Here is a 72,089-nt window from a genome sequence, read left to right on the forward strand (position 1 = left end):
CACCCAAAGAAATCTATGTACACCTATGTTCATAGTAACACAGTTTTTAATAGCCCAAAGTTGTAAGCAACTTAGTTGTCCGATGACAGATAAGTGGCTAAGAATGTTATGGTATATATGCACAAGGGAACACTACTCAACTATTAGAAATGAAATCATCCCCTTGGCCTTATCTTGGATGAAGCTTGAAGAGATGAATGTTAAGACATGCCAAACTAATGTCAATAAAAGCTAAAAAGAGTAGGGTGAATACCAGATGATCTCACTCATAGAGAAAACTTAAGAAACAAGGGCAGAAAGGGAGAATGCAAATTAAAGCTTGGACTGAATTTGATGTATTGCAGCAAAACAAAGAACTCTGGGGAAAGATGATGAAGTCCGGGGTCATAATGACAGAAAAGGACCTAAATTGGGGTCAGAGTGATTTTCAGACACCTATCATGGGGAGATGAGAAATTGTACCATTTATCAACAGTTGTAAAGTAAACCATTAAAAACCCCTCCAATAAAATGGTAAAAGAAATAATCCAGTCAACAAATGCTGAGATTTCCTACTTGAGGAGAGGGAGATAGCAAAAGACTTTCATGCCTGAGGCTCTGAGGTCCCGAGTTCAGTCTCCAGTACCACCATAAGCCAGAGCAGAGCAGTGTTCTGGGGGAAAAACATCATACAAGGTTGTGGGAAGTTTTTCTAGCACTAGAATCTTCCTTTTATTCTCATATAGGAATGTACAAAACACTTATTGAGCTATTCAAATGTTGTAGGAATATAGCCAATTTTACAGCACTCACAAGGTCCTGTTATTTCTGATTCTGTTTTGGTTGCAATGTCAGTTTGAAATCATACACACCAAAAGCAGTTCAAGAATTTTAAGTTTGCCAACATTAAAGCTTTTCTCCAATACATGACATCTGAATAAGTTCTCATCTTACTATTTTGCCTCAGTCTTTTACTCCTTTTTTCCTTAAAATTTCTGTGGAAAATCATAATTTTCTTTAAGTAATTTTAATGTTAGATGTATTCATTATAATTATTTGTTCTCATTTATCTTAACAATATAACAGAAAGTTTATATAACTATTATTTAATTCTAATATAATAAAAATGTTATTTATTATTTACTATTTGTATCTGTTAGAATCAATACCATAGAGACTGCCTTCAGAGTACATGTGTGGATATACATCTTGGATGATACAGGTTTGGGTGGAATTATATGACTCATCTAACAATTAATTTTTAAAAAATTTTTTTTAATTTAAGAAAGGATTAATTAACAAAACCATAGGGGAGGAGGGGTACAACTCCACACAATTCCCACCACCCAATCTCCATATCCCACCCCCTCCCCTGATAGCTTTCCCATTCTCTATCCCTCTGGGAGCATGGACCGAGGGTCATTGAGGGTTGCAGAAGGTAGAAGGTCTGGCTTCTGTAATTGCTTCCCCGCTGAACATGGACGTTGACTGGTCGGTCCATACTCCCAGTCTGCCTCTCTCTTTCCCTTTAGTAGGGTGTGTCTCTGGGGAAGCTGAGCTCCAGGACACATTGGTGGAGTCTTCAATCCAGGGAAGCCTGGCTAGCATCCTGATGGCATCTGGAACCTGGTGATTGAAAAGAGAGTTAACATACAAAGCCAAACAAATTGTTGAGCAATCATGGACACAAAGCTTGGAATACAATTAATTTTTTAGTGGAAATTATGGCTATTGCTTTTGGAACAGGACACTGTTCAGTGCAAGGTTCTCTGAAACTCTATCCTTTTGTCTTAGCACAAATAATATCTGAAATAAAAGATTCTCTTAATTTAGACCCAGAATAATGAGATAAGAAGCAGAGTTTCCAGAAAATGCAAAATAATGAAACATGGTGGAAAAAATGGTCCATTAAAATTTGGAGATTGTCACCATAGCATAACCTATGGCATCCCAATTAATGCAACAAGAACAATTCTAGCATATAGTTTTGGGTCTAGAAATTAAGCTCTGGCACACATATAGGTAATTACACATAATTTCTTTCTGTGTCTGTTATAATCAGAACTATCAATAAAAATGAATGGAAAAAACACTTTGGGTTTATATCATGAGTTTACAAATTGTAACACTTAAGGTAACTCCTGAGTTCATATAAGTACTGTGCACTAACTGACTGAACCACTTGAGCATTCCTATATTCAATCTATCATTGCGTCCTCACAAAACAGCAAGCACTGCAGGTGATTTGGGAAGGTTAATAAATCTTGGCAGAGTTTTGTAGCACCTTAAATTTTAATTACATTTCAATTACTTAATGAAACTTTACAGGGCAGGTCTGAGATTACGTCTAACTTTACATCTCCAGATCAGAAGAGAGGCACCAAGATACTTAAGTGATAACTGAGAAATGTTTACTGAGGATAGCTTACCAGTTTTTTCAAAAGAGAGCACTATTAAAAATATTTCTTAATTCATTTGTTTATTAAGTCAAAAGTAAACTGTATTTACTGATTTTGGAATTTCAATTTTAGAAGTTTTACTTCATTTTATAAGATTTTATTTGCAAGATAAATAGGACGACCAATTTTATTTTTATTTGACTTTCACACATAAAACTGGAATAAAAGGGCCAAGTGGTGGTGTACTTGGTAAAGTACACACATTACAATGTGTAAGGAACTGGGTTTAAGCCCCCAGTCCTCACCCATGTGAGGGAAATTTCACAAGTGGTGAGATAGGGCTGCAGCTGTCTCTCTTTTTCTTCTTCCCTCTTTATATTTTACCCTTCTCTCTCTGAGGGTCATCCTGGGCTCTCCACCTTCCTGGCCACTGGTGGCAGAGACTGGGGAAGCCCCTGGGGGTCCTGGAATACCCTGGTGATGAGGAAGAGTGTGCAGAGAGGAATAAATCACAATTTCCTCTTCCGGGAGAAGCTTCAGAAAGATGACTCATTTATTGGGGGATACAAGAAGTAGATATACCCAAGGGTTAGAAAAAGGTTGAGGTAATCATTAATCCATACACAGTACAGAGTTAAATCTTGAGCCATCAAATATTTGATCACAACTAGAAAATTACCATGTAAGGTCTGGTCATGGGCTCATAATAGATAGGTAGCCTTTTTTCTCTAAGGGTGAATTATGAGCATCTCAGGGCAGTGGGGAAGGGGACAGTTGGGCAAATATTTGTGGTGGGTTTCAGTTGGCCATACATAGTAATTCATGGCCTTTATTCAAAGGGAATGAGGAAACATATACAGGAAGATTCCCAGTCTGGAAAAGCCCATCCATCATAAGGTCACGAGGTCAGGTGGGGCCCTGCCTACTGCCTCTCCTGAGAAAGAAAGGGCTAGGGGTCAACCCTTTCAGACTCATGGAAATAATGGCCTGGACTTCCCAGACAGTGGGCCCTTTCCCACATCTCTCAGTTTCTCTGTCTAAATAAATAAATAAATAAATAAATATGAATAAAATTTGTTCTGTGTGTTTGAGTTAGGTGCCTCATAAAGTAGAATTTCCAGAAACAGGGAATTTCTTATGCTGTCATCTAAGTATGATTTTTCTGTAAATAAAATTTTGATGTTAATAAATATCATTACACGCACACATGTTTAAAAGTATAAAAAACCTCAAAGTAATAAAGACAGTTTAGATCATTAGTTTACAAGTAATTGTATATATACTCACATACTTCCCCATATATGCACATTCTATATTTTTCATCTCAGTGACTGAAGATTTGTTAAACCTGACCATAGTTTTGCTTGTTTTTTTTTTTGTCCAAAAATACTTGTGGCAACTGTCTTGTAGCATTTTGTCCTTTACTGGAAAAGAAATGATGACTATTTCTTGATTTCAAGAAAATGTCACCATTAAAGAAACATTTTAGATTAGCTCCTTGACAAATCTCTCAAACTGTACTGCATAATCCAATTCTTCTAGAGAAGGCAAGGATTAAAGAAAGTAATTTCGTAGTGATGTTCCCAATGTATGTTTTTGGTCTTCAGTTAGTTGTAATCCTGCTGGTGAGAGTCATAGAATCATTTCCCACTCCTGTGCCCTGCCTAGGTAATGGCTCAGAGGGCTTGCTTGTTGGAATAAGAGGACATAGAATTCCCATGTGGGTGTTCAGAAATTTCCTTTTGGTGTGATGGTATAGATAGCACATTTCAGCCTTGGCATTCTGTTTCTACTCTATTTCTACTCCTCATTACACACACACAATAAAAAATTTTTAAAAATCCAACCTTCATTGCTGCAAAGAAAAGGCAAATATACCTAATGATCTCACTCAGAGGTAGGATTTAAGGAACAAGGACAGAAAAGAAAAATCCAGAATGAAACTTGGACCAGGTTTGGTATATTGCACCAAAACAAAGGACTCTGTGGAAGGCGGGAAAGCTAGCTGAGGGTGGTCTTTAGAGTACTTGATGGTGGAAATGGACCTAAATTGGGGGTGAGAGTGTTTTGCAGATACCTATAATGATAATATGAGAAATTATACCCATGTGTCAATAACTGAACTGTATATAATCCAGTACCTCCCAATAAAGAGGGAAAAGTTGTGTGCAAAACACTCTCACCCTTAACATATGTCCTTTTCCATCATCATGCACCAAGACCCCAAAAGCCAGTCCCTAAGCCCCTCTTAATTCCTCCTTCTCCAGAGTCCTTTTGAATAAGGAGGTTAAGGGCTTATATGGTTCTCCCATGGTTACAGTCTCATCACACTTAAACTCAATAAAGAATTGGAAATAAAAGCATGATTTTTAGGAGTTTTAAGATTTCATTCAGGAGAAGTGAGAGCACTCATAACAGAGTAAAAGAGAGAATTAGAGAGAATTATATGTTTCAGCTCTTAGGCAGGCAGAGTACAAGGGCATGCTTACAAGGGCAACTCATTTTTAGAAACTTCTAAACCCAGTCTTCAATTCACTTCCTTTCAATGCCATACCTACACCTGTTACAACTTCCCAGTATTTCTCCCTTAACTTTCTGATAAGGGAAACAAGGCCTGATATCTTCAGATATTCCCTTTTTTACTGAGGTAGCAAACAAAAGTTTCCAGTCATAAAGTTCCCAGGTCCTAGTGGAACTGTGCTCAGATTCATCTGGAATCTTCCCCTAACATTTTATTTTGGTTCCATACACCAAACCCAGTCCAACTTATGTGTTTTCCCTTTCTGTCCTTGTTTATTAAGATGCCCCTATAAGTGGTACTATCCAGTATTTATGTTTCTCATTTTGCCTTATCTCACTTCACTTCAAGGTCTACCCAAGATGAGGCAAAAATGACTTCATCATTTTTAACAGCTGAGTAGCATTTCATTGTGGGTATACACTACAACTTTCTTAGCCACTCCTATTGTTGGGCATCTGGGTTGCTTCCAAGTTTGGACCATAGCAAGTTGTGTTAGTAGGAACATATGTGTACATAGATCACTTCAGATATTTTTTGTTGGTATTCTTCATGTTGGTTTGGCCCCCTTCCCCCTACCTCTGAGAGAAATGGTTTGGTCCTTGCTAGTTTTGCCCCCGTTTTCTCCCCACCCTGTATGCTAAGGACATGCAGAGTCCCAGCAGTGGCAGAGAAAGAACATGGGGAAGCACATGGTGTGGTGATTTGCCCATTGGTGAATAAAGATATACAGCTTCCCAGCCCAGCCGTGTGTCCTCGAGTCTCTGTTCACCACCATGAAGCTAGCCCAGCCTGCTGGAGCCCCCTGAAACATTAACGACAATTTTTTTTCTTTGGATATATTCCCAAGAGAGAAGTTTCTGGGACATCAGACCATTTCCAGCATTCTGAGAAGTCTCCAGGAAAACAGATTTTATGACCTCCTGCAAAGAAATGACCCAATAAATTGGAACATTTGGAAAAGGCTAGACTTGAGCTTCTTAGTTAAGTGAACACATACATATCTATCCATCAATCACTGTATACACTCCAGTATTCTCACATATATTAGTTGTTTCATTTTCTGCAAAGGGAGTATGGGAAAATAATGGAGATGATTTTATTCATAAAGACATTCTGTGACTACATTTTCCAATCAGTGATTTCCATGACATCTTTTAAATTGCTTCAGGTTCTCCCATTTATTTTGAGTTGTAAGATGTTTACTGATTAATACTGCTCATAATTTGTTGTAAGTGTCCTAAAGCTAAAAGAACACTCTAGAGTACCTCAAACATTGGTTTAGTAATGTGGGGATAAATCAGCATAGTGCTCTAACCTTTAGTATTTTCATGTGTAAAATGGGACTGTCAAAGCTGTTGAACCAATGCCACACAATAATTGAACAAATTAACTTTGTTTATTGTTGAGGCATAAAATGTATACATATGGCTTTCTGCCAGACTGATGAAACAGAGTTCCAAAGCTAAGCTAGAGCAAGTGAAGACAAAATGATTCATCAAGTTAAGATTTTATAATTTTCTGGCCCAGAATGTGGCTCAGTGGATAGTGTTGTACTGTCAAGCATGAAGTCCCTGGCATCCCTTGTGCCAGAGCGATGCACTCCTGCTCTCTCTCCTTTTTCTTTTCTTTTAAAGACTACTTCTTTACTTTTTTTTTTTTTTTTACTTTATTTTAGGGAGGCTTAATGGTTTGTAGTGCAGTTATTGACACACGGGTACAATTTCTCATAGCCCTGTGATAGGTGTCTGCAGAACACTCTCACCCCAACTTACGTTCTTTTTCACCATCATGCACCTGGTTATAATTTTAAAATGCGCAAAGAAGGCTAAATTGGACTTTGTATGCTAATCATTTCATTCAGAAATTTGGGACTCGAATACTAATTGTAGACTACTTAGCAATTTAGAAAATACAAAATATACATACTAATACATACTAAATATACATACTAAATACAAAATATACATACAAAATATACATACTAATACATATTAATTCTTATTAAAAATATGATGTGGGCAGGCAAATTTGTAGCCACAGCTGCTGTGCCTAATTGAGCTGTATTTACATTTCAAAAACCAACACGTGAGGCCACATTCAAATCATTCTGCTAGAGGCTACTGCAGGGAATATAAACTTTGGTAGATAACTGACAATAAAAATGTTTCTAGCATTTTATCCACAGGGAAGATTTCAGTTTACAGCTAATTAAGTATTACTTAAAATCCTATTTGAATTGGTTGCATAATCATTCTCAATTAAAACAAACTTTTGCTCTATGAACGTTCCTTGAAATAAAGTTGAATATTTGAGTTTGGGAAGAATCTCAGTATATAAATATCTCATCAAAATTCAAAAAGGTCTTAAAAATTAGGCTTACAGAGGTGCTGTCAGTTACAAATAAATTTAGTCTGCAGTATGTATGTACATGTGTGTATATATATGTATACATATACATGCATATGCACAAACATATAGTATGTACACCATGAAAAGTGATGTGATCCATGTGAGTGTAGGATGTTAATTCAAATGTAAGTTGTGCACATGACTGGTGTCCTTTTCCTTCAACACAGACATGTCTAACGAACCACTAGGCAGTATGCCCAAGTCATTTTTCGCTAATGACTTCGAAGGTGGCTATAATAGAAAATCTTCAAGGAATAATACTAGCTAACACTGGATCTATCTGTATCATGTGCCAGCTCTTTTCTAAGCATATTTTGGGTATTTTTGCAGTTCACAAGAGCTCTGTGAGGTGAATGGCATCACACATCTGTATTACACACACACAGAAAACTGAATTTCAGAAAAGCAATTGTGAAGTCACTCACACAACTGACTTCAGGAAGTCTTACCATTCACGTTTTTAACTATCAGAAGATTCCCCAGCATGGAAGGAAGATCTAATAAAAGGCAAAGGCACAGTCAAACAAGAATGATTTTCAAGGCCCTTTTCCTCCCAAAATAAAGTCTCCAAGTAGCAATACTCTTAAGTTATAACCCAGAGATAAGTATAGCATCTGCGACATTCTTCTAGCAGCCCTCTCTCATGGATTCTGAGTTTACATAGCATAATACAGGGACAGGATGAGTAGAACTCATAATACCTGTGTTCTCCCCAACTTTGTACTTAGACACACGAAGAGACAGGAAAATAGTGACACTGACATACATTTTCCAGTGAAGACTAAGAATGTCTGACACTGAGCTAGGGAGATAGCAAAATACTTATGTAAAAGACTTAACATGCTGAAGGTTCATCACTGTAAGCCAGAGCTAAACAATGCTCTGGTTGCTTACTCTCAATCTCTCTCTGTTCCCTTCTTTCTATTTCTCTCTTTCTTTACCTCTGTCTCTCTCATTAAAATACATAAATAAATAACATGTTTAAAACCAAAATTAAAAAATGTGAGACAAAATCAATGCCAGGAGAAAGTCGCTTCCCTGTCAAGAAGAGAAATACTAGGATTTGGGCACTGGAAAAAATGGGAAATAGGAAGTATAATAAAGACAAAGGGAGTTATAGAAAATGCTCTTAAGGTATATGAAGAACTCTAGACTTACAGCAGGACAGATAGCTACAATGAAGGAAACCCAACAGCAAAATTTTACTACCCATCTCATGAACACACATTTCACACTCTCTTCCTATTGAGTGTCCATTTACTGGGACTGTTTGGATGGATTATTTTTGACAATTTCATGTGTGTTTAATTGCTTGTTAATGATAAAGGAAAGTACAATATCTATCCATCCTTGAGAGACACAACTGTGCACTACCATCAACAGCAGCTGATGCTGGATACCAGTGTGATGGAAGGGCAACATAAATCCATTGCTGGGTGTCCTTGACCAATTAGTAATATTGATTTTTTTTCGGATTCTCTGTTCCTTATTACTAAAAGTTGCTATGTACTGCAGATGAAATATCTATTGTATGAAATTTATAGTTCAAGTCAGTCCAGGCTGCCTCCCACTATGGTTTAAGAAACATTCTTAATTCTCCATATACCTTAGTTCTTATTTCTCCCTACATCTGACTGAAATGTCTCCTCCCTGCATATTTCTCAATGACCTAATAGCTTCTGCTGTTCTGGGCAGAATTTGATCTTGTCCTTCCAATGCATTTTTATGCTTCGCGGTATTTACCTCCAAGCAACGTGTTCAATACATAATGGCCCTTTCCAAAGTTGATAGGAAATGTGTTGTCTAGTTTATTTATTTTTATTCTATATCAAGTAACTTTCTAATTTAGGGAGATATGTAAAATCCCAGTCTCAAGTTTTACAAAGTTGCATATAAGAGAGATAAATTGATTTATCTGACATTGTAGGGACCTCATATTCCTCAGTGTTAAAGGGATTACAAAGTAAGTTTCTTTCCTTTTTTTAAAATTATCTTTATTTATTTATTGGATAGAGACAACCAGAAAATTGAGATGGAAGGGAGATGTAGAAGGGGAGAGAAAGAGACAACTTCATCACTTTTAAAGCTTTTCCCCTGTAGGTAGGGACCATGGACTCGAACCTGGGTCCTTGAACACTGTAATATGTGTGCTCAGTCAGGTGTGCCACCGCTCAGCTCCCACAGTAAGTTTCTTTCTTGCATTTGTACATTTCTGTAGTCTTTTCCCTCCATCATCTCCTTCCACCTACATCCCATTAAAAATATAATGAAATAATGTCTACTTAGACTTAGATATCCTCCTCACCTACTTCTCATTACATTTTCCTTACTCACTCCAAAGCTAACCTTATCAAAGTAAGGTCTATGAAAGCTGAATAAGGGCAAGATAATGGCATACTTTTTTTTTTATTATTTTATTTATTTATTTATTATTTATTTTTTTTTAAAATTTTTTATTTAAGAAAGGATTAGTGAACAAAAGCATAAGGTAGGAGGGGTACAACTCCACACAATTCCCAACACCCAATCCCCATAACCCACCCCCTCCCATGGTAGCTTTCCCATTTCAGGTATATATTTTGCAGTAGTTTATGGATACGTGTGCACATAAGCTCTCTCTCATAGAAACTGGTGTATATCTAGGTTATGGGACTTTGTTAGAAAGTGAACTACCTGAGATGAAATTAGAGTGTACTATTAAAGGAAAGGTCTCACCCGAGTAATGAAGCTGAAGGGTTGTCATTCCACACGTGAAGTCTCTGGATACAGCCTGAGGTGAAGCATGTTGAGGTAGCAATCGTTGCTTTGGTTAGGTTGTGATCAGCAGATGCAAAGTTATTTGGTTTGGATTGGGAGATGCAAAAAAAATCATTGGGAGATGATTAGGGAAAGTGGGCCCTATCCAAGGGTTCCAGGACTGGGGGAAGTAGGGGCTCTATAGTGAAGATGTGAGGTTCCTGCTGTCTTAGGGTTCAAAAAGACAATCAATAGTTAATATTATCATCACATTATTTGTTAATTGGGTTAACTTTGAAAAGTCCCTTTGTTATGGTTTGCTGGACAGTACCCAGTATCTTGTATATAGCTGTGCTATTGGAAGCTTCTAATCTACTTGGTCTAGGCTTTTGAGAGTCCACATATCAAATACATAGCCTATATATTAAAAAGATTCAGTTTGTCTTTTGAGAAACTTTGAGACATACAATTGATTTCCCCCTCTCATATTAATTAGCTACTGATTTATATGTCTACATTTTGCTAGGAGTGTACATAAACACCATTCCCACCACCAAAGGACTTTGACCCATGCCTCCCGCCCACTCCCACCCCCCAATGACCCAGGAAGCTACATGTCTACCCCTCACCACTGGGTTTTTACTTTGGTGCCCTACTTACAATTTGATCAGGTCCTGCTTTTAGTTTCCCTTTCAGATCTTCTTAGTCAGCTTCTGTTGATGAGTGGGATCATCCCATACTCATCTTTATCTTTCTGACTTAGTTCACTTAACATAATTCCTTCTAGCTCTGTCCAAGATGGGTCAGAGAAGGTGGGTTCATTGTTCTTGATAGCTGCATAGTATTCCATTGTGTATATATATCACAGCTTTCTCAGCCACTCATCTGTTGTTGGGCACCTGGGTTGCTTCCAGGTTTTAGCTATTATGAATTGTGCTGCTATGAACATAGGAGTACACACCTCTTTTTGGTTGGGTGTTATGGAGTCCTTGGGGTATAACCCCAGGAGAGGAATTATTGGGTCATATGGAAGGTCCATGTCTAGCCTTCTCAGAGTTTTCCAGACTGCTCTCCACAGAGGCTGTACCAATTTACATTCCCACCAGCAATGTAAAAGGGTTCCTCTGTCCCCACAACCTCTCCAGCATTTGTTGCTGCTCTCCTTTTTGATGTATGCCATTCTTACAGGAGTGAGGTGGTATCTTAGTGTTGTCTTATTTTGCATTTCTCTGACGATCAGTGACCTAGAGCAGTTTTTCATATGTTTGTTAGCCTTTTGGATCTCCTCTGTGGTGAATGTTTTGTTCATATCCTCTGCTCATTTTTGGATGGGGTCATTTGCTTTTTTGCGGCTAAGTTTGCTGAGCTCTTTATATATTTTGGTGATTAGTTTCTTGTCTGATGTATGGCATGTGAAGATCTTCTCCCATTCTGTGAGGGGTCTCTCTGTTTGTTTAATGGTTTCTTTGGATGTGCAGAAGCTTTTCAATTTGATGTAGTCCCATTGGTTTGTTTCTGCTTTGGTCTTCCTTGCAATTGGGTTTGATTCATCAAAGATGTCCTTGAGGTGTATGTGGGAAAGTGTTTTACCAATGTTTTCCTCTAAGTATTTGATTGTTTCTGGTCTGACATCTAGGTCTTTGATCCATTTAGAGTTGATTTTTGTTTCTGGTGAGATAAAGTGGTTCAATTTCATTCTTCTGCATGTTTCAACCCAGTTTTCCCAGCACCATTTATTGAAGAGAGCCTCCTTTTTCCATTTAATCCTTTGGGCCCCCTTATCAAAGATTAGATGCCCATAGGTGTTGGGATTTACTTCTGGGCTTTCAATTCTGTTCCACTGGTCTGTATGCCTATTTTTGTTCCAGTACCATGCTGTTTTGATGATGATGGCTTTATAATATAGTTTAAGGTCTGGGAGTGTGATGCCTCCATTTCTGTTTCTTTTCCTTAAGATGGTTTTGGCAATTCTAGGTGTTTTCAGGTTCCAGATAAATGATTGTAGTGTTTGTTCTATTCTCTTAAAGAAGCCTGGTGGTACTTTGATGGGTATTGCATTAAATTTGTATATGGCTCTGGGTAGAATATTCATTTTGATGATATTTATTCTTCCAATCCATGAGCATGGGATATCTTTCCATTTCTTGGTATCAGTTTCTATCTCCTTGAGTAGCGACTCATAGTTTTCAGTATACAAGTCTTTCACTTCTTTGGTCAACTTTATTCCTAGGTATTTGATTGATTTTGCTGAAACAGTAAATGGGAGTGATTTCTGGATGTCTTCTTCTTCAGATTTAGTGTTTGCATAAAGAAATGCCACTGATTTTTGTACATTGATTTTGTAGCCTGATACCTTGCTATATTGCCTAACAACTTCCAGTAATTTTCTACTGGATTCTTTAGGTCTTTCTATGTATACTATCATATCATCTGCAAATAGTGAGAGCTTGACTTCTTCCCTTCCAATCTGTATCCCTTTGATTTCTTTCTCTTGCCTGATTGCTATGGCAAGAACTTCCAATACTATGTTGAAGAGTAACGGTGACAGTGGACAGCCCTGTCTAGTCCCCGATCTGAGGGGGAATGCTTTCAGCTTCTGTCCATTGAGTATGATGTTGGCTGTAGGTTTGCTATATATAGACTCCACTATCTTGAAGAATTTCCCATCTATTCCCATTTTTTGTAGAGTTTTGAGCATGAATGTGTGTTGGATTTTGTCAAAGGCTTTCTCTGCATCTATTGAGATAATCATGTGGTTTTTGGCTTTGCTTTTATTGATGTGATGAATGACATTGATTGATTTATGGATGTTGAACCAGCCTTGCATTCCTGGGATGAATCCTACTTGGTCATGATGAACAATCTTTTTGATGTGTTGCTGTATCCGGTTGGCCAAGATCTTGTTTAATATTTTGGTATCTATGTTCATCAGCGATATTGGTCTGTAGTTTTCCTTTTTTGTTCTGTCCCTATCAGCTTTTGGTATCAGGGTGATGTTGGCTTCATAAAAGGTGGAAGGGAGTATTCCTGTTTCTTCAATCTTATGGAATAGCTTAAGAATGGGTATTAACTGTTTCCTGAATGTTTTGTAGAATTCGTTTGTGAAGCCATCTGGTCCAGGACTTTTGTTGTTGGGGAGATTCTTAATAACGGTTTCAATTTCTTTGTCTGTGATTGGTGCATTTAGATTTTGTAGTTCGTCTTGGTTCAGTTTTGGAAGTGCATAGGTTTCTAGGAATTGTTCCATTTCTTCCAGATTCTCTAGCTTGGTGGCATATAGTTCTTTATAGAAGTTTCGCAGAATTCTCTGGATTTCTGTGGTGTCAGTTGTGATATCTCCTGCATCGTTTACAATTCTATTAATTTGAGTCTTCGCTCTTTTTTGTTTGGTGAGTCTGGCTAGGGGTTTGTCAATTTTGTAATCTTTCAAAGAACCAACATTTGGCTTCATTGATCTTTTGTATGGTTCTTTTATTTTCGATGTTGTTTATTTCTGCTCTAACTTTAGTGATTTCTGTCCTTCTGGTTGCTTTAGGGTTCCTTTGTTACTCTTCCTCTAAGTCCTTGAGGTGTGTAGTAAGGTCATTCATTTGGGCTTCTTCTTGGTGTTTAATATGTGATTGTATGGCTATAAGTTTCCCTCTCAGTACTGCTTTCGTTGTGTCCCAAATATTTTGATAGGTTGTGTCTTCATTTTCATTAGTTTCCAGGAACATTTGAATTCCTGTTTGAGTGAGTCTCTGACCCAGTGGTTCTTAAGGAGCATGTTGTTTAGTTTCCAAATTCTATGTCTTTTAATAATTTTCCGTTTGTTGTTAAAAGTTAGTTTTACTCCACTGTGGTCTGAGAAGATACTTGGGATGATTTCAATGCTCTTGAATTTATTGATGCTGTCTTTGTGGCCTAACATGTGGTCTATCCTTGAGTATGTGTTGTGTGGATTTGAAAAGAAGGTGTATTCCAGTTTTTTGGGGTGGAGGAGTCTGAAAATATCCAAGAGGTCTAGTCTGTCAATCTCTTCATTCAATTCTCTTGTATCTTTATTGGTTCTCTGCTTTGTTCATCTGTCTAAGTGTGAGAGTGGGGTATTGAATTCTCCCACTATTATTGTATTACTATTGATGTATTTTTGAAATTCTTTCAATAGGTGTTTAATGTATTTAGATGGTCCCTCATTGGGTGCATAGATGTTAATAATTGTTAAGTCTTCTTGGCTGATTGTTCCTCTAATCATTATGTAATGTCCTTGCCTATCATTTATTGCTTTATTTAATTTAAAATCTATCGTGTCTGAGATGAGAATGGCTGTTCCTGCCCTTTTTTGTGGACCGTTAGCCTGTATGATAGTTTTCCATCCTTTCACTTTAAGTCTGTGTTTATCTTGTTGTGACAGATGGGATTCTTGCAAGCAGCATTTGGTTGGGTTATGTTTTCTGATCCATCCCCCCACCCTGTGCCTTTTGATGGGTGAGTTTAAGCCATTGACATTTATTGATATTATGGATTTAATGTATTGTAGTGCCATTGTTCTAAAAAACAATTTGTTTACTCTGATATATTACAGGTATTATAGTGATGTTCTTGTTTATAAGAGGTCTTTTAGTACCTCTTTCAGGGCCGGCTTGGTGATAGTTGCCTCCTTTAACTGTTGTTTGTCTAAGAAGGTTTTGATCCCTCCATCTAGCTTAAATGAAAGTCTAGCAGGATATATTATCCTTGGTTGAAACCCTTTTTCATTCAGGGCTCGATAGATATCTTGCCACTCCCTTCTGGCTTTTAGAGTTTGAGTTGAGAAATCTGCAGAAAGTCTTATGGGTTTTCCCCTGTTTGTGACTTTTTGTTTCTCTCTTGCAGCCTTTAGGATCCTTTCTTTATCCTTACTTCTTCTCATTGTGACTATGATGTTTCTTGGTGTCTTCAGGTCTGGGTTGATTCTGTTTGGTACTCTCTGGGCCTCTTGAACCTTCATATCCTTTCTGTTATTCAGGTCTGGGAAATTTTCTTGTATTATTTCCTCTAGAATGTTTGCTTCCCCTTCCTCTCTTTCTTCCTCTGGCAGGCCAATTATACGAATGTTACTTCTTTTGAGATCATCCCATATGTCTCTGTTGTTGTTTTCAGTGTCTCTCAATCTCTTTTTAAGCTCTTTTACCTCTTTCTTAGTTTTCTCTAACTCATCCTCTGTCTGACTAATTCTGTTTTCTGCTTCTGTTAGTCTGCTTTCCCTTGCCTCAGCTTCTTTCTTCATTACAGCTATTTCAGTTTTCAGTTCTCTAATTGTCTCAAGATAATCAGTATTTTCCTTGGGGGTCTCAACTGTTGTTTCCCTAATACTGCCATTCCTTTTCTCCAATGTTGTTTTCATTTCTGTGATTAATAAGTTTATTATTGCTTGCATGCTTTTCTTATCTATGGTTACTTCTGACTGATTTGTGGTTTCTTCTGGGCTCTTGTCTTCATTCATTGGGGTAGCAGTTTTATTTGTTTTTAATCTACCCATTTTTTTTTATTTATGTGTTTCTCTCTCTTTTTTTTTTAATGCTCTGTTGTTCCTCAATTGTTGTGTTTTGAGCACAAGTAACACTGTACTAAATACCTTTATGAAAATTGCACTCACCAACCTCGGAATTACAGTAGCAACTGAAGTAAGTATTGAAGGAGTTTAATCGTTACCAGTTAGCCAAAAAATTTCTCCAATCCGTGAAAAAATAGTAACCAAATCCCACTGAAGAAAGAGAAAAGAAAGAGAGGATAGCAAGAATAGACAGTAATGCAAATCTACTATCCAGTGTATATTCTAGGGGTAACAAGAGTGTAAAGGGAACTAGAGCAGAGATACACCCATAGAGAGTCCACTCTGGGTCAGATTTCTTCCCCAAAGTAATTCACAAATTCAGAAAGGCAAAGAAGAAAGAAGTGTATGACAAGATTAAAAAAATAAATAAATAAAAAAGAGATAGAGAGAGATAAGAGAGAGAAAAGGGAGAAGATAAGAAGAAGGGTTGTAATTAAAGAGCAGTGCGAGGAACTTCCCCAATGTGTATCAGTGAGTTTAAAAAAAAAAAAAAAAACCCTGTTTGATGGTATGGGGTATACTGCTAGTAGCTGGTCTCAGGCACTTCTTATGGGGGGGGGGGGGCGGCGGGAAGGATGTATGCTTGAAAATTAAAAGGAAGAAAAAAGAATTTTTTTCCCCTATTCTAATTCTTAACCCAAATTAAGTTATAGACACCACCTTGGTGTCACCGCTATGGCCCCTTATTGGCTGGCCTGCTAAAGGCAGAAAATCCTATTGTTTACAGGAGATGTGTCCGGAGCTCAAAGGCTAGCCGCTTCTCAGTCCGCCATCTTCCGGGAAACCCCCCCCTCCAGACTTTTTTAAAGGATTTCTCAAAAATGAAAACTAGCTCCAAATCCTTTGATCCAATGAGAGCTATACTCAAGAAGTCTTTGGATCTGCTCTCAGGGCCGCGGTGGACCCTGCAGACTCCCAAGAGAAAGCCCCCGAGCTAAAGTGCTCTCTCCGGGTCCTCTGCCCGCCACGCTCTGCAACCGGGGCCGCCTTCCTGGGCGGGCGGAAGACAATGCCCGGCGCACTCGCCTTGCCCGGCGCCCTGGGAATTCTGGAACCCCGCTAGTCCGTGTCACCTTTACTCTAATTCTTAACCCAAATTAAATTGTACTCACTTTTTGGTGTCACCCCTTATTAACTGGCCTGCTAAAGGCAGAAAATCCTACCGTTGCCGAAGATGCGATCAGAGCGCTCGCTGTTAGCGACTTCTCAGTCCGCCATCTTCCTCTCCCTCCGATAATGGCATATTTTAAGGCATACTATAGTCACTATCATGGCACCCCAGCAGCTGAGGCCCTATTCAGAGAGTCCTGAGATTCCCAAACAGGCAAGATGGGCCTAGACCTCAAATAAATCCCTCTCTCCATTGTCATCTCCATTGGGAAAAACACAATAAACCCCTCTGTGGGCCCCCATAGGATCTTGTTCTCAACATAGATCAACAATGGTAAAGAATGCTCCATCTTCTGATGGGAGGCTGGACAACATACTCTATGTTCCACCTGAGGAAGATGGGTCCTGAAATCAAGGCAGCTTGTAAAGTTCCTACTCATGAGACAGACTGTGAGGTTGGATCTATAGGGATTCAGAGGTCACATAGGCTCCTAAGCTGAATATGAGCCCCAGATCACATCAAATCAATGGGGTTTACAGTCAACAATATTTATACACCTTTCCCATATTTGGGAGCTACTCTCTTCCCTGACCCAGATTTCTGGTACTTTTTCCAGCCATGACATCATCTTCCAAGACAATAACTTGAATCCACCTGCATATCAGATGTCAGGCTCATAAAAAAAAAAAAAGAAAGAAAGAAAGAAAAAAACGAGAAAAAGCTAGCATAGCTAGTGCACACACATTACTGTGCATCAAAGCCTGGGTTCCAACATGCATATCAGATGTCAGGCTCAGGAAAAAAAAAACTATAGCCATGAGCCCTTTGTAATATAACTAAAATAGGCCTACTAACTATCTACAAAATGGATAACCCCAATCTTCATCTGTAATATTTTAGCCTTTAGGTTCATGATTAGTCAACAATTTGTTTCACTTTGTATGTTAACTCTTCTTTCAGCCACCAGGTTCCAGATGCTACCATGATGCCAACCAGTTTCCCTGGGCAGACAACCTCACCAATGTGTCCCGGAGCCTCACTTTCCCAGAACCCTGCCCCACTAGGGAAAGAGAGAGGCAGGCTGGGAGTATGGATCTACCTGTCAACACCTATGTTCCGCAGGGGAGCTATTACAGAAGCCAGACCTCCCACCTTCTGCACCCCATAATGTCCATTGATCCATACTCCCAGAGGGATAAAGAATAGGAAAGCTATCAGGGAAGGGGATGGGATACAGAGTTCTGGTGGTGGGAACCGTGTGTTGTGTCCCTCTTATCCTATGGTTTTTGTTAGTGCTTCCTTTTTATAAATAAAAATTTATAAAAATCTGTTTAATTATTAGTTCTTTGTTTGGCACTATCTAACTCTCTTGTCTTTTCCAACATAGGTAGTGCCCATGTTGTATATACTTCTGACATGAAAAATCCACAGGCAAAAGAATGAATGAGAGAAAAACCAATGAGGCTAGTGTTCCCTCACTTCTGCTTTCCATTATCCTGAGTGGAAACTGATTGTAGCCAACCTGCTCTCACCTTTTGATATTGTCAGCAGCACCTTGGTAGACTCTAACCAATTGGCTTGTGCTGTGCCCAGCTTGATGAAAAAAGCCAAAAGGCAGGCCACTGAGGCAAAAAGTTGTTCAGGCCAGGTAGGAATCTACCTGAAATCTCTTTGATCTCCTGCTCTAGATACATTTGAGCTGTGACACTGGCGACTGAAACACGAATTTTTCTATAACACTGCCAAAGCATTTGCTGTGTATGTCTAGTAGCTAACTTCTCAAATATGTATTTCCACCCACAGAAATACACAGTGGTAGAACAGACGGTGTGTAGCATCAGTACATCATATAGAAAGTTTTTCTACCGGAACTCTCACCTTCTGCACCCCAGAAGTAAATTCCTTTTTTTTTTTTTCTTTTTCCAGAGCACTACTCAGCTCTGGATTATGGTGGTGCAGGGGATTGAACCTGGGACTTTGAAGCCTCAGGCATGAGATTCTCTTTACATAACCATTATGCTATATACCCCCACCCCATTCTTCCCCAGGTAAATTAAACATTTATTGAATACAGAACATGTTAGGAATAGAAAGGGGTAGGAAAAAATAACAGGACTGAAAATTGAAAACTGCTCAGATATTAGTCCTAGAAAAGGTATAGAAAGGGTAGAGAAAGACTTACATGATGCTGTCTGGGCCAAAGAGAGACCCCCAGAAAAATTTTGATCAGTATTTCCAGTGGGAGAGAAATGACAGGGAGAAGCTGACCAGAGGGCTCTGAATTCCAACTCCATAAGGATCCAGAGAGAGAAGAAGAAAAAGAGACAGACGTTTTGATGCAGGAATAGGTTTATATGTGGAAAGGGAGAGAAGATGGGACTGTAAAAAGTGGGCAAATATATACAAGTATGACAGTCATAGAAATAATAGTTAAACCATATCTTCAACCTTAGGAGAACTGCTGTAGCTTACAATGGAGGGATTGGGGAATTCAGAACTGGTGGTGGGAATAATGTGAAATTGTGTCCATATGATCTTGTAATTTTGTAAATCAGTATCAAATCACTAATAAAAATCATTTTAAAAAAAGCGTCTTTTCTGTGTCAAGTTTGTTTGCAAATGTGAGGTCATTAGGTATCACATATTCTTAATGTACTGAACACTAAAGTACATATTAGTAAAAGTCTACAGTGTTTTTCAAGTTGTCTTATGTCAAATTATGCATAAAGTGACCCAGGAGGTATCACAGTAGTAGAGCTCTGGATTTACAGGGATTGAGTCCTGAGTTTAACCCCTTGTCTCATACATGCTAGCATGATATTCTAGTTTTTTCCCCCTCTATCTAATAAAAATAAACCTTTAAAATGATGCATCAAATGTATCTAGAGGTGAATGTGAGTATAGTAGAGGGGAAAGACAATTATAAAATATTCTCCCTGAGTGATAGGATGGAGATAAGAGGACTCTGTACCCCAGCTCCCTCAGCACCCAGAAAGAAAGAAGGAAAAGGAGAGGGACATATGGAGGTAGCTATGATGCTATGAGTGGCTTAGAGGGACATATGGGGATAGTTGTGATGTCATGAGTGGCTTAGAGGGAAAGAGAGGATTGAATCAGAAAAAGAAGGGGCAAGTATATATAAATATGGACAGATAGTTGTAGAGAAGATGGTTGACCCATGTCACAATCTTAGGGGAACTGTGGTGGATTGCAGTGGGGAGAGTGAAGATTCAGAACTCTGGTGGTGGGAATGGTGTGGATTCAAACCCGTCAACATGTAAATCTATAATATAAAAATATTTTAAATAATCTTCTCCCTGTAACCACACTCTCAGTGTGACTTTGTAGTTTTTCCTGTGATGATGCCTACTTTTTTCCCATCTTTTGAGTCTCAGGAGGGCCATGAATATTTGTAAAATATGCTGTAGCTGAGATTAGACAGGAGCTACGCATAGACTTTTGGGGATGTTGCCACTGTGAGAAGTCCAGGCTAGCCTGCAAGAGAATGAAAAACCATATGAGAACAAGCATGTCCCAACTGTCAGCCAATCAGCATCCCAACCGTTTATCAGCTCATTAGGACAAATAAATGAATCTCAAAAGAAATCAGGAAATCAGAAGAACTGTTCTTCTAAACCAAGCCCAGATTGCTGATCCACTGAATTGTGAGCTAAATCAATGATTGTAGTTTTTAACCTCTGCATTTGGGGATAATATGTCACACTGAAAAATTTCACTAAGACAGTGAATAAGAAGGATAAAGCAAGAACCTAAGAAGTAAACCATTTTAAGTTGGGAAGTAATGACGAAGATGTTTGATACTTTAGACACCTGAAAATTCACTGCTATGTTTTTGCCCACCTGTGCTTTTCCACATTCTCAAATATCTTGAGCAGCCATTATGTAAAACCAGCAGTCTTATGAAGAAGATGTTTTCAGAACAACCAATTGAAATTGTAAAGGTAATAGCATGCATGTTTTTGGCTAAATCATACTATGGAATGGTTAGAAACAACAGTTAAAACAAGTGAAAAATCACATTAGAAATTTCTGGAGATGTCCTTGCAAGTTAGTTTCAAAGACTCTTGGCATAGAAAGTGATAGGAAAGAAAATGCTGATTTGAGGGTGAATACTAGATAATCTCACTCTTAAGGTAGAACTTGAGAAACAAGGACAGGAAGGGAAACATGCAGTAAAGCTTAGACTGGGTTTGGTGTATAGCATCAAAGTGAAGGACTCTAGGGAAGTGGCGGGGGGGAACCTATGGGTGAGAGTGGGGTACAGGAGGAGCTTTGGGGTTCTTGTGCATGATGGTGGAAAAAGATCTAAGTTGGAGGGAAGAATCTTTTGTAGAAGTCCACCACTGGGAAGAGAGAAATTGTACCCATATATCAACTACTATACCGTAATCCATTAGCCTCCAGAGAAAAAGAAGAGAGGTTAAGGAGGAAAGAAAGAAAAAAAGAGAGAGAAAAAGGAAGGTAATGTTGATGGAACTACAGAGCTTGTTTAAACGGTTTTAGATTCCCAAAGCAATAACACTGTATGTAAGACACTCTTCAAATGATCTATTTTGTTTGTCCCTAAAGATATATGTAAACAATAGGCTGGAAAACCAATTTAACTTAGTTGTTTATATTACATTTGAATGAGCACATCAATGTAATGAGCTGACTTATTATTCTCTTTGTTCCTTCTGCTTGTGAAAACAAACACAGTTTATGAAGTGTTTGTCTATGTTCAATAAGGAGGTCACAATGATAAAGTTTTTTTTATTTTTATATTTATTTTATTTATTCCCTTTTGTTGCCCTTGTTGTTTTATTGTTGTAGTTATTATTGTTGTTGTCGTTGTTGGATAGGACAGAGAGAAATGGAGAGAGGAGGGGAAGACAGAGAGGAGGAGAGAAAGATAGACACCTGCAGACCTGCTTCACCGCCTGTGAAGCAACTCCCCTGTAGGTGGGGAGCTGGGGTTCGAACCGGGATCCTTATGCCGGTCCTTGTGCTTTGCACCATCTGCGCTTAACCCGCTGCGCTACAGCCCGACTCCCAATGATAAAGTTTGTAAAGAAAAAAAAGCACACTGAAAAATTCACCCTGTAGACAAACTGATACATAATTGAAATATAATACATAATGGACTGGAAGAATTGTTAACATAATATAGCAGTGACAGCTTAAACTGGGCAATAGGAGCTACCTGTCCCGGGGACAAGCAAAAAGGGATGCATTATTTGTATAGAATTGAAAAATAATTGCAAATCCCATAAAATTCGGTCTTCTTTTTGTTATCACTACATGCGCCAGCAATTTTAGATAATTTTGGTGATAATATTTATATGTTTCTGGCAAGAATGAACCATTTTCCCTGCATGCCTTCCAGCTTACTCCTGCTGTGACACATCATTGGTACATGGGTAAATGCTCTTTGGCCAGAAGACTGTGCTACTCTGACTGCTATACTCATTTCACCACTATGTTTCTTCATGAGACAAATAGCGAAGGAGGGAAGATTATTGCAAATACATTGTTTATAATAAGATTAAGGGATAGCACAATACCACAAAATAATAATGATTCTATAAATCCTGAAAAACTAGCTTTCACAAGCAGATATCTTAGTGGGTCTAAATTTTACAAACAGTCTGACATTGAGAGAGAAAGGAATTTCTGAGCGCAGTGTCATCCTCCTTCAATTCAATCCTATTTTTCTGGTAAATAGACTCAATGTCAAAGCATCTTTATGGATGATTCAAAAAGATAACATTTGTTTTTCATGATGGAAATTACATATGTGTATTTTAGATATAAATATATGTTGTGTACATGTATATTACACAATCATTTAAAAATTACACATGTAAAATAGACCATGTTTCACATATATTCCAAAAATAAAATGTAAGACATCATATAGAAACTTTCATTCTAAAAGATATACATTACTGTCAAGTGTTCTGAGAGGATTCCTGAGCATTGACCATACTTGAAAAACACAAGCAGTCCTAATAAATATGTAAAACTGAAATCATAGATGATGTTATTTTTATCAAAATGGCATGAGGTTAGAAATCCATGAAGATGAGGAACATTTCAAACATGGAGACTAAACACCACACTCCTAAAGGATACTCAAATCAATGAAGAAATAAAAGAAACAACAAACAAAGTAAACCAAGTTGAAATAGAGACCAAAAATAGATAAATCTTTCACTAGACTCACAAAGCAGAAAAAGAAAGTAATGAGAAAAGAATCAGAACTGGAAAAAGGTGCCATTACAATTGATATTAAACACACACACAAAGTTCATAAAAGAATACTATGACAATCTGTGTACAAACTGGAGATTTAGAAGAAATGGATAAATTATTAGAATCATTCAACCTTCCAAGATTAAGTCAGAAGGAAGTATATAACCTGAACAGATTAATCATAGTGCAGCAATTGAACCAGTTATCAAAGGTCTTCTAAGGCAAAAGTCCAGGTCCATGTCAACTCCCATATCTAGAGGGGAAGCAATTACAGAGGCCACATCTCCCAAAATAGATTTGGTACAAACTCCGTAAAATATTTGGTACAAACTCCCAGAGGGATAAAGAATAGGAAAGCTTCCAATAGAAGAAATAGGATAAGAAACTCTAGTCATGGGAATTGTGTGGAATTGTACCCCTCTTATCCTATGGTCTTGTCAATCACTATTAAATCAATAAAAGAAAGAAAGTCCAGGTCCAGATGGCTTCACTAATTGAATACTACTAAACTTTCAAAGAAGAACTAAAATAATCCCCTCATTAAATTTTATCAAAGTTGAATGGGGAGGTTGTTCTTTACACATTTTAGAATAATAGTACTCTGCTTCCTAAAGCGGGGAAAAACAGTACAAAAAACTAAAAATACAGACCAATATTCCTGATGAACATTAATATAAAAATTCTCACCAAAATATTGGCAAGTAGAATGTAACAATACATTAAAAGAATAAGCCACACAAGACCAAGTAGGGAGGCAGGAGGATTTCAATATACAAAAATCAGACAATGAAATACAGGGTATCAAAAAAAAAGGAGGATTAAAAAAATCACATGATTTTATTGATAGATGATCAAAAGCGTTTGATATGATTCAATACCAATTTATGACTAAAAAAAAAAGCCTTAGCAATTTGGAACTAGATCATAAGCACTCCAAATAATAAAGGCATGAAGAACAGGCCTTTTCCTAAGATCTGGAATAACATAAGCGTATCCACAGTCATCACTTCTGTTCAGTATAGTGCTGGAAGTCATAGCTAGAGTCATCATAGGAGCAAAAAAAAAAAAAAAAAAAAAAAGGAATCAAAATTGGAACAGAAGTAAGATAATATACACACAAACTCTAAAGATTGTACCAAAAAACTACTAAAAACTATCAGTGAGTCAGAGGGATGCATTGGATCGACCTTCTCGTGGTGCATCCCGTGAGTACCCATTCATTGGGGAAACTGACAATCCTTCCTAGCCTACTGAATCCACATGGATCCCAGTCACTTTCAAAGCCAGCAACAAGCAGACATCAGGCTCAACCTGACGCTGTTGACTGGCTACGGACAAAGGGCAAACACTAGAAGAAGAAGTGAGTCAGAGGGGGGTCAGGCAGTTGTGCACTCAATTAAATGCACATATTACTATGTGCAAGGACCTAGGTTTGAGCTCTTGGCTTCCCACCAGCAGAGAGAATAATTCATTAGCAGTGAAGCAGGTCTGCATCTCTCTCTCTCCCCCTATTTATCTATCTATCTCCCCTACCCTCTAAAATTTCTCTCTGTCCTATAAAATAGAAACATCAAAAACAAACAAAAAATGAGTCTGAGGAAAAGTAAATGAAGGAAGTAACTCCAATTATAATTGAACCAAAAAAATTGATAAAATTCCTTGGAGTCAATCTGTTAAAGAAGGTAAAGATATTTACAGTGAAAATGTTAAAATATTGTTGAAGGAATAAAAGAGGAATAAAAATCAAGGATATTCCTTATTTATGGGTTGAAAGAATAAACATTGCTGAAAAGGCCAATTTACATAGTATAATTTAAAATTTTGGTTATATTGCTATTAAAATTCCAATGGCGACTTTATTGGGGAGTAGTCCACCTGGAATGGAATTAGAGAATATTATGAAAGGAAAGGTCTCACCCGAGTGATGAAGCTGAAGGGTTGTCATTCCACACCTGAAGTCTCTGGTCACAGTCTGAAGTGAAGCATGCTGGGGTGGCAATCCGTGGATGCAATATTATTTGATTTGAATTGAGAGCAGCATGCAGGGAAGTGAGCCCCACCCTAAGGTTCCAGGACTGGAGGAAATATAGGCTCTATAGTGGAAATGTGAGGTTCCTGTCGTCTTAGACAATGGATAGTTATTGTTATCATCACATTATTTGGTGATTGGGCTAACTTTGAAAAGTCCCTTTGTTAGGGTTTGCTGTATAATACCCAGCATCTTGTATATAGTTGTGCTACTGGTTGCTTCTGTTCTCGCTGGTCTAGGCTTTTGAGAGAATCCACATATCAAAGACTCAGCCTATGTATTAAAAAGACTCAGTCTGTGTTTTAAGAAGTTCTAGACATATGATCAATTTTTCCCCTCTCATATTAATTAAATAGTGGTTTATATGTTTACACTTTAATAGGAATGTATATAAACACCATTCCCACCACCAAAAGACTGTGTCCCATCCCCACCCACCCCTGCCTCGTACCCCCACCCCCATCATGCCAGAAAGCCCAATAGCCACCCTCCCCTTCACCACAGGGTTTTTTCATTGGTGCCCTGCTCTCAATTTAGTCAGATCCTGCTTTTAGTTTCCCTTTCTGTTCTTCTTTCTCAACTTCTGTTGATGAGTGGGGACATCCCATACTCATCTTTATCTTTCTGACTTAGCTCACTTAACATAATTCCTTCTAGCTCTGTCCAAGATGGGTCAGATAAGGTGGGCTCATTGTTCTTAATAGCTGCATAGTATTCCGTTGTGTATATATACCACAGCTTTCTCAGCCACTCATTTGCTGTTGGGCACTTGGGTTGCTTCCAGGTTTTAGCTATTATGAATTGTGCTGCTATGAACATAGATGTACACATATCTTTTTGGTTGGGTGTTATGGAATCCTTGAGGTATATCCCCAGGAGAGGAATTACTAGGTCATATGGAAGGTCTATTTCTAGTCCCCAAACCTAGATATAGTCCAGGTCCCCTGAGATAGAGCATAGGTTCACACATGTCCATAAACTAGGGGAAAAGTATATACCTGAAAGCAAAAGTTCACAAGAGCATGCAGGGAATACCCCCCAACATCTCATCTGCACTATTCCAGTCTTTAGGTCCATGATTGTTCTACAATTTGTTTGGCTTTGTATGTTAACTCTCTTTTCAGCCACCAGGTTCTGGATGCCAGCAAGATGCTGACCAGACTTCCCTGGACAGACAACCCCATCAGAGCTCCCATTCCCCAGAGCCCCACCCTACTAGGGAAAGAGAGAGGCAGACTGGGAGTATGGATCAACCAGTCAACACCCATGTTCAGCGGGGAAGCAAGTACAGAAGCCACACCTTCCACACTCTGCAACCCACAAGGACCCTGGATCCATAATCCCAGAGAGATAGAGAATGGGATGGCTATTAGGGGAGGGGAGATATGGAGATCAGGTTATGGGAATTGTGCGGAACTGTACCCCTCTTATTCTATGGTTTTGTTAATGTCTCCTTTCTTAAATAAAATAATAATAATAATAATAATAATAATAATTCCAATGGCATTCTTCAAAGAAACTAAACAAACAATAATATAGTACTTACAAATATCTGGGACAAAAGAAAACCATAAATTGTCAAACTTGGTCTGAGAAAAAGGAAAATAAATGGGGAAATCATACTTCTTGACATTAAACTATACTATAAAGCAATAGTAGTTAAACAGTGTGGTAATGGTACATAAATAGGCAATCAGGCCAATGGAATAGAAAGCCAAGAAATAAACCCTCACATATAGGGCCATCTATTATGACAAAGAATGCAAACCTTTTTTTGGGGAAAAGAAAGCCTCTTTAACAGTTGGTATTTGGAAAAATCTTAAAATGGATCAAAGACTTGAATATCAGATCTGCAACTATAAAAATGCATAAAACAGGTGGTATACTCCAAGAACTAAGCATCAAAGATATATTTGTAGATATAGCTTCACTGACCAGAGAAATGAAAGCAAAAGTAAGTAAACAATTTTATTTTAAAATCAATTAAAAGGTTTCTCAGCACCAAAAGAAACTACCACAAAAATTAAAAAGGCAACCTAGCAAATGGGAGAAGACATTTGCACATTACACATCTGACAAGATACTGACATCTGAACAATATATATTTTTTAAATTATACAACTCAACAATAAAGAAATATACTCCAATAACAAACCATGAGCAAATAGTTCTCCAAAGAAGACAGATAGCCCACAGATTTGTGGAAATTGTTCAACATTACTTATTGTGAAATGCAAATTAGAATCACAATGCAGAGAATAGATTATATCAAAAAGATTGAAAAAGGTAAGTGCTAGCAAGGTTGGAGAGAAAAGGAACTCTGGTACTTGTGTAGAGCCTACGGAAAATGACTTGGAGATGCCTTCACAAATAAAATGGCAGTAAAAATCTTGCAATACAACTCCCAGGCATACATGGAGCAAAAGTACTGTTTTTCTTTTTTTTCTGTTTAGGTCAGCTAGAGTGTATTCTTTACTCTGAAATCAAATACGATTAGGAGTGTAGAACATAACTGTGTGTATGTTGAAAGTAACTGCTATTCAAGCACATTCATAAAATTTATTATTATGAGGAGGAGGTAAGATGGCGGCGGCCTGAGAAATCCTGACAGCGAGTGCTCTGATAGCATCGTCGACAACGGTAGGATTTTCTGCCTTTAGCAGGCCAGTCAATAAGGGGGGGGCACCAAAGAAGTGATTACAGTTTAATTTGGGTTAACAATTAGAGCAAAGGTGACACGGACTAGCGGGGCTCCAGAATTCCCAGGCGGCGCCAGGCAAGGCAAGTGCGCCGGGCATTGTCCCCCGCCCGCCCGGGAAGGCGGCTCCTCCGCCGGTTGCAGAGCCCGGCGGGCAGAGGACCCGGAGAGAGCACTTTAGCTCGGGGGCTGCCTCTTGGGAGTCGCGAGGGTCCACCGCGACCCTGAGGGTGGATCCAAAGACTTCTTGAGTATAGCTCTCATTGGATCAAAGGACTTGGAGCTAGTTTTCATTTTTGAGAAATCCTTTAAAAAAGTCTGGAGGGCGGGGTTTCCCGGAAGATGGCGCCCGGAGAAGCGGCCAGCCTTTGAGCTCCGGACACATCTCCTGTAAACAATAGGATTTTCTGCCTTTAGCAGGCCAGCCAATAAGGGGCCATAACGGTCATACCAAGGATGTGTCTATAACTTAATTTGGGTTAAGAATTAGAGTAGGGGGAAAAAATTCTTTTTTCTTCCTTTTAATTTTCAAGCATACATCCTTCCCGCCCCCCCCCCCCCCCCCCATAAGCAGTGCCTGGGACCAGCTACTAGCAGGATACCCCATACCACCTAACAGGGTTTTTTTTTTTCTTTTTTTTTTTTTTTTTAATTCACTGATACACATTTGGGAAGTTCCTCGCACTGCTCTTTAATTACAACTCTTCTTCTTATCTTCTCCCTTTTCTCTCTCTTATCTCTCTCTATCTCTCTATTTTTTTTTTTTTAATCTTGTCATACACTTCTTTCTTCTTTGCCTTTCTGAATTTGTGAATTACTTTGGGGAAGAAATCTGACCCAGAGTGGACTCTCTACGTGTGTATCTCTGCTCTAGTTCCCTTTACACTCTTGTTACCCTTAGAATATACACTGGATAGTAGATTTGCATAACTGTCTATTCTTGCTATCCTCTCTTCCTTTTCTCTTTCTTCACTGGGATTTGGTTACTATTTTTTCACGGACTGGAGAAATTGTTTGGCTAACTGGTAACGATTAAACGCCTTCAATACTTACTTCAGTTGCTACTGTTATTCCGGAGGTTGGTGAGTGCAATTGTCATAAAGGTATTTAGTACAGCGTTACTTGTGCTCAAAACACAACAACTGAGGAACAACAGAGCATTAAAAAAAAAAAGAGAGAGAAACACATAAATTAAAAAAAAATGGGTAGATTAAAAACAAATAAAACTGCTACCCCAATGAATGAAGACAAGAGCCCAGAAGAAACCACAAATCAGTCAGAAGTAACCATAGATAAGAAAAGTATGCAAGCAATAATAAACTTATTAATCACAGAAATGAAAACAACATTGGAGGAAAGAAATGGCAGTATTAGGGAAACAACAGTTGAGACCCCCAAGGAAAATACTGATTATCTTGAGACAATTAGAGAACTGAAAGCTGAAATAGCTGTAATGAAGAAAGAAGCTGAGGCAAGGGAAAGCAGACTAACAGAAGCAGAAAACAGAATTAGTCAGACAGAGGATGAGTTAGAGAAAACTAAGAAAGAGGTGAAAGAGCTTAAAAAGAGATTGAGAGACACTGAAAACAACAACAGAGACATATGGGATGATCTCAAAAGAAGTAACATTCGTATAATTGGCCTGCCAGAGGAAGAAAGAGAGGAAGGGGAAGCAAACATCCTAGAGGAAATAATACAAGAAAATTTCCCAGACCTGAATAACAGAAAGGATATCAAGGTGCAAGAGGCCCAGAGAGTACCAAACAGAACCAACCCAGACCTGAAAACACCAAGACACATCATAGTCACAATGAGAAGAAGTAAGGATAATGAAAGGATCCTAAAGGCTGCAAGAGAGAAACAAAAAGTCACATACAGGGGAAAACCCATAAGACTTTCTGCAGATTTTTCAACTCAAACTCTAAAAGCCAGAAGGGAGTGGCAAGATATCTATCGAGCCCTGAATGAAAAAGGGTTTCAACCAAGGATTATGTATCCTGCTAGACTTTCATTCAAGCTAGATGGAGGGATCAAAACCTTCTTAGACAAACAACAGTTAAAGGAGGCAACTATCACCAAGCCGGCCCTGAAAGAGGTACTAAAAGACCTCTTATAAACAAGAACATCACTATAATACTTGTAATATATCAGAGTAAACAAATTGTTTTTTAGAACAATGGCACTACAATACATTAAATCCATAATATCAATAAATGTCAATGGCTTAAACTCACCCATCAAAAGGCACAGGGTGGGGGGATGGATCAGAAAACATAACCCAACCATATGCTGCTTGCAAGAATCCCATCTGTCACAACAAGATAAACACAGACTTAAAGTGAAAGGATGGAAAACTATCATACAGGCTAACGGTCCACAAAAAAGGGCAGGAACAGCCATTCTCATCTCAGACACGATAGATTTTAAATTGAATAAAGTAATAAAAGATAGGCAAGGACATTACATAATGATTAGAGGATCAATCAGCCAAGAAGACTTAACAATTATTAACATCTATGCACCCAACGAGGGACCATCTAAATACATTAAACACCTATTGAAAGAATTTCAAAAATACATCAATAGTAATACAATAATAGTGGGAGACTTCAATACCCCACTCTCACACTTAGACAGATCAACAAAGCAGAGAACCAATAAGGATACAAGAGAATTGAATGAAGAGATTGACAGACTAGACCTCTTGGACATTTTCAGACTCCTCCACCCCAAAAAACTGGAATACACCTTCTTTTCAAATCCACACAACACATACTCAAGGATAGACCACATGTTAGGCCACAAAGACAGCATCAATAAATTCAAGAGCATTGAAATCATCCCAAGTATCTTCTCAGACCACAGTGGAGTAAAACTAACTTTTAACAACAAAGGGGAAAATTATTAAAAGACATAGAATTTGGAAACTAAACAACATGCTCCTTAAGAACCACTGGGTCAGACACTCACTCAAACAGGAAATTCAAATGTTCCTGGAAACTAATGAAAATGAAGACACAACCTATCAAAATATTTGGGACACAGCTAAAGCAGTACTGAGAGGGAAACTTATAGCTATACAATCACATATTAAACACCAAGAAGAAGCCCAAATGAACGAACTTACTACACACCTCAAGGACTTAGAGGAAGAGGAACAAAGGAACCCTAAGGCAACCAGAAGGACAGAAATCACTAAAGTTAGAGCAGAAATAAACAACATCGAAAATAAAAGAACCATACAAAAGATCAATGAAGCCAAATGTTGGTTCTTTGAAAGATTACACAAAATTGACAAACCCCTAGCCAGACTCACCAAACAAAAAAGAGAGAAGACTCAAATTAATAGAATTGTAAACGATACAGGAGATATCACAACTGACACCACAGAAATCCAGAGAATTCTGCGAAACTTCTATAAAGATCTATACGCCACCAAGCTAGAGAATCTGGAAGAAATGGAACAATTCCTAGAAACCTATGCACTTCCAAAACTGAACCAAGAAGAACTACAAAATCTAAATGCACCAATCACAGACAAAGAAATTGAAACCGTTATTAAGAATCTCCCCAACAACAAAAGTCCTGGACCAGATGGCTTCACAAACGAATTCTACAAAACTTTCAGGAAACAGTTAATACCCATACTTCTTAAGCTATTCCATAAGATTGAAGAAACAGGAATACTCCCTTCCACCTTTTATGAAGCCAACATCACCCTGATACCAAAAGCTGATAGGGACAGAACAAAAAAGGAAAACTACAGAACAATATCTCTGATGAACATAGATGCCAAAATATTAAACAAGATCTTGGCCAACCGGATACAGCAACACATCAAAAAGATTGTTCATCATGACCAAGTGGGATTCATCCCAGGAATGCAAGGCTGGTTCAACATCCGTAAATCAATCAATGTCATTCATCACATCAATAAAAGCAAAGCCAAAAACCACATGATTATCTCAATAGATGCAGAGAAAGCCTTTGACAAAATCCAACACCCATTCATGCTCAAAACTCTACAAAAAATGGGAATAGATGGGAAATTCCTCAAGATAGTGGAGTCTATATATAGCAAACCTACAGCCAATATCATACTCAATGGAGAGAAGCTGAAAGCATTCCCCCTCAGATCAGGGACTAGACAGGGCTGCCCACTGTCACCGTTACTCTTCAACATAGTATTGGAAGTTCTCGCCATAGCAATCAGGCAAGAGAAAGAAATCAAAGGGATACAGATTGTAAGGGAAGAAGTCAAGCTCTCACTATTTGCAGATGATATGATAGTATACACAGAAAGACCTAAAGAATCCAGTAGAAAATTACTGGAAGTTGTTAAGCAATATAGCAAGGTATCAGGCTACAAAATCAATGTACAAAAATCAGTGGCATTTCTTTATGCAAACTCTAAATCTGAAGAAGAAGACATCCAGAAATCACTCCCATTTACTGTTTCAGCAAAATCAATCAAATACCTAGGAATAAAGTTGACCAAAGAAGTGAAAGACTTGTATGCTGAAAACTATGAGTCGCTACTCAAGGAGATAGAAACTGATACCAAGAAATGGAAAGATATCCCATGCTCATGGATTGGAAGAATAAATATCATCAAAATGAACATTCTCCCCAGAGCCATATACAAATTTAATGCAATACCCATCAAAGTTCCACCAAGCTTCTTTAAGAGAATAGAACAAACACTACAATCATTTATCTGGAACCTGAAAACACCTAGAATTGCCAAAACCATCCTAAGGAAAAGAAACAGAAATGGAGGCATCACACTCCCAGACCTTAAACTATATTATAAAGCCATCATCATCAAAACAGCATGGTACTGGAACAAAAATAGGCACACAGACCAGTGGAACAGAATTGAAAGCCCAGAAGTAAATCCCAACACCTATGGGCATCTAATCTTTGATAAGGGGGCCCAAAGGATTAAATGGAAGAAGGAGGCTCTCTTCAATAAATGGTGCTGGGAAAACTGGGTTGAAACATGCAGAAGAATGAAATTGAACCACTTTATCTCACCAGAAACAAAAATCAACTCCAAATGGATCAAAGACCTAGATGTCAGACCAGAAACAATCAAATACTTAGAGGAAAACATTGGTAAAACACTTTCCCATCTACACCTCAAGGATATCTTTGATGAATCAAACCCAATTGCAAGGAAGACCAAAGCAGAAACAAACCAATGGGACTACATCAAATTGAAAAGCTTCTGCACATCCAAAGAAACTATTAAACAAACAGAGAGACCCCTCACAGAATGGGAGAAGATCTTCACATGCCAGACATCAGACAAGAAACTAATCACCAAAATATATAAAGAGCTCAGCAAATTCAGCCGCAAAAAAGCAAATGACCCCATCCAAAAATGGGCAGAGGAAATGAACAAAACATTCACCACAGAGGAGATCCAAAAGGCTAACAAACATATGAAAAACTGCTCTAGGTCACTGATTGTCAGAGAAATGCAAATTAAGACAACACTAAGATACCACCTCACTCCTGTAAGAATGGCATACATCAAAAAGGACAGCAGCAACAAATGCTGGAGAGGATGTGGGGACAGAGGAACTCTTTTACATTGCTGGTGGGAATGTAAATTGGTACAGCCTCTGTGGAGAGCAGTCTGGAAAACTCTCAGAAGGCTAGACATGGACCTTCCATATGACCCAATAATTCCTCTCCTGGGGTTATACCCCAAGGACTCCATAACACCCAACCAAAAAGAGGTGTGTACTCCTATGTTCATAGCAGCACAATTCATAATAGCTAAAACCTGGAAGCAACCCAGGTGCCCAACAACAGATGAATGGCTGAGAAAGCTGTGGTATATATACACAATGGAATACTATGCAGCTATCAAGAACAATGAACTCACCTTCTCTGACCCAGCTTGGACAGAGCTAGAAGGAATTATGTTAAGTGGACTAAGTCAGAAAGATAAAGATGAGTATGGGATGATCCCACTCATCAACAGAAGCTGACTTAGAAGATCTGAAAGGGAAACTAAAAGCAGGACCTGATCAAATTGTAAGTAGGGCACCAAAGTAAAAACCCAGTGGTGAGGGGTAGACATGTAGCTTCCTGGGCCAGTGGGGGGTGGGAATGGGTGGGAGGGATGGGTCACGGTCCTTTGGTGATGGGAATGGTGTTTATGTACACTCCTAGCAAAATGTAGACATATAAATCAGTAGTTAATTAATATGAGAGGGGGAAATCAATTGTATGTCTCAAAGGTTCTCAAAAGACAAACTGAATCTTTTTAATAGATAGGCTACGTGTTTGATATGCGGACTCTCTCAAAAGCCTAGACCAAGTAGATCAGAAGCTTCCAATAGCACAGCTATATACAAGATACTGGGTACTGTACAGCAAACCATAACAAAGGGACTTTTCAAAGTTAACCCAATTAACAAATAATGTGATGATAATATTAACTATTGATTGTCTTTTTGAACCCTAAGACAGCAGGAACCTCACATCTTCACTATAGAGCCCCTACTTCCCCCAGTCCTGGCACCCTTGGATAGGGCTCACTTTCCCGTATGCTTCTCCCAATCCATACCAAATAATATTGCATCCGCCGATCACAACCTAACCAAAGCAACGTTTGCCATCTCAACATGCTTCACCTCAGTGTGTATCCAGAGACTTCACATGTGGAATGACAACCCTTCAGCTTCATTACTCGGGTGAGACCTTTCCTTTTATAGTACACTCTAATTTCATCTCAGGTAGTTCACTTTCTAACAAAGTCCCATAACCTAGACATACACCAGTTTCTGTGAGAGAGAGCGTATGTGCACACGTATCCATAAACTACTGCAAAATATATACCTGAAAGCAGGATTACACTAGAGTTTGCAGTGAGTATCTCCCTAACACTTCCTCTCCACTATTCCAATCTTGGGATCCATGATTGCTCAACAAATTGTTTGGCTTTGTATGTTAACTCTCTTTTCAATCACCAGGTTCCAGATGCCACCAGGATGCTGGCTAGGCTTCCCTGGATTGAAGACCCCACCAATGTGTCCTGGAGCTCAGCTTCCCCAGAGACACACCTTACTAGGGAAAGAGAGAGGCAGACTGGGAGTATGGACCGACCAGTCAATGCCCATGTTCAGCGGGGAAGCAATTACAGAAGCCAGACCCTCTACCTTCTGCAACCCTCAACGACCCTGGGTCCATGCTCCCAGAGGGCTAGAGAATGGGAAGGCTATCATGGGAGAGGGTGGGTTATGGGGATTGGGTGGTGGGAATTGTGTGGAGTTGTACCCCTCCTACCTTATGCTTTTGTTCACTAATCCTTTCTTAAATTAAAAATTTAAATAAAAAAAAAATTTAAAAAAAATTATTATTATTATTATTATTATTATTATTATTATTATTCTCCTCCCAGGGTTATTGCTGAGGCTTGCTAGGTGCCTGCACCATGAATATACCGCTCCTGGAGATAATTTTTCCCCTTTTGTTGCCCTTGCTGTCTAATGGTGTTGTAGTTACTATTATTATTGTCATCGTCATTGTTGTATAGGACAGAGAGAAATTGAGAGGAGGGGAAGACAGAGAGGGGGAGAGAAAGACACCTACAGACCTGCTTCACCACCTGCGAAGCAACTCCCCTGCAAGTGGGGAGCTGGGGGCTCAAACTAGAATCCTTATGCTGGTCCCTGCACTTTGCTCCACTTGCGCTTAACCCGCTGCAACACAACCGGGCCCCCCATTCATAAAATTCTAATATGCAGTAACTATTCAGCATAACATCTGGAAGTCGGACCTCAAATAACCTTTGTCAAATGCAGCTTACCATCAAGGTAAATGTTAAAAGCTGTGAGAATAAGGATGACAGTCCAATCCCACATGCTAAAATATATTAGCTAAAAAAATTTTTTTAATGTTTGTGTTTTCTGAATTTATTTTTCATTCATGTCTAAAAACCGGCTGCATTTAGGTTATTTGCCCAAAGCAAATTAGAAGAGAATGTGGTTGTTAAAGAAGAGCAGGCTAACAGCAAGATGTGTTATCTAACTTCCTGACAGTGAAGAATGAGTCAGGAAATTAAGAGAAAATATGAGAACAAAGAAAACTGAGGAGTCTGGCTCATTAGTATAGGTCAAGGGAAGCTATGTTTCACAATAGTCTCAAGGACATCTACAGCTGATACAGAATAAATGCTGATGTTCACATAATGGTAACTCTAACTCAAGAGGGAATATTTTAAATTATGTTGCCCTTTTTGTTGTAAAGAACAAGGAAGCCTGAAGTCCAGCACCTGTAAGTTTATATTCACAAGAAAGCAGATTCTTGTCCCTTCCCAATTTCAGGTAAAGGGTCCCATAAAGGAATTGTTACCTTTGTGAGGGAGTCTCACTTCTCTCACTTGTGATTTTCTGTGTCCCATAACACACAAAACATGTTAGAGATGTCAAAGAGTCTCAGTAGGTCATTTTGGTTTTACATTTTTGTCTGTTACCTTGCCTTTTGTCTTTTGGGGCTGTAACATAGTGGAACATAAGAAACAGAAGAAAGAAGCAATGTAGATAATTTTAACAATTCCATTTGGCTCTGTGGCCAATTTGTGTTGCCTGGTTGGTACTTGCACAAGGACAGACATAACATGAAGACTGTGTTTCTCTGGAGAGGGTGAGGGAAGAGGCTGAGGAGAGGGAAAGAAAGTGTTTTGACTTTTTATGTGATTAAAATGTTTGGTCTTGAGTTCAGCATTTTGATAATTAAAAAAACTGTCAAAATGGCTTAATATTTCTCCTTCAAGAAAAAGAAGATGTTTCACTCCAACCTCTTCTCCTAGTGGCAAAATTTAAATCACAGATCCTGTGGAAGGCAGTGGAATTCACCAATTCTGAAAACAATAGGAGTGAATTTATAGAGCTCTCAGGAAAGCTAAGAAAGAATATGAATTATATGCCACAAAAGAAGTTAATATATACTTAAAATAAATTGCTTTACAATATTTTAATTCAGCCCCATGATAACCTAAAGCAAAAAAAAAAAGAGAGAGAGAGAGATAAATACATATTAAGAGCTAAGCCTGAGGGAGTCGGGTGGTAGTGCAGTGGGTTAAGCGCATGTGGCACGAGGACTGCTTGTAAGGAACCCGTTTCGAACCCCCACACACACCTGCAGAGGAGTCGCTTCACAGATGGTGAAGCAGGTCTGTATGTGTCTATCTTTCTTTCCCCCTCCTTGTCTTCCCCTCCAATCTCTATTTCTCTCTGTCCTAACAACAACAACAATAAATACAACAACTATAAAAACAAGGGCAACAAAAAGGAAATAAACAAATATTTAAAAAAATATTTGAAAAAAAAGAAGCTAAGCATGGAGCTGTTGAAAACTCATATAAACCATAAAGAAATAGAATAAGGGGAAAAGAAAAGGAATTACAAAATTGTCATGAGTTTGGTATTGGGGAGAAAGCATAATGCAAAAGACTTTCATGCCTGAGGATCCAAAGTCCCAGGTTCAATCCCTAGCACCATCTTAAACCAAAACTGAGCTACCACTCTGATCTTTCTCTATATACATTTCTCCCTCTCATTAAAATAAAATAAAATGATGAATGAAATAGTGGGGGTTGTATTGTTAAATGGGAATCTGGGGAATGTTATGCATGTAAAAAAAAAAGAAGTAGAAAAAAAATAAATAAAATAAAATAAAATTAAATTAAAATAATTTTTAAAACGGTCAATGTGCTGACTAAATAGCTCACATGTATCATGTGCTGATTTGCCATCTGTGTGGCCCAGGTTCAAGGCCAGTCCCCACAGCACTGAAGAAGCTTCTCTTTCAAGATCTTTCTTTTATACACACTCTCTATCCATTTAAAAAGGACCCAGGACACAATGAAGAAGTAAAATACTCTGGTCTTAAAAACAAAATAGCCAGAATTGGTACATGTTCAGCAGTAGTGCACCAGATAACGTACCTGAGTACATAGAGATCCAAAGTTCAGTCCTCACACCACCATATTCAGAGTTGTGTAGTGTTCTGATCTCTCTCTCTCTCTCTCTAAGGAAAATAAAGACATTTTCACAAAACAATAAATAAAAAATTCACAATAAGGTTATAATCAAATTACTTTAGATATAGATGAAATATTTATATCAGATAACAAAGTGCAGTTGAATTGATTAAAAACAATACCAAAACTTCCATGGCCCACCTTTGTACTCCCTATCAGAGACTCAAACATTAAAGATATAATAGGCTAAAAACAAAGGGAAAAAAAAGACATTCCATGGAACAGGGCCAAAATAAAGTAGGAACAGTTCTATTTAAGCAGGCAAAATAGATTGAAACAAAGAACAAAGGGAGAAAATCATGACCTCTAAATAATGATAAAAGTATCAGATTAACAAAGTGATATAGTACACACACACACACACACACACACACACACACACACACGTTCCACGTAATAGAGCTTCACCTAAATATACAAAGTCATCATTCAGGAGGTCCAAGCCACAGAGATAATTCTGGTGGCGACAAAACAAAACAAAAACAAACAAACCCCACAAGATCCTGTATAGCCAAATCAGTGTTCAAAGATCTTAAAGCTGAAGACATCATATTTCCTATTTTCAAATTATACAAAAAGTTATACTAACAAAAAATGATATAAGTATGTAAGAGACACATAAATCACAGGAATAAACTCATAAATATATGACCGATTGATTTATTACAAAGAAATACAACATATACAACAGAGAAAAAGTAGTCTCTTCAATAATGTTTGGTGGTTAGTTGGATAATGGCATATAAAAGAATCAGCCTCGACTACTAACACCATACAAAAATATTAGTTAAAATGGATTTATTATGATTGTTAAGACCTGAATCAATAAAACACTCTGGAAAAAATAGTCATTAACATTTTTGACATGGGTATTATCAATGATTTTTTAAAATTATTATCAGAGCACTGATCAGCTTTGACTTATGGTGGTGCAGGAAATTGAACCTCCGACTTCAGAACCTCAGGCATGAGAATATCTTTGTATAACCATTATGCTACCTATCCTCACCTTTAAAAATGACTTTTTAACTTAGCATCAGAAACAAAGACAATGAAAGTGTATGAAAGCAAATTGGTCTTCATCAAACTAAAACACATCTTCATAGCCAAAGAAATCAACAACGTAACAATTCAGTTTATAAAATGGGAGAAAATATTTGTGAATCATTTATCAGGTAAGAGTTTAATATTCAAAATACTTAAGGAATTCAGGATCAAAAATATAAATAACTTCATAAAAATGGTCAGAGGGCAAGATGGTGATGTGGAGAGAACACCTAGTATGAACTCAAAAAAGAAGTAGCTTTCAACCTGGAATTCTCTCGAGAGGGTAGGATATCTGGGCCTTCAGTAGAAAGGTTGAATAATGGGAGCTAAGGGTGACACCAAAAAATTCTTATAACCTTCTCTTGGGCTGGCAAACAGAGGCTAAAAGGACAAAGAAAGGAAAATCTTTGGCTTGACAATTTATGAACTCAACCTTCCACCCCACCCCAGAACCAGCCCCCAATGGCTGGCCAGCTGCTCCTAACAGACTTACTGTGAAGAAATTTTCTTTACCAAGATTGTTGGCTCAGCAGGGGTGTCATTCCAAGCATTTCCTTTTCTTTTTGAAGGGGACTGGAGCTCTATTTGAGTGACAGAATAACTGACCAATCAGGGCCTTAGCCCTGCCTGGGGAAGACTAGCTAAGGTGTTGGGTTTTTTTTTTTTTTGCTTGTTGGTTGGTTTTTTTGATACTTCTTATAATTGGCTGTCTTTTCTTGGGTCAGGAAGGGGACCAGGCTGCATGGAGCCAAAGTGGAATGGTCCAAGCTGCAGACTGACTGGTAGGGTTTCTTACTCTATTTTATTTTATTACTACTATTATTATATACACATGTCTCTTTTCCCTCCTCTTCAGGTTGACCAAAATTAACCATTGTTGCTTTTTCAATTGATAGGTGACTGGGTGTCCTATGCATTATGGGAGGAACTTATTTCTCTCTTCCTCTTCCCTCCAACCTCCTTTTTGTCTCCTCCTATTTTTTAAGAAAAGTTTTTCCTTTCCTTTCAATGCTGTTTTCGTTTTCTCTCTCTCTTCTTCCTTCTTTTGTTTTCTGAATTCACTGACACTCATTTGTGAATTATTTTGTGGAAGAAATCTGACTCAGAGTGGTGTGTGTGTGTGTGTGTGTGTGTGTGTGTGTGTGTGTGTATCTCTTTCTACTTTTCTTTCTTCTCTTGCTATCCCTAGAACTTATAGTGGACAGTAGATTTGCATAATTGTCTATATTGCTTTGCCTTTTTTCCTTTCTCTTCTTTTTCTTTTAGTTTTCTTTTTTTTTTCTAGGACCGGGGTATTGTTTGACTAACTGGTATTGGTTGAACTGAATCAATCTTTGCTTCAGTTCCTATTGTTGTAATTTCTGAGGTTTGTGACTGCATTTGTGAAATGACATTAGTATAGTGTATAGCATGGTTTGTACTTAAAACACAGCTGAAGAACGACAGAACAGAAGAATACAAACCAAAACAATAATAAAAAAAATTGGTTGAATCAAGAGCAAATAAAACTTCTACCAAAATGAATCAGGACAGGAGCCCAGAAAAAAATTCCAAATCAGTCAGAACTAAACATAGATAAGAAAAGTATGCAAGCAAAAATAAACCTAATAATCACAGAAATGAAAACAACCATGAGGAACAGCCTGCCAAAAACTGTGAAACAACAGATGAGACCCTTAAGGAAAATACTAGATACTTTGTGGTAATTGAAGAAGTGAAAGCTGAAATAGCTGAGCTAAAAGGCCAATTAGCAGAACAAGCTCATACTATAACTGAACTGAAGAAAGAAGCTGAAGGAAGGGAAAGCAGATTAATAGAAGCAGGAAACAGAATTAGCCAGACAGAGGATGAGCTAGAGAAAACAAAGAAAGAGGTGAAAGAGCTACAAAGGAATTGAGAGACACTGAAAACAACAACAGAGACATATGTGATGATCTCAAAAGAAGTAACATTCTTGTAATTAACCTATCAGAGGAAGAAAGAAAAGAAGGGGAAGTAAACATCTTAGAAGAAATAATAGAAGGAAACTTCCCAGACCTAAACAACAGAAAGGGCATTAAGATTCAAGAGGCCCAGAATGTCCCAAACAGAATCAACCCAGACCTGAAGACACCAAGACAAACCACACTTACAATGAAAAGAAGTAAGGATAAAGAATCCTATAAAGTAATCTAAGATAAAGTAAGGATAAAGGATTCTAAAATGAAACAGTTATTAAGACTCTGCACAACAACAAAAGTCCTGGACCAGATGGCTTTACAAATAAATTCTACAAAACCTTCGGGAAACAGTTAATACCTATACATCTAAAGCTCTTCTATAAGACTGAAGAAACAGGAACACTCCTTCTACCTTCTACTAAGACAACATCACCCTGATAAAAAAGCAGACAGGGACACAACAAAAAAGGAAAACTGTAGACCAATATCTCTGATGAACATAAATGTCAAAATACTGAACAAGATCCTGGCCAACCAGATACAGCAGTATATCAAAAAGATTGTTCATCATGATCAAGTGGGATTTATCCCAGGAATGCAAGGCTGGTTCAACATACATAAGTCAATCAATGTCATTTACTACATCAATAAAAGCAAAACCAAAAACCACATGATTATCTCAGTAGATGCAGAGAAAGCCTTTGACAAAATCCAACACCCATTCATGCTCAAAACACTACAAAAAATGGGAATAGATGGGAAATTCCTCAAGATAGTGGAGTCCATATATAGCAAACCTACAGCCAACATCATACTCAATGGACAGAAGCTGAAAGCATTCGCCCCTCAGATCGGGGACTAGACAGAGCTGTCCATTATCACCATTACTCTTCAACATAGTATTGGAAGTTCTTGCCATAGCAATCAGGCAAGAGAAAGAAATCAAAGAAATACAGATTGGAAGGGAAGAAGTCAAGCTCTCACTGTTTGCAGATGATATGATAGTATACATAGAAAAACCTAAAGAATCCAGCAGAAAACAACTGGAAGTTATTAGGCAATATAACAAGGTGTCAGGCTACAAAATCAATGTACAAAAATCTTATTTTTGCTTAAAGTGGATTAGAAAGTTTAGAAAAATAATTTAAGATATCTTTAAAATACAAATAAAGGCTCCTTACAAATGAGAAGCTCAGACTCAAAAGTTGTATGACTTCTACTTTTAATTGGTGATGATGTATTCCTGTAGCAGACGTTAGCTGCCTACTAACAGAACATTGTAGATGAAGCCTGGACAATAGTTTTAGACAATAGTTCTGGTGAGTTATTTTTAAACCACCTTTGATCCTTCAGATCCTTTCTAGTTCTGTGGATTTGAACAAATCAGAAATATCTCTTACGTCCTAGTTTTATCATTCATTAGAAAAGTCTGTTGACCATCTTGATTTCAGAGCGTGACTGTTAATAGTTGATGAGCTAGCATGTAGAAAACATCAGTGTGGCCCCCAGCTCCCTACTTCTAGGGGAGGGTTTCACAAGCAATGAAGCAGGTCTGCAGGTGTCTTTCTCTCTCCTTCTCTGTCTTCCCCTCCTCTCTCAATTTCTCTCTGTCTTATCCAACAACAACAATGGGAAAAAAGGAACAAACAAAAAGCATACATGTGGGTAACCATGCATGTTAAAGTCCTTTTCTTTTCTTTCTTTCTTAAATAAGGTGACTTATACCTTTTGGAAGTTCTTCCTAAAGCACCGAGATCTTGATAAGTTAGAGCATTAGGATTTGGGGGTAGCAGGAGTGCATAAAAGAAATCACCTTATTATAAACTGACGTTTCAGTAGGTTAGAGGCATGTAAGATATGGAAGAAACAAGACTGAATACTCATTATCTCCTGCTACCCAGCAAAGGAAAACGAAAGAACGAAACCTTTTTGTTGCATGTCATCTTATAAGAAATGTACTGGCTTCCTAACAAGTATGGAACTTTGCATTTCTCTCAACTATTATAGAAGTTGCTATAAATGAAGGCATCCACAAATCTTTATGATGTATTAAAGCACAAGAAACAATGATAGGACTTTTATAAATAGATAATAGTCCTAAGTTATAATATAACAAATTGTTTTGCTAATATTTTATATGTGAATTGGCAGTGACAATGAGTTACACACTTTTTTTTCTACAAAAAAAGATATTATTATAGGGGCCTAGCAGTGGTGTACCTAGTTGAACAACATGTTTCAATGTGCAAAGACTCAGGTTCAAACCCCTGGTCTACACTTGTAGGTGCAAAACTTCACAAGCAGTGAAGCAGTGTTGCAGGTCTCCATCTCTCTCTCTCTCTCTCTCTCTCCCTCTCCTCCCTTCTCCCTCCCTCTGTCTCCTCCATTCCTCTTGATTTCTCTTTTTTCTCTATCCATTAATAAATAAATAAATTTAAAAACATCGCATTATAGTATTACAAATGTTGAACTGTTTTGTTCAATATTTTTTTGTTTTTAGCTGTGTGCTATCTTAAAAAAATGAAATAAACGCAGTTAATGTGTTCCTTCACTTATAAATGACTTTTGAGAAATGAGTGAGAAAATTTTTGGAAGAGGAAAAAAAGTTGTTTGATGATGATAACGTTTGAATAACAGATGTCTGGAAATTATTACACTGTTACAAAGTTTTACTACTTAATATAATGCATGTCACTTATAAAGCCTTTTGTTTCAGCAAACATAAGCTTGAAATCTGAATTTTCTAACTTGTAGAAGCTATGTTCAAATAAAGTGATTTTTATTGGAAAAATCATAAGGAAACACATTTCAGTTAGTTTGCTTGCATACTGATTGAAATCTTTGAAAATGAAAATTTCTTAGGTGAACTCCACCAAAAACATGAACATAATTAGAAAATATTATGGAAAATAAAATCACAATTCAATGCACTCAATCAGCATTGTCCAATTTGATTTGAATCGAGAAACCTGTGAGATATCTCTTTAAAGTACAAGTGCAAAATAAACTAAAATTATCATAAATAAGTAATAATAGTTAAACAATATACAATAACAGAATGTAACTTCTGATCAAGTTGGCAGTGGACTAGCACCTTTAGTTTGCTTTCATCAACAACAACAAAAAAAAACCCTAACACACACACACACACACACACACACACACACACACACACACACACTCAACATAGGGATTTCCAGTGGTGTGCCCATGGAAGAGGAGCAATCAAAAGATCATGCCCAGAAAAAAACAGATAAAACAATGAAAAAACATCTGTAACCTCAAAACATTTCAACTGCAATGTTTGAAGAAATTCACTGAGCCAGATATGAGTATAAATGTGCATGGTATGAATCATAGGAGAAACATTCAAGAGGGAAAAAAAAAAAGCTTGAACCTGGAGCCAACAGAGTACAGGAAGCACACCATTTTGATAGTCACACAGTATAGCACAGAAGCTTGACCTTGAGAAGGTGGAAAAAAACTAACCTGAAACTAAAATAATGCAACCTGTTCAGGCTGCAGTAGTGGGCTGCTGGAGGCCAGAACACATCTGAGAAGAGCCGCCGCAGCTTGCCCGCACCGCGTCCGGATCCCTCTCGCACCCGGCGTCCCAGCGCTCGGGGCTGACAGAGCTGCAGCACTATATCCAGCTGTCCATTTACGATGAGTCCTAGTAGAGCTGGTTGTTAAACCCAGGAATCAACACTGTAAGTTGGGCCAGATGAAGTTTCAGACTTCAGATGTTCCTTTGAGGATATGTCCGTGGTGTTATGGAACAGAGCTGTCCTGGGACTTGGTTTCCTGGCAGTGTCAATACTGAAGATTGTGACAGGCCAATTGCTAGAGTTTTGCTTTTTAAAAAGATCTGTTACCAGTAAAACAATCTTCATCTGCTCCTAGGATGTACTCTGCAATACAGAAAAGGAGAACCAAAAGGAACCAAGCTGAGAGAAGGGAAAGTGGCAGGGACTACAATGGCCGTAGTCTTAAGGCTTGAAGACTGATCCCAAGCATCCCATCTTTGTTGATAAAAATAAAATATATTTGTAAAAAAAAAAAAAAAAAAAAAAAAGAACACATCTGAAAGAAAAACAAAAGGCAGCAAGCATTTATCTGCCTACCCAAGGTAATATAGAAGATGACTCTCCAACCTTCCCTGAACAACATATAAATAACAAGACCACACTAATACCTAGTGGCTGAACAACAGATAGCACACTTAACCAAAACAAGGGGGGAAGATCCAGCTATTCAAACTGACTAGAATTTGGAAAAAACGTCCAAATTTGAATTTAGAAAGATTATCATGAAGGCAATTCAAGACCAACCATAACATATAGATAAAAATTCAGGATCTCAGAGATCATTTCACCAAAAAGCTATCAAACACAGACACAAAAACTCTGAACATAGCTATATGATGTGAAGGACACATTGGTTGGAGTTGAAACTTATATAAGATGCCTACTAAGTAGAATAAATTAGTACAAGAAAAGAATATCAGAGATATAATATCACACTCTCTGAGGAAAAGTTCATGAAAAATGAAGCAAATCTCTGTCAAATAGCAGATTCCATCACAAAATCAAATGTGAGAATTATTGGTCTACCTGGGGATGAAGAGAGAAGGAGAGAGGAGCAGAAAACACACTCAAAGAAATCATAGCAGAAATTTTTCCACACATGGGCAACCTTGAAAACATAGACATACAGGAATCCAAAATGGCACACACCAACTCATATCGCAGTAAGACTGTCCTAAAGCAAGGATAAGATAAAAATATTGCAGGCTGCTCAGGGAATGAGAATTTGATATGCAGAGGTAGAACCACCAGGTTCTCATCAGATTTCTCATCACATACCCTAGAGGCAAAAGGTGAATGACATATTCATAGTATTAAAAAATAAAAATTACTATCCAGAAATACTTTACCCTGCCAAATTAGACTTCAAATATGAAGAATAAATAAAAAACCTTCACAAATGTACAGAAACTGAAAGAATTCACCACACCAAATCTGCCTTGCGAGAATTAGTGAATTTTACATGAAAAGAAAAAAAGAACTTCAGCTCTTGATAAGATGATCAGTGGTAGAATGTAATTGGTAATGCAAAAGCAAAAAATTAAGCAAAGGCATAGGAAAAGAGAAAGTAAAATGGATAGAGTGATGTGACTAATGTTAGTGAGCTAAAGCCAATTTATCAAAGACCTAGATATTAGACTAGAAATTTTAAATTTTCAATCTTTGCCTCACCTTGGTTGGAACCTGCTGAAAAAGTGCTGGGTAGGCTGAATCAAGACTAGAGAGATAGGGCCAGGTGGTGGCACACTTGATTAAGCGAGCACATTACAGTGTGCAAGGATCCTGGTTCAAGCCCCTGGTCCCTACCTGCAGGGGGAAAGCTTCACAAGTGGTGAAGCAGGACTGCAGGTGTCTCTCTCTCCCTCTCTGTCTTCCCCTCTCAATTTTTCTTGTCTCTATACAATAATAAATAAATAAATAAAACATTAAAAAAAGTATTTAAGAAAAAAATAGAGAGATTAATACTGGATGACCTTGCATATAACTGGAACTGAGGAGACAGAGTCAAAAGGAAATCATCGTGTGAGTCTGAACTAGGTGGTGATGTACTGCATCAAATCAAAGAACTCTTGGAAAAGAATGGAGGGGTAGGACTTAGAGGGAGTAAGCTTGGGTCGTAGGTAGGGGATCAGAGTATTTTTTTCTTTTGGGGGGGACTAATGGTTTATAGTTGAAAATAAAATATGGTAGTTGGTACATGTGTAACACTTCTGTTTTCAGCATAACATTCTAACACCCTACCTAAACCTCCACCGTCATGTTCTAGAAACTGAACACTCCCCACCCCACCCCAGAGCCCTTTACTTTGGTGCAATACACCAACTCCAGTTCAAGTTCTGCTTTGTGTTTTTCTTTCTGTTCTTATTTTTGAGCTTCTGTCTATGAGTTGGGTGATCCCATATTCATCTTTCTCTTTCTGGCTGATCTCACTTAGCATTATTACTTCAGGCTTCATCCAAGATGAAGTGAAGAAGGTGAATTCATCAATTTTCATAATTGATTAGTATTCCATTGTGTATATATACCACAACTTACTCAGCCACTCATCTGTTTTTGGACACCTGGGTTGTTTCCAGGTTTTGGCTATTCTATTACAAATTGTGCTGCTATGAACATAGATATTCACAGGTCCTTTTTGTTGAGTATGTTTGATTCCTTGGGATATCTCAACAGGACAGGAATTGCAGGGTCATAGGGAAGGTCCACTTCTAGCCTTCTCCACAGGGACTGGACCACTTTGCATTCCCATCAGCAGTGCAAAAGGATTCCTTTGCACCTGCAACCTCTCCAGGATTTGTTACTGCTATTGTTTCTTCTCTCAGAAGTGAAGCAGCATCTCATTGTTGTCCTTATTTGCATTTCTCTGACAATTAATGACTTGGAGCATTTTTCTATATATATTATTGGCCTTTTGGCTCTCTTTTCTTGTGAATATACTGTTCATATCTAAGTCTAAGAGTATTTTGCAGAAACCCATTGTGCTGAGCTGCGAAATGGTGTTCATGTGTAGACAACTGTGTTATAAACCATTAACCCCCCTTCCAATAAAATTAAAAAAACAAACAAACATAGAAACAAGCTCAGAGCCCAAATGAGACAGAAACAAGTAAGAATCTAGGCACTGAGGACAGACTCACACAGTAAAAATTTATTCCTTACTTAGAATCACACCAACAGGTCAAAATCAATCTGCTGCCTGGATCTACCCTATTGTGCTCTCAACAATAAAATTCTAGTTGCTGCTGTCATAGCACCAGCATCTTTAGGCTGCTTTTGGACTGATCTGAGCTGTCTCCTGAGTATTGCCGCTACGAAATCCAGCTGCCCAGTTTCCAGCTAGGCTCCCAGCTGTCAGATTCAAAGTCAATGCCAGTTTATCCCACAAAGCTGGACCTTGTATAGCCCCAGCCTGTGAAACGTCAGTCTGTCTCAAGGTTCCAGTCCACCTCTTTTCCTATCTAGACCTTCTGCTGCCTGCTTAGTCCAGTCATAATTCAACTCAAACCTTGTTCAGCCTGGACCCATCCATCTTCCCCAGTTCCAGCTAAGCCCCTTAGTCCCTGGTTCAATATGTAACTGGTACAGTTTGTCTAGTCCTAGTTAGCCCCAACCACCACCCTACCACCAAACTCTGGAGCCACCATTCAGTTCCAGTTTAGGCCCTGCTACCTTCTGTCTCAGCAACCTCTGCAGATAATCAAACATAATGGGAAGATGACATAATTCACCTCTAATGGTTGATCAAGATAACAGCTCAAATATAACTCCAAATTTAACAGAACTATATAAATCTCCTGACGATGAAATCCAAGCCGTGGTGCTAGAGGTGTTCACTGAATTGAAAATAAATGTGAAGACCACAAGAAACTCAAAGGAAACTTACCAATAAATGCATAACAGTACTCAAGAATGAAATGCAAGTGGGAAAGTTAAAAATTAGTAGAAGAGAGCATCACAAGAAGACAGATACCGAAGACAAAAGTGGTGAACAAGAAGCTAAAGTAGCAGAAGTCACCAAATAAAAAGATAAAAGGAAAAAGCACAAAGACAAATGAAAATAATATGAGAACTATGGGACAGCATCAAGAGGAACTATGTTTGTGTCACTGGGGTGAAAGAAAATGTAGAGAGAGAGAGAGAGAAAGGGACAGAATTCATATTTGAAGAAATTTTAATGAATAATTTTTTGAAATTAAAGAAGTAGGTCCATCCCCAGATTCAGAAAACTAGAAAGGATCTAAGAAATATGAGTGCAAACCCAAGTTTACTAAGGCACATAATAGTTGAAATGACAAAGATCAAAGATGAAGAGATTATTCTTAAGGCTACTAGAGAGAAGCAAAGACTCACTTATAGTGGTATTCCCATAAGACTGTTGACTAATTTCTCAATAGAAACTCTAATTGCTAGAATAGACTGGCAGGATCTATTCAGATTTCTGAATGAAATGGGTCTCCACCCAAGAACAATATATCCTCCTATATATCAGTGAGGTTTAAAGGAGACATGAAGAGCTTTGTAGATAAAGAATGGCTGAAGGAATTCCTCCCTCTAAGCTAGACCTAAAAAAGATTTTAGAAGGACCCACATAAGATAAACTACAAAATTATTTCACCCACAGAGGAAAACAAGCAAACAAACTAACAAAAAGCAAAACTCAAAGAAGGGAATGGACTCAACTCCAGTTAACAAAGGATTGGGCAGGGGTTGAGGTTATCATGGAAGAAATGGTTCAATGGATTTTGGTGGAGGATGTTGGTGCTTTTGGGGACAAGAGGCAGGGTGGGGGTAACATTTCTTGAGGAAGTGAAAACTATATTTCAGAATCTTATAGGAACTAATGAGGTAGCTCACTTGGATAATGTGGATACTGTGTGGCCTATGTTTGAGCCCAGCCACCAAACTGAATGAATCTTTGGTACTGTGGTCACTTTCTCTCTGCCTTATTATCTTTCTTTTTCTATCAGAGAGATAGAGAGACCTAGGTTAAACCAAGGTTGTCTAAGAAATTTAAAAAATACACCTGAACAAGAAAAATACATTGTATTATGTATTATATTTCACAGATTATATACTTACATAATTATATTATGTTCATTAAATATAATATATAATAATAAATAAATAAGGGGCCAGACAGTGGTACCTCCAGTACAGAGCACACATTACCAAGTTCAAGGAAAAGGGCTCAATCTCTTGGTTTTCACCTTAGTGAGGGTGTGCTTCATGGGTATAATTATAATACTGCAGCTGTCTCTCTTTCACTTTCCCTCTCTCTTCCCCATGCCATTCATCTGTCTCTATCAGTAAAAAAGAAGAGAATAAAATATGACCATATGGAATAAATAAATAAATAAGCAAATAAATATTATCTCCTAATAATCAATAAAAGCTTCAGACTGATATATGTCAAATGCTTAAATCAATTGGTGTAATAGGTTAAAAATCACATCATTCTCCTTAAAAATCTAAGTAATCAATAGTACTATTATTAAAATCCAAAACTGTCAACTTATCTAATCTCATCTCAGGACATTTTGTGATAGATATTTCATTTAAATATTATTACTTTTTATGAGAAAGAGACCAGGTTTTGTCAGGCACTTCTTGTATATGATTATAAATACACTAGGAAAATTAAATGCTGGTAATTGTCAGAGCCAGAACTTGAAATCTGATTTTCTCACATCTTATGAATCACTCTTTCCTCTATACTTTCACCTAATACAAAAATACCTAATAATCTGAAACTTTCTTCTAAGATTTCATTAAGAACCCAAACTAACATGGCATGGATGACAAGTGTCAGAAATAGTCAAGGCTGCAGAGGACAGTAGAGTCAAAAGACTTCATACGACAAGAAAAACTGACTCTTAAAACTAATTGAGTGAAAACCTTTGACACAGTCATACATGAAATCTTTAACCTTCAGAGCCAATAAAATCAAGAAAATGGTCTTGGACTACTCTGAGCATATGTTAAGTTTAGGTTTGTCCTGAGCACCTGAATTCATGTATAACTTCATCCCTTTGTTCTACCAGTCCTTTTTCCTCTAGGTTCGCTTCTTCTAGCCCCAGGTCATAGGTCACATCTTTGGAGAAGTCAAGTTGGATTAAGGGATATTTCACCTAACTCCCTAAAACAGACTCTTTGCCTAAGATGTTACAACATTGGCTATATTGTCACAGTGCTTCTTTTTGCTCTATTTCTGGCATTGCACTGGACATTCTCAGAACACAGACGTGGGCAGGGAGCTAAATGAACAATTGAGCTCATTAGTTTATATTGCCAATGGGGGTTACACCTCCCACTTCTGTGGTGACCAAAACATTTCTATCTTTTCAAACCCAGATATAGGATGTTCTCAGAGCTTGATATTGGGGGTGGGGGTAATTATGGGAATGAAAGCTTATTTGGGAATAACAGCTATGGATCCAGTTACTCCATTTGGACTCTCTAGGCTCAACTGAGTCTTTTAAAATAGCCTCTGAGTCTTCTTTCAAGTATGAGGCAAGCAGATTTTTCCCTGGAGTTACAGAAAACTAAATTGTCTCTTGTTCTTCTCTGTTTTCCAGCACAAAGCCCTTGAGGTTAGACCTTGATAGGTCTACTCAGACACAGCTGATGAGTTTTCCCACCTCAGCATCTGACAGAGAGTCCTGGTTCCAAGTGCTCTTTTTTTTTTTTTTTTTTTTAGAAAAAAAACAGGCCTGATTCAGGTGGTAGGCTTGATTCTTTGGAAGCTGCCATCTGGATATGCTCCATCTTGAAGAGAAAGTGCGTAGCTCAGGAATTCATTGGGAAGGAGGGGCAACCAGGTGTACCTTCAGTAGCATCAACTCATTAATTCATGCTCATTGAACCACAGCAATGGCACACAATCAGAAAAAGTCCATCTGCCATAAATGCCTTAGCTGGCTGTATAGTGACACTGCTTGTCATGAGCCTGGTGATTTCCTGCAAGCAACAAAATGAAAGCAGATACAGTCCTGTGTAGGTGTACAAGTTTAAGGTCTAAAGATCCTCAGCATTTCTCATTTTTCAAATTCCAAATTCCAAATGCTATAGACTTGCTCTTTTCCTAAATTTAAGGGAAGTCTTCTCCACTCAATTTATTTAAACAAAATAATAATAATAACAGATTCATGGACAAGGGTAAATACCAAGTAAGAGCAATAAACGGAAGAGGTAACCAAATAAGTGGAAAATTTTAAATAGAAGTTTCCTTAATCTAAAGGCACACAAGCTTTAACATTATTTACATTTTGGCTTAAATCGATACACTGATAAATGAGCTATCACTTTTGCAAAAAAAAAAAAAAAAAAAAGTATTCACTTCTTCTAAAACTAATTGCTGTCAGTCCCTGTTCAGGCGCCATTTGCCGGTCCCTGTTCAGCGCGCCATATGCCGAGCTGGGCTAACTTCACAGGCGGTAGAGAGACGACCAGGGACTCATGGCTGAGCTGGGAAGCAGTATCTCGTTTATTAATCAGATACATCGCCTTTTATGTATCTCTTCACTGGAAGTGGCAAGCGAAAGGAAATGACTAGGAGAGGGAGTGGAGCAAAAAAAGAGCGCAAAAAGAACATAGAAGCTTCCATCTAACCAGTGGGGATTAAACCAATACCCTGCAAGCAGGGCAGGACCCAGGTAAAACAGTGATTATGTAAATAGACCACATTGTAAGTAATACAAGCGAACCTAATGTGATGATCAAAACAGAAGGTCTTATAAGCAGAATTTAGAAGCATACCAACAAATTGCCAAGATTTGTTGGCTCTCATTACAAAACCAAGATTTTGCCTTAGTCAGCATTACCTCATACCTTAAATGGTTGGCTCCTCAATGAATGCAATCTTATGAACAACTCCCCACCCAACCTGTTTCCTACCCTACTTTCCAAAGTTTTGCTGAGTATTATGCTTACTCTTTGAGAACAGGAGATAATTATAGAGGAAAACTCCTAGAGAAGGTAAATCTATTAAACCAGCTGAAATCCCAGATTCGAGTAGTACCAAGACCTAGACACAAACTCTCCTCCCCACCTCTCCCTTCCATAATGTTTTCTAGATTTTTCCACAGATGGAGAGGTGATTTTAGTTTATTCCCAAGTGGATTCCAATTTCAGCTCCTCTGGGCCCCTTGCTTCTTAGATTTCCCCCTCTGTTTGCTGATGCTTAAAAAAATAGTCAGTAAAAGGCCATTAGTGATTTTATGTAATCATATGTGCTTCTATTTTAAGCTTCTCCAATAGGAAGGAGAAGACATTTAAAGCATGTGCTAATTAAAACACTTTGTACTATATCTCTGACAACTAACTGCCTAGGATGCTAACTTGTTTTGTTTATTATACTGACTAATTGTCTCAAAGACATAAAAGTGTCTGATAGTGCTGGGGGCAGGGTTTTCTCTAAATAATCCATATTAGTACTTTATAACCACCTTCATCCTATATCTTATGCTTTATATCAAGCATGCCTTGCGTTTGAAAAATGAGTCCCTTGCCAGTTCTTCATTTTCTACCTCCCACTGGAGAGTCAGACATACACTGGTGTGTGTACTCTTTCATATCCTCTAGGCTGGTAGTTAAACTGTTGAAATTATTATTTATCATTTCCAACATTTATTGTGAGAGGCTATCTGTATCTACATAGCCATATGGAAGGCAAGAAAGAATACTGTGATAATTAAATGCTACTTATGACAGTCTTTTCTCTGCTATCAGATTGTCCCTTCTATGAGCATATGATTACTGAATGCAGGTAAAAGAGAACAGAAAATCTAAGTAGTGTAGCTAGAGAAAGCATTTTAAATAGTTTCAAAATGAAATGAGTCTCTCTGAGGTGTTGCAACAAATAAAATCCTCTCTGGGACAAAATCTATAGCTACAGTAGCAAATATAGCTGCTAAGAATAGATGTGAGAACATAGAAAAAGTTACTAGGAGAATTCAGAAGAAGCTGCACTACTTGTGCAGCTGTGGATTATAAAGGTGAGATAAGGTTTAGAGCAAAAATTCATGCTCTGAGAATATGAGCCAATAAGCATATCAAGAGTAGAGTTTGGGAGTGACTTTTATCCACAGTTTCCATACTATTTCTTTATCCTTACCTTTGAAGGAATATTGGCAGCCAGGATTCTTGTCACCAGGCTTCTCTGAATACTCAGACTTCAGTAATGTGAATTCCATCTGAGATCGCATAGTACTCATTGCACATTTAAAGAAAAAAGAGGAGGGGCGGGTAAGGAGAATTCCTCCATACTGACTCAGGTAGGTGATTTTGAGCTTCTGTGCATTCATCAACCACCAGGGAACTAGCATCTTTTATTCTTTATTATCTTTACTTATTTACTGGATAGACACAGCCAGGAATTGAGAGGGAAGTGGGCAATACAGAGAGAGAAAGACAGAGAGACATCTGCAGCACTACTTTTCCACTTTTGAAGCTTTCCTTCTGCAGGTAGGGACCAGGGGCTCAAACCTAGGTCCTTGTGCACTGTAACATGTGTGTTCAATCAGGTGCACCATCACCTGGCTCGCTAGCATTTTTTTTATGCCTCTGGGGTTATTGCTGGGGCTTGGTGCCTGCACTACAAATCAACTGCTCTTGGAGGCCATTTTTTCCCTTTTGTTGCCCTTGTTGTTTATCATTGTTTTTGTTATTGCTGTTGTTGTTGCTGAATAGGACAGAGAGAAATTGAGGGATGCCGGGAAGACAGAGAGGAGGAGAGAAAGATAGACACCTGCAGACTGCATCTTTTTATGTCTCATCTATTTATTTTCCAATCCCAGTCATTGCTATAAAGTCAAGAGCTTCTAAGAGATGATAGATTACTGCTAGCAAAACCTAGTAAAGTAGTACACTTAATTATCTACTATAAATTTGCTTCACTAAATAGTTTGGTCATAAAATTTCCTTTACATGTACTCAGCATGTTTTAAAATGACTTATTTTCCTCCTGTCCATGTGTATAATGATGACTATACTTCCATTATTTCCTCAATATACTTTTAAAGTAAAGATTCCAACCAAAAAAAGTCAAACCTAATCAATAAGGTCTTGAGTTCCTTCTAACAACAAGAAAAAAAAAATCTCTCAATGATTCCTTCTACTCTGGAATCTCATATGAGTGATGACTAGAATTTTAAATCTTGTTTCCAGGTTTATAAATTTGGGATTAAACTCCAGAACACAGTCTGTCTCCCATAATCTGCTTTTTTAATATTCAGCATTTGAATAAAATTATGATAAAATACATAGTGAATTATGACAGATCAGTCATGGACATGTTTATGTTTTGCTCCTTTAGTTAAACACATTTGTATGGGCAGTACCTAACAGTAAATGCTTGCATTTCCACAAATACTCAAGGATCAATTTTATGTTGATTAGCCCTGGAAAGTCCCTAAAGGATGTAGTTAACCTAGAAACATCCTTTGTTGAACTTCTGTCACAAGGCCACATTTGTCAGCACATATGTGCTATTTAATATGTAGATTGAGTCTTAGTCTAGTAACACATTCAGAAAATCAATAGCCATTTAAAGTGCAACAATTATGTACAAATCCAACTGAATGCATGTGTCTAAAAACTAATAGACACCAGGTTCTGTAGTTAGTCATATGAATGAGTCTACTTATGAGCCCTGTGGTTTAAAAATCATAAAAATTCAGTATACTGCATCGGAGATGAGGTGAAGAAGATGAGTTCAGCATTTTTAATACCTAGGTTACTACCGATATATATATGTATATTCCAACTTTCTCAACAACGTTTCTAGGTTTTGCCTATTATAATCTGTGCTGCTATGAACATAAATATACATGGGTGTGTTTTGTTCCTTTATGTCCTGCCACCTTCCAGGCACCAAATTGCAGATGCTACTATGATTCCATCCTGACTTCTCTGGGCAGACAATGTCACCATGGTGTCCTGGAACTTTGCCTTTCCAGAGCTCTGGCCCACTAGGGAAAGACAGATACAGGCTGGGACTATGGACCGGCCTGTCAATAGCCACATACAGTGAAGAAGCACTTACAGAAGCCAAAACTCCTACCTTCTGCATCTCCAAAACAACCTTGATCCATATTCCCAGTGGGGGAGATGTGATAGGAGGAAGAAGATAAGAAGGCACTGAACTCCAGCTCCAGAACATAATGGAAAACACAAAGCAGAACTTGGACTGGAATTGATGTATTGCACCAAAGTAAAAGACTCTGGGGTTGGGGGGAGGTTTCAGGTCCTGAAACATGATGGCAGAAGAGGACCTAGTAGGGGTTGAATGGAAATGTGGAAAATTGAGAAATGTTACACATGTACAAACTATTGTATTTTGCTATTGACTGTAAACCATTAATTCTGCAATAAATAAATTAAAAAATAATAATTAACTGTGAGAATAATTTTAATAAGTAAAATACTTTTGTTCTGTTGGGTCATTTCTAAATGTTCAGATATTGCAGTACAGTAATGTTCCTCCCTTCCATTGCAAAGGAAAAGTTTATACAGATTATACTACAGTTACTCAACAACACTGAGCCATCCCTGAGGGAATAGTACATTTACAGGTTTAAAAAACAGTGTCGGGAGCCAACAGACAAGAGAGATCAAGGCACAGCTCAATAAAGAACAATTAAAGGAATTTTCATGTCATCTGATTCCCAGTTGATTCTAAACTTGCTGAAAAGACCAATATGATCCTTGCTCTCCTTCTACACTGCTTACACATACAGTTTACTCCTGTGCCAGTGAAATAAAATACTCAAATCTGACCTTTCTCATAGAAGTTAGTTTGTCATAGCACAATTCAGAATGAAAATTCTTTGGCTATATATACATTTTTTTTTCTGAGATTAAAAGTTTAGTGACTTTCCTTTCTTTTTCTTTTTTCTTTTCTCCTTTTATTCCTTCTCCTTCTCCTCCTCTTTTTTTTTTTTTTCCTTTTATCAGACCACTGTTCAGCTCTGGTTTATGTTGGTGCCATGAATCTGGAGCCTTGCTTGGCGTTTCAAGCACGAGTCAGACTTTCTGCTAGCATCTTCATATAGTATGCTAAATATTTGTCAGAGGCATTTGTCAATCTGTAAGCCCGTCAGTGCTTAGGCCAGGTAGAACTCTGGGAGAAAACAGTTATTGTTTATCAGAATTTCCATCATCAGGAAAAAAAGAAGTATGAGCAAAAGACAAATTCAGTATTTGCACTGTATCTCATTTCAAAACATATGTCATTTCTCAAGTTGTGATGAGTGAGCTAAGACTTTTTCTAAAACTACGTTAGATACAGAAATAACACATTTTAGTGTTGACTGTTCCCAGGGTGTTTGTGAAAACAAATTTGGAGTTCAGAAAGTTCTAAGGGGGGAACCTCAGCAAACTATTCTGACATTTATTGGAGACATGGGAACATTTATTGGAGATAGCAAGTTAGGAGAAAAATAAATCAGTAAATGACCAGTCCTCACAAAGATCATAGGTTAGCCCCAAAACATGCAAATCTCTGATTATGTTAACTTCTTGCCCAGAAAAAAAAGTAATTTTATACTTCAAGAAGAAAATAGCTGGAATTTCTGTAATTATTTCTATACAATGATATACTACTAAAAAATTATCAGATATAGCTAACAATTGAAACAAATACATTTAAACTATGAAAAGAAATGGAATTATCAGAGATTTACTCTAAAATCATCTTGATTTTATGCTCCACAAATTAGATGACAAGATGTAGAAATTTGAAAGATAATGAGAAATTATAAAAGAGGCTTAGTGGGGGCCAGTTGGTGGCACACCTGGCTGAGTGCACATGTTAACAGTGTGCAGGGACCCGGGTTTGAGTACCTGGTCCCCGCCTGCAGAGGAAAGGCTTTGCAAGTGGGGAAGCGGTGTTGCAAGTGTCTGTCTGTCTCCCTCTCTATCACCCCCGTCCTTCTTGATTTCTGGCTGTCTCTGTCCATTAAATAAAGATTATTTAAAAAAAAAAAAAAGGCCTAGTGCAAATTCTGTAGTAGAAAAACATATCCGTTGAAATTAAAAAGACAATAAGTAGCATTTTGTAGTGATAAGACATTGTGGGAAGAAAGATAAGTTATCATAAATAGAGTGCTAAAAATATAAAATATAAAAATATAAAATCGGGACTCCCAGAGGCGGGGCTATGAGCAACAGCAGATCTCCTTCTCTCCTCTCTTCTCCTATCCTCTCCTCTCCCAGATCAACTAGGAATACCAAAGGAGACCACCTGGGACCAAAAAAAGACAGGACTAGAACGACTACAGGAACCCACCAAATCACCGGTGAGTGCAAACACAGGTGGCTGGTGACAGAGAGGAGCCTAGGGAGAGACTAAGTGGCTGGTAACAGTCCAGCAGTTTATCAGTTGAGACACCACCTCCAGACTGTTCCACTAACAAGGGGACGGGTGAAGGGAGGAGAGGACTCTCAGGAGACTCACCAAGTGCAACTCTGAGTCTCCATTGCTACTACCCTCAGAATCTGGAGCAGTGGCAGGGAGGGACACCAGGGGACAGATATCTAACCAGGAAACTCAGGAGAAGACATATACCTCTGTGGCATAGTGGTGCGGCTGTGAATGTCTCTTTGCATAACCACTGGATTATCTCTGCCACACCCTGCTTTATCTCTTGGTCAGGAGCCAGTGATTAAGCTAAGAAGCCTACTTATAGTTTAAAAGCCCTCAGGCTCCCATAGCCTACAGGGAAGGAAAAAAAAAAGAGGCTTTTAAACCACTGAGCTCCAACACAGGGATTAAAATACTATTGAAACAACTGTAAACTTCCACCACTGTGAACCCTTTGATTAACTTACTTAGACAAAAGTCAGTCCAGGCAATAGTGGTCAGTAATTATAAAGGTACTAAGAGAGGGAACTCATAACATAATATATAAAATCGTTAAACCAACAAGAAGAAATATTGGAGAAACAAACCAGGACAAGATTCCAGCTAAAAGCGCCCCAAAGGGTGAAGCACAAAATAAAGAGTTCAACATCCAAACACTAGCTAAGGAAATAATCACAGGAGTGAGTAAAGAATTTGAAAAAATTGTAATCAGAAATACAGGAACAACAAAAGAGACTCTGGAAGAAAACATTAATTATCTCAAGGTTATTAGAGACCTGAAAGCTGAAATAAATGAGCTAAGAAAACAACTAGCTGAACAAGCTAAAACAGTATCAGAACAGGGTAAAAAATAGATGAACCCCAGAAAACATTAAAGGGGAGAGAATAGAATCAATGAGGCTGAAGACAGAATTAACAAGAACGAGGATGAATTAGAGACAACTAAAAAAGAAGTAAGAGATCTCAAAAAGAGATTAAGACATGCTGAAAACAACAACAGAGTCCTATGGGATGACTTCAAAAGAAACAATATACACATTATTGGCTTACCAGAGGAAGAAAGAGAGGGAGAGGAAGAAAGCATTCTTCAGGCCATAATAGCTGAAAACTTTTCTAGTCTAGACAACATCAAAGACATAAATATTCAAGAAGCCCAGAGGGTCCCAAACAGAATTAACCCAGACTTAAAGACACCAAGACACATCATATTCAGACTGGAAAGGAATAAAGATAAAGAAAAATCCTGAAGGCTGCAAGAGAAAAACAGAGAGTCACCTACAGAGGAAAACCCATAAAATTAGCAGCAGACTTCTCCACACAAACACTACAGGCCAGAAGAGAATGGCAAGATAACAATCAAGTGCTCAATGAGAAAGGCTTTCAACCAAGAATACTATATCCTGCTAGACTGTCATTCAGACTAGATGGAAGCAGAAAAACCTTCTCAGACAAGCAATAGTTGAAGGAATCAACTATCACCAAACCTGCCCTGAAAGTTCTGAAAGCTCTCCTATAAACAATCAGACCACCGTAAATAGCACATATATCAGAACACTATAAAACACTACAAGAATGGCATTAAATTATCTTCAATGTATGCTATCAATAAATATCAATGGCCTGAATTCACCTATTAAAAGACACAGAGGAGGAAGATGGATCAGAAAATACAACCCAACAATATGCTGTCTACAGGAAACCCACCTAACTCAACAAGACAAACACAGACTTAAAGTGAAAGGATGGAAAACTATCATACAAGCCAATGGACCACAAAAAAAAGGCAGGAGCAGCTATTCTAATATCTGACATGGTGACTTCACTGTTTTCAGCTGATCTTGGATGGACCTTGAAAAATTCATGTTAAGTGAAATAAGTCAGAAACAGAAGGATGAATATAGGATGATCTCACTCTCAGGTAGAAGTTGAAAAACAAGATCAGAAAAAAAAAAGTAGAACTTGAAATGGAATTGGCATATCACAACAAAGTAAAAGACTCTGGGATGGGTAGGTGGGGAGAATACAGGTCCAAGAAGGATGACAGAGGACCTAGTGGGGGTTGTATTGTTATATGGGAAACTGGAGAATATTATGTATGTGCAAACTATTGTATTACTGTTGAATGTAAAACATTAATTCCCCAATAAAGAAATTTAAAAAAATAAAAATATGTAAAATCTTACACAAAGAAGAGAAAGATGATAAATGCATAAAAATATTTGTTTTTTTCTCAGTGTAAATGTAAATAATATAAAGAGATAATTCATGGATATAAGAATGTGAGAAGATAGAGAATAGGTAAAAAAATATCCTAAGAGCTAGTAACCAAGGATTCCCAGCAATAGACTAAATACATCAAACCAGACCTATTAGGCACTGCAAAAATCAATAACATAAATGAAAAGAAAATCAAACCAAGGGACTTCTAATACTAACAAAAAAGAAAACAAACAAACAACAACAAAAAAAAAACCCACACAAATAAGAACATATAAAATCAACCAGAAAAGTAAGCACATTTTTACAAATAACAAAACTGAAGTGGATTTTCACAAAAACAGAGAATCAAGTAGAAAATGAAAAAAAAAAGCTTCAAAATGCAAAAGAAAAGACAGCATTTCTAGAATTTGATGCCCACAGAAACTATACTTGAAAATCAAAGCAAACTAAAGATATTTATAGACAGACAAAAATGAAGAATTTGTGCTTTGCATAATACTCTACTTAAAGAAATACTAGGAAACTACAAGCAGACATAAAAATTGATCCTAGAGTGAAATACAGAAATTCAGAAAGAAATAATGGTCATAGGTGTGTTTAAAAATAGTTGGTAAGACTGTGACCCTCCCCTCCCACCCACTCCCACCCCCAACTGGCCCAGGAAGCTGCATGTCTACCCCTCACCACAGGGTTTTTACTTTGGTGCCCTACTTACAATTTGGTCAGGTCCTGCTTTTAGTTTCCCTGTCAGATCTTCTTACTCAACTTCTGTTGATGAGTGGGATCATCCCATACTCATCTTTATCTTTCTGACTTAGCTCACTTAACATAATTCCTTCTAGCTCTGTCCAAGATGGGTCAGAGAAGGTGGGTTCATTGTTCTTGATAGCTGCATAGTATTCCATTGTGTATATATACCACAGCTTTCTTTCTCAGCCACTCATCTGTTGTTGGGCACCTGGGTTGCTTCCAGGTTTTAGCTATTATGAATTGTGCTGCTATGAACATAGGAGTACACACCTCTTTTTGGTTGGGTGTTATGGAGTCCTTGGGGTATAACCCCAGGAGAGGAATTACTGGATCATATGGAAGGTCCATGTCAAGCCTTGTGAGGGTTTTCCAGACTGCTCTCCACAGAGGCTGTACCAATTTACATTCCCACCAGCAATGTAAAAGGGTTCCTCTGTCCCCACAACCTCTCCAGCATTTGTTGCTGCTGTCCTTTTTGATGTATGCCATTCTTGGATAGGACCCACTTTCCCGTATGCCTCTCCCAATCCATATCAAATAATATTGTATCTGCCGATCACAACCTAACCAACGCAGTGATTGCCACCTCAACATGCTTCACTTCAGACTGTGTCCAGAGACTTCACATGTGGAATGGCAACCCTTCAGCTTCGTTACTCAGGTGAGACCTTTCCTTTCATAGTATACTCTAATTTCATCTCAGGTGGTTCACTTTCTAACAAAGTCCCAAAACCTAGATATACACCAGTTTCTGTGAGAGAGAGCATATCTTCACACGTATCTATAAACTACTGTAAAATATATACCTGAAAGCAGAAGTACACTAGAGGTTGCAGTGAATACCTCCCTAACACTTCCTCTCCACTATTCCAAGCTTTGGGTCCATGATTGCTCAACAATTTGTTTGGCTTTGTATGTTAACTCTCTTTTCAGTCGCCCGGTTCCAGATGCCATCAGGATGCTGGCCAGGCTTCCCTGGATTGAAGACCCCACCAATGTGTCCTTAAGCTCAGCTTCCCCAGAGACACACCCTACTAGGGAAAAAGAGAGGAAGACTGGGAGTATGGACCGACCAGTCAACGCCCATGTTCAGCGGGGAAGCAATTACAGAAGCCAGACCTTCTACCTTCTGCAACCCACAATAACCCTGGGTCCATGCTCTCAGAGGGATGGAGAATGGGAAAGCTATCAGGGGAGGGGGTGGGATATGGAGATTGGGTGGTGGGAATTGTGTGGAGTTATACCCCTCCTCCCCTATGGTTTTGTTAATTAATCCTTTCTTAAATTAAAAAAAACAGTTGGTAAATATGAACTAAAGCTGACTGTATTCAACATGGGGAAAAGTAAATAAAAATGGAATAATGTTTTGTAAGATTAAAAGTATGTGAATAATTTAAATGATGACAAAATTAGTTGAAAGGTAAACAGGAAGCAAAGTTAAAATATCCTGATTGTTTTACTGTTCTAGAAACTGTTAAAGTGATAATTTAACATAGATTAGCTAAACACAGATTTATGATTTAATATCTAGGATAAAGACTAAAGGGCAATGAAACAGCAATTAAAAAACTTATTAGCATTTGGGAGTGTTGTTAAAATTCGGAGGCTCCAGCTGGTCGGGCTAGCTTCACGGGCAGGTAATAGAGATGACCAGAGACATACGGCTGGGCAGGGAAGCTATATTTCTTTATTCAAGAACAAACATTCATAAACTAAACCAAATTAATCACCAAACAGAACTCTGCTGCCTCTTTGCCCCCGCGGCGGCGCAAGCACTCTCTCTTACTCTCGAACTCTGGAACTCTGTCGGGGTTCCTAGGGGCGGGGCCGCGAAACTAACAGGACTGATCCAATTCTCTTGGCAGGGGAGAGATAGAACAAACCAATGTAAAGCATACAACAATTCCCCCTTTTCTTTTTAACTAAATGACTACAGTATCAAGGGTGTGGGGTGAACAGAAACCTATATCGTAAAGGCATTTTCAAAAAAGAAACTGGCACAAACATGGAGAAACATGTAAGCAAGTAACAAGAACCAGTGTGCTGCCAAGGGAAGGCCTGAGGGGGCCTTTTTTGCCTCTGTGGGCAAAACTTTATCAGCTTAAAAAAAACATTTCTTGCCTCTGGGGGCATACTTGTCTCGACGGACATTTGCATGGGGGTGGGGAACGGCCTAGAGTCCCAAAGGCAGCTGGCTGCAATTTACTTACTATGAAACAAAACTTGTTAGCATAACCATAGCGCAATCTAACGTTTTTAATAGAGAAGGAATTTGAGACTTTTACATATCAATAACATCTTTTTAACCTTTTGTTACATCCATTCAAGATGGAGACACACCCTAGGTGTGCGCAGGAAAGGAAACCTCAGGCATGAAAATAATTAGCATAGCCATTGTGCGATCTACCATTTCTAATAGAGAAGGTAATGGAGAGTTTTACATATCAACAAGTCTATTTAACCTTTTGTTTAGACCAACTTAGTTAAAATATATTGACTGTTAACTAATTTTTACCTCAGACTTTAAATGTAAGTTAATTTTATCTTTATGAGAATTACGTAGAAAACCTTCTTATGAGCCTGAAGAAGAGATTTAGGATCACTGATTTGGAGGGCGGGTGGTAGCGCAGTGGGTTAAGCGCACGTGGTGCTAAGAGCAAGAACTGGGTGAAGGATCCCGGTTTGAGCCTACCGGCTTAAGGATCCTGGTTCCAGTCCCTGGCTCCCCACCTGCAGGGAGGTAACTTCATGCCATGAAGCAGGTCTACAGGTGTCTGTCTTTCTCTCCCTCTCTCTGTCTTCCTTTTCTTTCTCGATTACTCTCTCTCAGTAACAACAACGATAACAACGAGAGCAACAAAAGGGAAAAAATGGCCACCAGGAGCAGTGGATTCGTAGTGCTGACACCGAACCTCAGCAATAACCCTAGAGGTAAAAAATTTAATTTAATTTAATTTAATTTAATTTAATTTTTAAAAAGGATCACTGATTTGGTGCTTAGCTTAGTTCTGGTTACAGGGGGATGGGAAAGAGGTAGGGCTTTTTGCTTATCTTAAAGTAGCCATTCCCCTCTCTCCAGGATGGAGATTAAAGGAAACCTTCACCAAATTAGCCACTTATACCCTACAAACTTGACATCTGGAAAAATAAGGAACTATAAAACTAGAGTTCCTTGTGACCTACTGGAAAAAACAAAGCAAGTGCCAAATATGCTAAATCCTGTGACAGAATGAATAAAAATAAGAAGGTTTAGAAAAAAAAGAAAGAAATGATTCAACAGAACATAAATAGGGAGTCTAATGGATAGTGAAATTTAAATGAATATATATATATTGTATTCTAATATAGACTAAAAATATTAATGAAATAAAGAAAATGAAGGCACAGAATGAGTTCTTCAAGATGGAGGTTTAAAATGTAGAAAAATTCCACATGGAAATGTTGGGTGTGGAAAACACAGTGTATGAAATAAAAACTTGCACGATAAGTATAGCAAGGAAACTTCATCTTAAAATGGAAAGAACCCGTGAAATTGATAATAAATATTCAGGAATGACTCAGAGTAGAAGAAAGTGAAATAAGACTTGGGAAATGTGAAAAACATAACAGCAACAGTAACTCTGTAAACTCTGCCAGAACAATAATCTGAAAAGGAAACCTGAGGAAAATGGAAATGGAAACAGAAGTGTGTGAGAAGGAAACAGATAACCTATTCAAACAAATAGCTGAGAGTTTCTAAAACTGAAGGAAAGAACTAACCATAGAAGACAAACAAGCTTATAGAAAATCCAAATTTCTATGCAAAATTCTTATACCAAGACACATCATTAATGAAACTCTAAGAGGTTTATAATAAATAAAAACACACAGGGGCTGAGTGGTGCTGCATTTGGTTGAATGCACATGTTAGAATGTGCAAGGACTTGGGCTCAAGCTCCTGGTTTCCACCTGCAGAGGGAAAGCTTCATGAGTGCTGAGGCAGTGCTTGCAGGCCTCTCTTTGGCTTTCTTTCCCTATATCCTCCTCTCAATGTCTCTCTGTCTATATTCAATGAATATATATATTTAGTTCTAGGGAAAGCTGTATGTCATAAACACATGTATCCCAGTTAGGAAATCATGGACTTTCTCAGCAGATAAAAACTATTGACTAAGAGAGAGTGGACAGCATAGTTACAGTTAGAAAATTTAAGTTTATACATATATTATGCATAGAGACCAGCACCAGGGCTGGGTGATAGTGCCCAAGTTCAAGCTATTGGAGCCCCACCTGAAGAGAAGCAGCTTCACAAGGGGTGAAGCAGGTCTGCAGGTGTTTCTCTTTCCCTCTCTATCTCCCCTGCCTCTCTTAATTTCTCTGTCCTATCCAATAAAATGGAAAAATTGGCTGCCAGGAGCAGTGGACTCATAGTGCTGGCAACATGCCCTAGCATTAACCCTGGATGCAAAAGAAAAAAAAAGTGAGAGAGACAAGAACTATATAGATCCAGAGGACAAATCACGAAGAAGATATAACTGTCATTAATATTTATGCATCTAACACAGACACCTGAATCTAAAAATACAAAAGAGTGATTAACATACATGAAGGGAAAAATTATAGCAACACAGTTATTATAGACTATGTCAATAAAAATGTTTACATTAATAAATAATGACTTTAATTTATCATCTTTACTTTAAAAGTATATTGAGGAAATAATGGAAGTATAGCCATCATTATACACATGGACAGGAGGAAAATAAGTCATTTTAAAACATGCTGAGTACACATAAAGGAGATTTTATGACTAAACTATTTAGTGAAGCAAATTTATAGTAGATAATTAAGTGTACTACTTTACTAGGTTTTGCTAGCAGTAATCTATCATCTCTTAGAAGCTCTTGACATTATAGCAATGACTGGGATTGGAAAATAGATGAGACATAAAAAGATGCAGTCTGCAGGTGTCTATCTTTCTTTCCTCCTCTCTGTCTTCCTGTCGTCCCTCAATTTCTCTCTGTCCTATTCAGCAACAACAACAGCAATAACAAAAACAATGATAAACAACAAGGGCAACAAAAGGGAAAAAATGGCCTCTAAGGGCAGTGGATTTGTAGTGCAGGCACCAAGCCCCAGCAATAACCCCGGAGGCATAAAAAAACCAAAAAATGCTAGCGAGCCAGGTGGTGGTGCACCTGATTGAACACACATGTTACAGTGCACAAGGACCTAGGTTTGAGCCCCTGGTCCCCACCTGAAGAAGGAAAGCTTCAAAAGTGGAAAAGTAGTGCTGTGGTGTCTCTCTGTAAAGATTCTAATCAAGATTCTAATCCAAAAGAGTCAAACCTAATCAATAAGGTCTTGAGTTCCTTCCAACAACAACAAAAAAGCTCTCAATGATTCCTTCTACTCTGGAGTTTCATATGAGTGATGACTAGAATCTTAAATCTTATTTCCAGGTTTATAAATTTGGGATTAACTCCAGAACACCATCTCCCATAATCTGCTTCATTTTTTAATATTCAGCATTTGAATAAAATTATGATAAAATACATAGTGAATTATGGCAGATCAATCAAGGACATGTTTATGTTTTGTTCCTTTAGTTAAACACGTTTGTATGGGCAGTACCTAACAGTAAATGCTTGCATTTCCACAAATACTCAAGGATCAATTTTATGTTGATTAGCCCTGGAAAGTCCCTAAAGGATGTAGTTAACCTAGAAACATCCTTTGTTGAACTTCTGTCACAAGGCCACATTGGTCAGCACATATGTGCTATTTAATATGTAGATTGAGTCTTAGTCTTGTAACACATTCAGAAAATCAATAGCCATTTAAAGTGCAACAATTATGTACAAATCCAACTGAATGCATGTGTCTAAAAACGAATAGACACCAGGTTCTGTAGTTAGTAATATGAATGTGTCTGCTTATGAGCTATTAAAAATGGTGAATTCTGGAGTCAGACTGTGGCTCAGTGGATTAAGCGCACGTGGCGCAAAGCCTAAGCACCTGCTTAAGGATCCCAGTTCGAGCCCCTGGCTCTCCACCTTCAGTGGAGTCGCTTCATAGGCAGTGAAGCAGGTCTGCAGGTGTTGGTCTTTCTCTCCCCCTCTCTGTCTTCCCCTCCTCTCTCCATTACTCTCTGTCTTATCCAACAACGACACCATCAATAACAGCAGCAATAATAACTACAACAATGTTAAACAACAAGGGCAAAAAAAGGGAAAAATAAATAAATATTAAAAAAATAAAAATGGTGAATTCATCTACTTCACCTCGTCTTGGATGTAGTATACTGAGTTTTTCTGATTTTTAAACCACAGGGCTCATCAACATTATTCCTTCAGGTTTCATCCAAGGTGGGACAAAGATTGAGATTTTAGAGTTTCTGGCTTTATATCCAGTCTTTGATTCATTTTGATCTGATTTTGGTGCATGGTATTTGCACCCTTATGTTTATAGCATTATTCACAGAAATCTAAGGCATCAAGCAACATAATGTTCATCTACAGATGACTAAATAAAGGGGATATGTGCATATATAAAATCATATACATGTTATTTCTTTGTCAATCTGCTATAAAGTCAGTTTTTTTAATATACTGTGTTTTACAAGAACATGAATATAAGAACCGTGATTGTGTTAAATCAGAAAGTGCAAACAGTCCCCAGATGATCTCTCCTATGCAAAATATACATAATCAAAGAAAAAAAAGTACTTAACAAATCACTGTGAGAATAATTCTTATACTAAAAAATACTGTGACCACCAATGGAAAAGTAAAGTGGATTGGAGGAAAGAGTAGAGCTGGTCAATGTGATAATGAGAGTGACGTTAGACCCTTGGTGCTGGGTACAATGAAACTTACACACGTATAAAGGTGTAAAGCTATACTCCTAACATACATTTATTTATTTATTTCCATTTTAAAAGGGATTTATTGTTTAAAGTTACTTTAGTTTCACAAAAAACTTAAACAGAAGGTACAGAAAGTATCATATTTTCCTGGCCTCTCATGGGCATAACCTATGATACATTGTTGGCCTTTATTATTCATATACTTTTCTGAAGCAAACATTGTAGAGTCATCTGCCAATGGTTTCTTCTATATATTTTATAGTTTTCTTAAATATAATTTCCATGTTTGTGATCCATTTGGAGCTGATTTTTGTGCAGAGTGATATGTGGTGGTCCTGTTTGATTCTCCTGCATGTCTCAACCCAACATTTCCAAACCATTTGTTGAAAAATTATTCTTTTTCTCGATTTGAAGTTTTGGGTCACCTTCTCAAAAATTAATTGTCCATGGATGTAAGTCTTATGTCTCAGCTTTCAATTCTATTCCACCAGTCTGTGTGTCTATTTTTTTTTCAAGCAGCAAGCTGTTTTGGTTATAATAGCTTTGCAGTATAATTCAAGGGCAAAAAGTGTGATGCAACCAATCTTGTTCTTTTTGTCTCAGGATTGCTTTGTTAATTCTGGGTTTTCTCAAGTTCCAGATAAGCTTTTGCTCTATACCCTTAAAGAAATTCTGCAGAAACTTGATAAAGATAGCATTAAATTTAAATATGCCTCTGGGTAGGATAGTCATGTTAACAATATTAATTCTTTCAATACGTGAGAATGGACAATCTTCCATTTATTTGTGTATTTTTCCATTTCCTAAGTACTGGCTCATAATTTTCAGCATATGCCTTTCACCTTCTTTGGTTACTTGGTTATTGTTTGCTGCTATTCCAAATGTAATTAATTTTTGGATTTTTTCTTCTAGCTTAGATTTATTATAGAGATATGTCATTGATTTTTATATATTGATTTTGTAGCCTGCCATCTTACAACATCCAAGAGTTTTCTGCTGGATTCTTTTGCATTTTCTATCTATATTACCATATCATCTGCAAATAGTAACAAAGTTTACTTCTTTTCCAATCTCTATCTCTTTTATCCTTTTCTGTTGCCTAATTACTGTGGGTAGGACACTTAAGGGGACATTTACTTATTATTTTTTCTGTTCTTAAATGCTGCATTCAATAGTGGCAATGATAGTGAACAATCCTGTATTTTACCTAGTTCAAATGGGAAAGTTTTCAGTTTGCTTTGTTGAGTATGATGTTGGCTGTAGGCTTGCTGAAAATAGACTTCACTGGATTGATGAAATTTCTGTCAATCCCTATTTTGTGCTGTTTTGATAATGAAAAGTGTTGAGTCTTATAAAAAGCTTTCTATGCATCTATTGAAATGATCAAGTGGTCTTTGTCTCTCTTTTCCTTTCCTTTCCTTTCTTTCTTTCTCTTTTTTTTTTATGTCCAATAGTTCTAGTTTAAATATCTCTTCATTTAGCTCCTTTGTTTCTTTTCTTTTTTTTTTAATAATTTATTTCTTTATTGGGGAATTAATATTTTACATTCAACAGTAAATACAATAGTTTGTACATGCATAACATTCCCCAAATTCCCATTTAACAATACAACCCCCACTATGTCATTCATCATCTTTCATGGACCTGTATTCTCCCCACCCACCCATCCTCCCCAGAGTCTTTTACTTTGGTGTAATACTCCAATTCCATTTCAGGTTTGACTTGTGTTTTCTTTTCTAATCTTGTTTTTCAACTTCAGCCTGAGAGTGAGATCATCCCATATTCATCCTTTCTTTCTCTTTTTAAAAATATTTATTTATTCTCTTTTGTTGCCCTTGTTTTATTGTTGTAGTTATTATTGTTGTCATTGTTGTTGGATAGGACAGAGAGAAATGAAGAGAGGAGGGGGAGACAGAGAAGGGGAGAGAAAGAGAGACACCTACAGACCTGCTTCACTGCCTGTGAAGAGACTCCCCTGAAGGTGGGGAGCCAGGGGCTAGAACTGGAATCCTTACACTGGTCCTTGTGTTTTGCGCCATGTGCGCTTAACCTGCTGAGCTACTGCCCAACTCCTCATTTCTCTCTCTCTCTCTCTCTCTCTCTCTCTCTCTCTCTCTCTCTCTCTCTCAGTAGATTACACTTATTATTGGCCTCTACTGAGCCATACTTGCATTTCTGGGACAAATTCCTCTTGATGATACTATGCAATCTTTTAAATGTACTGTTTAATCTGATTTGCTAGAATTTTGTTCAGTATCTTAACGTTTATGTTCATTAGTTATATCAGCCTGTACTTTTAAAGTTTTTGTTATTTTTTGTCCACTTTTGGCATCAAGGTGATGATGGCTACACAAGAAATATTAGAGAGTATTCCTGCATTCTTAATATTTTTGGGAGAGTTTGTGGAGTATGGGTAGTATCTCTTCCTTAAAGGTATGGATTCAGCTGTAAAATCCTCTAACCCTAAAATGTACATAGTAGTGTAGACCACTGATAAATCAATACAATTTTGTTGAAAAAATAAAAACCAATACCTCCACCAAAAGAGATTACAAAATAGAATTAACACCACTCCCTTCCCCTCCAAAAAAAGACTGAACTAGTGGAAGGGGGTGTAGGGAAGAAAAGCAATACATGCCAACCTGATAGAAACAAAGTGATTTTTTAGGTTTAAGTACAAATTAAGTAGGGCTTGTTGAGAGCTGAGACAAGCTTAGACACCTGGTTGAGCACACAGATTACAATGTGCAAGGACCTGGGTTTTAGCCCCCAGTCCCCACCTGCAGGGGGAAAGCTTTGCAAGTGGTGAAGCAATGCAGCAGGTCTCCCTTTCTATCTCCCTATCTCCCCCTACTGTCTTGATTTCTGGCTTTCTCCATCCAAACAACAAAGTTAAAAAAAAAAAAAAAGAAGATGCTCATCAAAGCAAAAACACACAATTTTAGGACCAGATGGTAGCTCACCTAGCACAGTACATGTTTCTCTATGCACAAGGACCCTTACCACCACATGAGAAAGTCTGCAAAGAGGGAGCTTCATGAGCAGTGGTGGGCTGCAACATTGCTGGTGTATCTCTCCTCATATGTCTCTCTCTCCCTCTCTATCTCTCATCATCTAAAAGAAAAACAAATAGCCAGTGGGAGCAGTGGAGTACCAATAACTAAATAAATTTCTGAAAGTAGAAGTGCTGAGTAAAATACAGACGTTTTAAATATACTTAAACCATACTGTCAAATTGTCCTCCAGAAAGATTAACTCACTGTAGTTCAGTCTTTTCAATATAGATAATAAAATTCTATCTTTCTTTGGCTTTCTAGGCACTAGTCTATATGCCACCTTCTCTTTCTTTGGCTCTACTATGTACATGTTCTAAGGTTGATTTCCTTGTTCTCTTCTCCCTTTCTTTCTCCCTTCCTTTTTTTTCATTCTTTTACTTTCTCCTCTATCTTTACTATTTTCTATTCTCTTTTCATTATCAAGCTCCTATTTTGTTCCTTGTTCCTAACAGCTAAATTTTGTTTGTTTCTATGTTCTGTGATTATCTCAAGTATAATTAGGTACTGTTAACAATGGCTAATGAATTACAAATCTTTCAAAAAGGCAGAGGGGATGAGTAATGCTATTCTAAAGTTTAGACTGCAGGAATTGTTAGACATATCCTCCAGCTAACCATTTTTTCTTCATTTCCCCTTTTCTTTCTCTATCACTACTTCCTCAAAATTTTCTCTGCTTATGTGATTACCATTTTTTTTTCCTTTTGTCCCATTCTATCTACTGTTCATACAGAATTATGCAAAAATACATGTGACTTTCTTCTCATTTAGTTTTTTAATGTTTTTGTTTATTTGTATTAGCAGTTTAATGCTGGCTTTGAAAGTGACTGGGATCCATGTGGATTCAGTCGGCTAGGAAGGATCGTCAGTTTCCCCAATGAATGGGTACTCACAAGATGCACCACGGGAAGGTCGATCCAATGCATCACGTATTTCTCATCTTACAGAGAAATTCCTATCACCCGCCCAGGTTGGTTTCCGCCCAGGAAGATCTACCTGCAAACAAGCCCTGGCCCTCTCAACTTACATTGAAAATGGATTCCAGAAGAATTTAAAGACAGGTGCTGTCTTTGTTGATCTCACAGCAGCCTATGACACGGTCTGGCACCGTGGTCTCCTAGTCAAGATCTCAAGATGCCTGCCTCCATGGGTGGCCAACACTATATCGTTTCTTCTCCAAAACAGAAGATTCCGGGTACATCTGGGTGACAAGTCTAGCAGATGGAGATTTGTCTCAAGTGGCCTCCCCCAGGGCTCTGTTCTGGCTCCTACGCTATTTAATATTTACATCAATGACCTCCCAGAAACTTCTTCAAGGAAGTTCATCTATGCCGATGACATCTGCTGTGCAACTCAGGCATCCAAGTTCGACATCCTCGAGGAAACACTCACGAAAGACATGTCTCTGATATCTGATTACTGTAAAAAATGGCAACTAATCCCTAGCACTGCAAAAACGGTATCATCTGTTTTCCATCTACACCATGCCTCGGCCTCGCGTGAGCTTAATGTG

This window comes from Erinaceus europaeus, chromosome 6, assembly GCF_950295315.1.
Source record: "Erinaceus europaeus chromosome 6, mEriEur2.1, whole genome shotgun sequence".
In the NCBI taxonomy this organism is placed as follows: Eukaryota; Metazoa; Chordata; class Mammalia; order Eulipotyphla; family Erinaceidae; genus Erinaceus; species Erinaceus europaeus.